The 68,095-nt window shown below is 33.1% G+C and overlaps 1 protein-coding gene across 1 annotated transcript; it reads right to left on the bottom strand.

Moving 5' to 3' along the window:
* Nucleotides 1-27,690: 27,690 nt before the first annotated feature.
* Nucleotides 27,691-29,635, bottom strand: LOC107843377 (UDP-glycosyltransferase 73C4). Its single transcript, XM_016687644.2, has one exon. It carries the CDS (start codon nucleotides 29,294-29,296, stop codon nucleotides 27,821-27,823), a length of 1,476 nt encoding a protein of 491 aa, XP_016543130.1. The 5' UTR covers nucleotides 29,297-29,635; the 3' UTR covers nucleotides 27,691-27,820.
* Between the last annotated feature and the right edge of the window lie 38,460 nt (nucleotides 29,636-68,095).

Genomic DNA, 68,095 nt, shown 5'->3' with positions numbered 1-68,095 from the left:
ATTTCTAGTATTTTTCATGTAATTTTTTTGAAATATATAATATATTAAATTATTTTTAGATATTTTAAATTGTTAACAATTGTAATTTATAATACTTTTTATGTAATTTTTGAATAATATATGCTACTCTCCTTGTCCTGAATTTTGTGTCGATGACAGCCAATTATATTTTAAAAATAATTTAAATTTTTGATCATTATGGTTTATAATATTTTTCCTATCTCAACTTATGTGGCACACTGCTTAAATGACCATAATAATTAAGTAGGGGTGATATTGTAACTCTTATAACATATAGGCCATTGATCTTTCCTCTTGATTATCTACTAATTCTCCCTATTCATTGCATGGAAGATTTTCTCACCTATAAATAGTGATGGCCTTGCATGTTTTTTCAATAACAAAATAATAAAGAGTTCACAAAAGTTAGTAAAAAAAAAGTTTATTAGTTGAAGGGAGGTGTTCTTTTTTTGGAGCTTTGAACTCAACTCTTGTTTAGAGTTGTTAAGTTGTTCTTTGTGAGAAGGTTATTGTATCCTAGAGGGGACAAGTCAAGAAGATTACTGTTGGACTGGTGAAAATATTTGTTGTAGTAGGCTTGAATATCCTTAAAGAAGGCAAAATATCCGCGTCTCAGACAAGAAGATGATAGTTTTATTTTCTTCCTTTGTAATTTTGAGTTGTAATTTTATTGTAATTTCACCAAAACTATTCATGGAGTTTGGAGTGTATTTACTAAGCAAGGGAATTTTCTTAAAAGTGACAAAAGAGTTTGAAAATGAGGTGTAGGTGACTCAAGTCTTAATAATTGAGTGGAGGAGATAATTACTTTATTATAGATTAAGAAAGTTGAAAAAGTTTAAAAATAGCCCGTAAGTTTTTAAATTTATACTTTGATCCAAATGTTAGTCTATATAACAGGAAACAGAGGAAAAAAAGTGTGTTTCTCACTCTTCTCATATGTTGTTGTTTTCTCTCTCTTTGCGATTTTTGTTGTTCATTATTGTTGTTATTCATCATCTTTTGCTTCATGATCATCATCTTCAACTTCATTATCAACATCTTCTACTTTATTATCATCTTCGTCTTCTTTTTGTCGATCATTGTTGTTGTTTTTACCACTACTGCTGCTACTTGAATACTTTTTTAGGTCAAATTTTATTTCGTACATCACTTTGGCATTACTTCATAGTTGACTTTGGTAGGTAAAATTATGATTTTAGTTGAATTTGTCATCTGGGTACACTGCAACTGTTGTTTTTTCAATAATGAATAGAACCCGTTCATGAATTCAACATAAGAGACATTTGTTTAAACAGATCACTCATCTGTTGCGACAGATAAGTAATCTGTTGCAACAGAAGACTCATATGTTGGATTCATATTTATGGTTCTATATAGTTGTTGCAACATGAATAAAACAGGTGGGTCATCTGTTAAAACAGACGAGTCATTTGTTGCATTAGACGAGTTATCTGTTGCAATAGAAAAGTAATCTGTTGCAACAGATAAGTAATCTATTTGGAACAACACAAAACAACTCCTACCGCAAACCCAACGGATAACCAATAGGTTTCAAAACTCTTGCTATTGCTACTGGATTCAAAATTATTTCTTATATCCAATTGTCGACATGTTTGTTGAGAAGAAGAAAAAAACATAAACATAAATTTTTCATTAAACAAGAATAAAATACATTAGGTAGGTAGTTGGAATATAAATAAAAATAAAAATACACACGCTAAAAAACAGAACCTAATTATTATTATTATTATTATTATTATTATCACCATTATTATTATTGTCAGTCGGCCAATCGTCAACCAGCAGCAGCAGGGCCCTCCTCGGCCTGTGAATCTCTCGGAGCATTATTGCTCTCACAGCGCCCAACTCCCACTGTAGGTCATAAACCTGCTTTTGAAGTTTCCGCACGACGTCGCGCAGAAAAGCAATATCCCAAACAGGATCAGTCATATCTAGAACACGCATGAATTGATAAAAAAAAAATATAAAACACAAGTAAAGAAAAGAGTCCGAATGTAATACAACGTATACTATAAATTGGGTAGATTTACACCAAAAAAAAAAACTTACCTGATAGGAAAAAGGTATCTGGCCTTTGAAGAGAAAGTGTTTGAATATGTAATATGAAAGAGAAGATGCAAGAAATAAATAGAGTGCAGTAGAATGAATGAGTAAGGAGGGACCTATTTATAGAGGATTGAATTTGAATGAGTTAGGCAAAAATGCGAGACTGTTCACCTCCATTTTATTAATTACATTCAAACTGGTGACTTTTTTATTATTGTGAAAAGTTATGACTTAATTAAATCAAGTTGCTGACCTTTTTTATTATTGTGATAAGTCATGATTTTTCAGCTTATTATTATTAATTAGTTCGTAAATTTAAATAACCTTTTTCTAAATTAAATAATCGAAGGCTTCTAACCTTTTCAATAACCATTTTTTTAATAAAATAATAACTATTTTTATTGAGTTGTGTCAACAAATTGTATATTTGTTGCATCAGATAATCCATCTATTGCAACTGACATACATCTGTTGCAACAAATCTACCATCTATTGCAACAGATAATCTATCTTTTTTAATAGTAGTAATAATAATAATAATAATAATATACTTTCATTAATCCAAATTGATGACTTTTTTATTATTTATTATATAAATTAAAAAATAGATTTAAAAATAAAAATGGTGAAAAGTCACTACTTGCTGAGTATTTAATATTAACATCAATTATTCAAATTAAATAACCATTTTCTTACAATTATCAGTTATTTCCTTATTGTTTTCAATGAAAAGAAATGACTTAATTTAAATCAAGTTGGTGAGTTTTTTATTATTTTGACAAATCATGACTTTTCAGCTTATTATTATTAATTAGTTCTTAAATTTAAATAAATTTTTTCTCAATTAAATAATCGAAGACTTCTCACCTTTTCAATAACTATTTCTTTTAATAAAATAATAACCATTTATATTGAGTTGTGGCAACAGATCGTATGTTTGTTGCATCAGATAACCTATCTGTGGCAACATATATACTATCTGTTGCAATAAATCAACCATCTGTTGAAGGAGCTTTTTCTATTTCTTGTAATAGTTGATTCATCAGTCCCAACAGATGGAGAATTTGATTCATCAGTTGTTTTGAATGTGTTAGATAAAAAGTCACAACTATTCACCTCTTATTTAACAATCATCATATACCTTAATTAATCCAAAGTGGTGAATTTTTTATTATATAAAAATAAATTAAAAAATAAATTTAAAAATAAAAATGGTAAAAATTCATGACTTGTCGCCTATTTAATATTAACATCAGTTATTAAAACTAAATAATCATTTTTTTACGGTTATGAATTGTGTTTATCATTTATTTCCTTATTATTTATTTATGAATCATTTTTCATATTAAATAATCAAAAATTCATGACTTTTCACCCTCCCAATAACAATAATCTTTTTTTTATTAATAACCATCTATTGCAACATATGATCCATCTGTCTCAATATATTAACCATCTGTTGCAACATATGGTCCATCCGTTGCCACAAATGCTCAATCCCTACCTCTAACCATCGATATGTTGAGAATAATCAATAGATAGAATGAAAAGTAAATATCAAATAAGAATTAAAAATTTAAAGTCGACCAAACATAGATTTTTGAATCCATTATATACAAATTTACAATAAACAAGACATACATTAGGTTCCTCCCTTAGGTAGATCCAATATAATAAAAGAAAATGCATGCAGTAAAAGAAAAAAAATAACCTAATTATTATTATTACTATTATTATTATCATTATTATTGTCAATTGGTCAATCGTCATCCAGCAGTAGCAGGGCCCTCCTCAACCCTGCTCTCATATCGTCCAACTCCCACCGGAGTTCATGAGTCTGCCTTTCAGTTTCCCGCAAGGAGTCGCATAAAACCACCTTATCCAAATCCAAATCAACCATATCAAGAAGTGGAGTTATATATAATTACATCCCTTAATTAAATAAAACTGATGACTTTTCGAATATGTAAATTAAGAAAACAAATCTAAATACAACATTTTATTTTTATTATATTTTGGAAAGAAAAAAAATTGCTTTAAAATAAATCTAGCAGATGGGTAATCTATTGCAAAATATATTCTATCTATTTGATAATTTACAATATATTGACAATCTATTGCAACAGATGCACGTATCTTTTTGATTATTTCCAACAGATAAGTCATACGTTGCAACAGATTGATCATCTATCATAGCAAATGTCTATAATTGTTTGATAATTTTAACAAGTGTGTGATCTGTTGCAACAGGTTAGTCATCTATTTATTCAAATTAAGTCATAGATGGGCTAGAAAGAATAAGGTACGTATAGATGGATGGATCCACTTTCATGTGTGGGGGTTATGTATTACTAATAAGGTTATCGAGACAACACACATAAAGTACAATGATTTTATGAATGCAGTTCTTAACTGATTAGGCATTGATCATTCAAACAAGATCCTACATTGTATAGTTAAGCTGAGGGGCCCAAGAAGATGGAGTTGATACACTGTTATGAATTAATAATGGTTGTTTCTCATGTTTATGTGTGTCGAGTTTTGAGAAGGGATCAATATTTGGTATCATTACAGAGATCCAATAGCAATTGGACTTAACTTTAAGTGTGCATTGGACTCTGGGAAGGCCTTCGAAGCCTCACATGCATCAACAAGAACGAAAAACCAATATAAATTCTCCTGGGCCAAATTTATATAGAGGGGTTGTTCGAGAAGATGATTATACGCCAGAAGGAGCCGGGAGAATACCTGCGAGGGAAAGGGGAGTTGATGAAAGTCGATATCATCTGAGAGCTAATTGAAGAGGAAACATAGGGTAGCAATGAACTTCTAGTGAATCTGACCGATGAAACTAAATTAAAAGATTAAAAATCTGAATTAAGTGCAAATATGAAAGTGTATCCAAAAATGAAAATTTGTCTGCCATTTCTCTCAAAGAAAAATAGTGCAACTGGGCATTTTGCTATAGAGCTGCGACTAGCTAGCGTGGTCGAAATGGTCACCTACATAGAAAAAGTAGAACACCAAGAAAGCCACTTTGGGGGCACCGACGATTGAAATGATGTACAGTAAGTCAAGAAAACTTGCCACAAGAACAGCTGCAGTTAAAATAACCAATCTAAGTGAAGGAGGAAATTTTTGAATTTTAAATTGCATCCCATGCCTTCTTGTTTGTGGTTCCGATTAGGTCCACGGCTATTGACCTGATCGGAACCACAAATAAGATTGAAAGGAAGATTGAGAATCATTACTTTCTTCGCAATACGGATATAATTGATTGTGTTTTCTTGCCTTAGCATAATTTCAACATATCCTGGAGAATATCAGAGGATTGCTGTAGTATGTGGATCCCGATAATTTTCAAGCTTGGCTCCAGCTTGTTGATTTGTTCTTTAAGTTTGTCATTGTTGTCTTTGAGGTTAATATATAAATCTTGGTCTTTTGTGCGCTCGTCAATGAGTAACACTTTCTTCGAAGTTGTGGCATTATAAAGGGCCTTCATAAGGCTTCCAGAACACTTTTTTCAAAAGGATTAAATGATACATAGAGGGTCGCTGTGTTTATTTTAAGTCAATATATTGATGCACACTTAAGAAGTGGTAAATTTAATACCTGAATATTCGGTTTGATACCTTGCTACTAATTCTTCTTTTGTTTCTGGTAAATTAAAAGGTAATCTTTCACACTCGGCTAAAGAAGAAATTAGAAAAATGGTATACCTATGAATTCCATTAGACCCAGAAATGATACATTGGAAGAATTCGTTGGGTCTTTCAATATCAATAGGTTGATTGTTTAGCTCGGCAAGGTCAACCTAATGTTGAGGATCTTCATGAACAACCTACTGCAATAAATTTTTGTGCTTCTTCTGGGGGTGATACTGGTGGAGTTGTTGATGTTGGTGGAAGCTATCCTGTTACTGATATTGATACCAGTCGTGATGATAAGCATGTTGATGCTCAAGAAAAAATAAATATATTTGAAATCACACCTTGCACAGGTCTCTCTCACCCTTACATCGATCTCTCTCACCCTTACAGTGGTCCATCTCATCCTTCTTCACCCATATGTTCTTATTACAAATAAAAGTGTGCAAGGATAGGCAGGATAAATTCTTTAAAAAACTAGAGGCTATCGCTGAAGTTGTCGAGGAATTGAAATCTAAGAGGGGTATCATACCATCTAAGAAGGTGAGAGATATATATATTCCTACAGTGGCGGTTAGGAGAAAGAAAAGGGAAATTAGCTAAATACTCTCCAATATAAAATCAAAAAAATTACAACTCTTCCCTCTCCAAAAGTTGTTAAAGTTCAGGGACCATTGAAGAAGGTGGACATATACGCAGCACTTGGCGACAAAGAGAAGAAGGATCTGTGAAGGACTATGAATGCCAAGAAACTTGCACAAGAATACACCATGCATACTTTTCACGGCCAAGAATTCAAGAATATAAAAAATATACGTAAGTGGTACGTGGACAAGGTAAGTTTAATTTTCCTAATCTACTCCATGAAGAAGAAGCTACGCAATAGATGTGTCATCTATTGCAACAGCTGGGTATTCTAGTACAACTGGTGGTGGTTCTGTTGAAACAGATTACCTATCTGTTGCATAAGTTCCTTTGGCTGAGTAATCTGTGAACAAAATTAGAGAACCCTCTGCAATAGATGGACCATTCGTTGTATGTTTCCACTATGTTTTTCTTCATTACAATTACTAACCTATTTAAAAATTATCTTTTTATATCACAGTATGTTGATGAAATTCTCTACCTCAGGAGGAGCAAGCAATTAGCATACCCGAATGCTTATAATGTTGTCGATACGATAATGTGCCTCAACTTCTACAATAATTTCAAGGATAGGTACAATGAGCTCAGTACACTAGTTGACACTACCGGTGGTTCAGGATTTAATTGGTTAGTTTCTAGGTTCCAATGGAACGAAGATATGAGTAACTATGTTAGAGGGAAGAGGCCATATCCACACGGCAAGAGCTGGACCAAGGCAAAGAGAATTCTTGCAGTCATAAATGTGGACGTCAAACATTTTCTGGATGTTGAGATACTACTCGAGCAGGGAAAGATTAAGGTTTATGACTGCAACTTACCTATCTTTAACGACGGTAATTTTTTACCCACATGCAGCCACTGTTGGAGTTGTTCCCCAACTTGTTGAGGTAGAGTAAACTGATGGATCATTTACCAGCGGAAGTGTTGATGAAGAAAGCATGGAATTTTGAAGGCCGAAACAAGGACATGGACCTTCAAAAAAATAAAACTGGTGTTGCGTGTGGGTTGTACGCACTTGCATACATCGAATGTTTATTGACCAACATAGAAATGGACGAGCCAACGACCACTCTGTGAGACGACGTTGTGGCAGACATGAAAGAGGTCTAGGATTATGGGGTACTAACTAGATGCTTAGAACCTGTGTATGAATAAAAAGATGTAGAAACACAAACACCATAACAATTTTTTATTTCAAGCCACTTCACTTTACATGTAGTAGCAATTTTTTTATGTTTGATGAAAGTTGATTTTTTTGTAATGCAATAGATTATCTATTTGTTGTAACACATAGTCTATCAGTTCTGACAGATTGATTATCTGCTGTAATAGGTTGATCATCTGTTGCATTATGTAGATATTTCTAAGTCTATCTATCGCAACAGATATACAATCTGTTGTAACATATAGTCTATCTGTTGTAACTAATAGGTAATTTATTGGAACAAATCAAAATAGTAAAAAAACCTGTTTGATAATTTCCAATAGATGACTACATGTTGCAACATATGTCTATATTTATTTAATAATTTCCAACAGATATTTAATCTGTTGCAACAGATGAATTATCCGTTACAACAGATGCATTATCTGTTGCGATATTTGATTCTAGTATTTTCTTTCAATTAATAAGTTCAAATTTAAGGATAAAATTAAATTCATAGACAACATAAAATAAATTGAAGCCTTCATAAATTACCTGAAATAACTCAACAAATAAATAAAATATAAAAAACTATTATTGGTACAAATGATCTACTCAATAAATAAATCAACAATTTAACCTTTAGTGCTAACAATTCCTATGGAGAGTTTATTACTTTGATAGACTCAAGCTATAAAGATCTTCTCAATATGGGCAAGTTGTTCTTCATCCGGTGCTATGAAATTCGGCTTTGGTCATCGTGAATCTTTAATGTCACTTGCGTACGCTTTCTAAGATTTTGTTTTTCTATATTTCCATAAAAGAGTAGCATATCTTTTACGGAGTAATTCGCATCAAGTCCATCATTTGGTACTTGTAATCCATCAATTAAATACTCGACGTAAGCGAAAACCAAAAGACCATAATCACTTAAATACTCGGCGTAAACGGCAACAAAAAGACCATAATCCCTCTGTTTTTAAAAATCAGATAATTCATATCTTGCAATTCATGTAAGCATTGTGAAATTTATGAAATGAAACTAAATCATGATACTTACAGGCTACCAATGGGTTGTTGAGAAATTCCTTCAACATATTTTACATCAAATGGATTACCCATTTTATCCCAATATGCTTCAATCATCGACCAATCAGTACAAACCTTTTGATCCAAAAAGTCACTTATATCAAGGTAAGTAGCCAATATTTTGGCCAGCTTTTATACCTCAGACAATGTCTCAGAACGTCTTCTTCCCAATATCGAGACATAAAATTCGGATGCACCTCTCTTTTAAAATGACAACAGCAAACACCTAATGGAATTCATCACCATAATTGATTAGAATGTACATTTCATTGACCAAATACCAAGGTATGTCAGCTGGAATGCTAAAACTTTTGATGATATTGATTAAGAATTTCTCAATTCGAGAAACTTCCGATTGTTGTTGACAATACCTATCGTAGGCATTATTAATGTAAACTTTGTACAAAGAATTGTCTATCGTGTATCTGTATTGTTCTTGTGTTTGCAACTTGGCCTTCTTTTAAAGGTAGTAAAAGATGACATCGATGTGCTGTACATATTATCGAACATTTCAGATTATATGACAATAAAATTAATACACAGATGCAAATAAATAAAATATTAATTAATAGTTGTATGTATGGCATTTAAGCCTTATCATTCTAGAAAGTTTGAGGCTGTGACATCAAATAGAATGAATCCTTCATCCCAGAATATGCAACAACAAAGTCAAACATATCAAAATCAAGACCCGATAATTTATATGTGTTAATGTCATATTTTTACAACAAGAATTGTATAAATCAATATCTTTAAAAAATTATGTACCTGCCAGCGTGATGCTTTAACAGCCCATCGGCAATTTATTTTGAATAGTTGTTGATCAACTTTGTTAGTTTTTTTGGAGCGTCGTCCGAGATGTTGAACCCTTCAAATGGGTAATTCTTCCGTTCTCCCTAACTGACAAGCTCCACTTTTTCTTCTTCTTAGGAAGCAGTTGATGGATTATCAACTGTGATATTATATTGTTCAGCAATAGGTTCTACTATGACATCCACCTGGAAAGATAGAATTGTCAATGTTAATCACAGATATACAACAGATTATCTATTTGTTGCAACAGATGGATCATCTGTTGGGATAAATTCAAACAGTTAAAAAGGAGTTGTATGATAATTTCGAATAGATGACCCATTTATTGAAACATATAACTCATCTGTTGGTACAAATTAAAATAGTACGAATACCTATTTGGTTTACTAAAAAAGACGGACATATTTTGGAATAAATAACACATCTGATGCAACAAGTTAGACAATTGTTGCAATAGATAAATTTATTTGTTTGATAATTTTCAGCAAATGTATCATCTAATGAAACAGATATGTGTCAATTTTTTTGTTAGAACAGATGATATACATTCACATTCTTAAGCTCATGTTGCTCTCATGTGACCCTTGTATATTGACCAAAGGTGCAAGACAAAGACAGATGAGTTGCAATTTTGCTTTTTAAATGTTTGATGATGCCTTGGAAATTTCTTTCCTTCTCCTCTTAGCCACTTTAATATCTAGTGGAGTGTATGGATATGAAATCTTCTTTAATGTAATGACACCCCTCTTAGATGTCAATTCCTTTACAGAAGCAGTTAATGCATTAATAGTATTAATCACTCTATCATGTTTCGCTTTGCAATCTTGACATTTGCATGCAGAACATTTGCTAGAAGGGAAAAAAATCTTACAACCAGTACGATCATAATCATAATGATTTATTGTTTCAAAAATTATAAGAGGAGCATCATTAGACCCAACAGCGGCTCCACTACCACTACCATCATCAACAATAATAAGCCCACCTTTAAAATCATTTTTCTTATGATGATTGTTGCTCCAAACAATTTCTTTTTGATTCTATCAATGACCTTAGGTTCTGATAAAGTTTGCACAGGCCGTAAAGTAAAAAAAATGGCATCTTTAACTCTCGATTGGTTGGAACAGTCCACGGATGGATAATCTAAAATAAATCAATACATATATTAGAATGATGATGAAATCATTTTAAAAAATTATTAATTAAAATAATAACTTAATTAGAATTAGACTTACTGTTTCCTTCAGGGGGTTGAAGAGATCAAGAAATTTTGTATTTTTATTAGTTTTGGCCAACAATCATCTCAGGATTCTTAGACAAAAAACTTCTTCCTGGTAGTTTACTTATTGTCTCAAATAAGGAATGGCTTCAAATTCCCAAGCCTATGAAATAACGTCAATAAATTAAAAGCAATATTGAATAAAAAATGAATCATATCATAATAAAAGAAATATTTAACATGAAAGCCCATGGAAAGCCATATAAGTTGACTGTCTTTGGCGTTAATGGAGTCAATAAATATTTGACAGTCATTTTGAAGCTTTCATAACCCCAAGGATAGTTGTTAAATGCCTCAATACCCTCGGAGAGCTTTATTAAACCAAGTGGTATGTTGTTGTTAACGTCTCTCACCCAAAGAATATTATGTACAAATCAAACCAAGCACAATGATTGTTTGTGCTTCTTTGAAAGTCTTTTTCCTTTCAACGCTTCTATCAAATTTTTGTCTTTGAATCTTGGACCAAAAAGGGACACGAAGTCTTCACGATCACTCGACTTACATTTGCCTTTTATGGGTGTGCGAGACGCTTTTTTAAGTTAGAATAGGTATAACTTGAGAAGGAGAAGGAGGATAACATTTTAGTCCAGTAACTATGAAAAACTCCTTCCAACCAAAACAAACAGGAATGCCATAGTAATTTATCCACACCTCATCCATCTTATCTTTGTTTTCATACATAAACTTACACTTGAGAAGATCATATACCATTTTCATTTGGAAACAAGCATTGTTCTCCTCCAATAAATCAAGATGTTTCTCAAAGCAGTTGTCCCTGAAATAAGAATCCAAATTTTATTCTCAAAGTACTTTTCTGAAGGCATCGTAGGATTTTCCCATGGCTAACTTAACCATAAAATCATCTTTAAATCTATGGCACCATCGCACTGTATTCTCGCAAGATAACTATCAATGCTGAAGGTCTTGACCAACTATTCAATGAAAGGGATATTAACATTTGGATCATCTCTTTTGAAACATTCCTCCTCCCCATGTTCATCATTTTTTGCTTTTGATTGAGATAACGCTTATAAAGCAAGCTCATAGAGTGGTGGATATAGCCTAGTTGTTTCACTTGTTCCTTTACATGGACTTGATTCGGGTTTTTTTCTTTTGGAAACCATATTATCTAAAATTAATGGAAACATAAAATAGATTATAATTGATTAATGCATCGTTAAAAAGGGATAACAGTAAATCTAACATGCATAATAGTAAAATAACAGTTCCAACAGATCACACATTTATTGCACTGGGTAGGTTATCTGTTGCAATATACAACTAACCTATTGCAACGGATGAGTAATCTATTGCAATAATAAAAATAGATCACTCGCCTATTGAAACAAATGAATGGTCTATGCAACAGATCAGACATGTGTTGCAACATATAAGTGATCTATTGCAATATATAACTAACCTATTACAATAGATGAGTAATTTATTGCAATAATAAAAATAGATCACTTATCTATTGAAATAGATGATTGGTTTGTGCAACAGATCATACATCTGTTATAGCATATGAATGATCTTTTAGAACAGTTATCATCGATCAATATTGTTTAGATTTCTTCCAATAGAAGGGTCGTCTATCGTGATAGATGAATGATCCATAAAAAATCAAGTCTTGGAAATGTCCTGTTGGAATAATTGATAAAATTTTATCCAATAAAATGTTCATCTATTGCATCAGATGATTAATTTATTGCATTAGATTTTTAATCCGACAATTTCTCTGTTACATCAGACGATTTCTCTATTGCATCAGATTATAAATTTGTTGCATCAAATGGTTAATCTATTACATCAGATGGTTAATTTGTTGCATTATATTTTTAATCGGATGGTTTCTCTAATGTATTTGATGTTAAATCTGTTGCAGCATATGCTTAATATGTTGCATCAGATTTTTAATCTGATGGTAAATCTAGATTTTTTTATCCGACAGTTCCTCTGTTACATCATACAGTAAATTTATTGCATTAGGTGGTTAATTTGTTGCATCATAAGGTAAATCTATTGCATCAGATAGTAAATCTATTGCATCAAATGGATAATTTGTTGCATCAGATGGTTAATATGTTGCATCAGAAAGTTAATCTGTTGCAGAAAAAAATAGCAACATGATTTTGTTCAATAGAACAACAGCAATATCACTATTTTTACCAAGAACAATAACAAATTAACCCAGCAACAGGACCAACACCAAAAACACCAACATCGCCGTTTTGTTTGTACAAACACAAACAACAAAAACGCAACAAAAAATCATATTTCACTCCAAAAAGAGAAGAGAAGAAATATCAGAAATTAGGATTTTATTCAGACCGCATTTTAAATTAAAGCAACAAAAATTAAAATTGTTCACCAATACTAGAAGAGAAGTTGGCTCAAGTTTCTCATTTTTTTTAAGACTAAAAAGGCCATAATTTTTTACATGTGAAAGAAGAAAAGGGACGATGAAGAACTCAAAGTTGTTGTGGCCGGAGAGCAAGGCTGTCACGTCGATTGATGGTTGAAAGTGAAAAGGAACTTGAAGCCCAACTATTTGTTGCTGGAGATTGAAAGAAGAAATTTGTAGAACTGTTGGTTGGAAGAAACTGTCTAGAGAGAGAGGAGAGAGACGGTAGATTTGGAGAGGAGGAGGTGTGGGTTGATTTATATTTTTGAAAAGATTAGAAAGTTTTAAAAATATTAATCAAGTCCACAATTAAGTTAATCAAGTTTCCTAATTATGTTTGACCCTTTAAATTGGTCAATGTCACCAATTCTTCATTCAAGACTTACATGATATCTTTCCTTCAATTTTCTCTACTAAGCATGTACCCTATTTATCCATTTTAACCTATATTATGTTTTTTCTCATATTTTATCGATAATTAGTTTAGAGTACGTGTTTTGCACGTGTAGCTCACATTAATAAATAGAATTTTATATATACATACATATATGTATGTATGTATGTATGTATATATATATATATATATAGTACTTAATGTTAAAATAAATTCTATATGTACTATCACAACATGATTCATGTTGAGTCCATATATAATCCATGAGTATTATATTTCCAGCCAAAACAAGCAAGAATGGAGGCAAGGAGTCCAACTGATTCGCCTGTCAAATATTGTGGCATCTACGAATCGGGTTGAAATGCTTTGAAGTAAACAATGAAATTTGTAACAAAAATACACACATGTTAAGGAGAGAAAACTTTATTACTCTTGCTACAATGTTTAGATAGATTGCATCATATTCTATCATTACATAATGTCATACATAAATGATTTGAAACCTATAATATAGGTAGGGTACGGAGTAAATCTACTATAAAAAGTGGGGTAAAAGATAAACTACAATTATATATTAAATACTAAGTAAACACAAATTAAAGTGAGAAAAACTATAACGCAACACGAAATAACGCATAATAAATTTATAAAGGCAACAAACATATTAGGTGGTGAAAATTAGTGAACCTATTAGATGAAAACCAATGCTAGTATATTGTAAGTGGGTAATGTGATAGTTACGCATTTAACTCTACTGGTTGGCTGAAGTTAATAGGGTGTCTATATATAAATAAAAATAAAAATAAAAATATGGGGTCATTAGTAGGGGTGGCATTCGGTTTGTTCGGTTTGATTGTTTAATATCGGTTCGGTCTTTTGATTTTTGGATTGACGAAAATGACAACTGTAACCAAACCAAAATAAATTCGATTTGATTCGATTTCTACAAATTCGGTTCGGTTATTTTAAATTTTTATTTCAATTTTAAAGATTAAAGTAGTGAGCCTTTTTTTTGTCATGACTGAACATTTAAAATTGGTGATTTTTTTAGAAAAATTATTTTTTTCAAATCTAATTTTCATTTCCAAATATAAGTGACTTAACATGGATGAAATGAAGTGAAATAACCCAAAAACATTATTTATAGTAAATATATATAATTTATATATATAATAAAAATATATATTATTTATATAATTTTAGTTTTTTGGTTTAACCGAATTTATTTTTGGAAAAATCGAAAACCAAATCGTTTAACCGAATTTCTAAAATTTAAAATCGAAACCAATCTGAAAAACTGAAATCAAAATTAAATTTCAGTTTGATCTTTCGATTTTTTTGGTTTGAATCAAAATATGCCTAGATCTAGTCATTAGTAATAATAAATAAAGTCAAAATTAAAGTTGAGAAAAATAAAAATTTTCAAAAACAATTTGAAATTGAATTTGAAATTTTCATGACCTAACACCCCAATTTTCACTGAACTAAAATAACTTTTCAAAAATAAAAAATACTTATGGCATGCTGGAACATCTTATGCCTTGGGACTAGGGGTGTTCATGGGTCGGTTTGGATCGGCTATTGGTCAAAATCATAACCAAACCAACTTAGTCAGTTTTTAAATTTTTAAAACCAAACCAAACAAAACAAAAAAATAACTGTCGGTTTGGTTCTTGTCGGTTTAGCTTGGTTTGGTTTGATTTTTTCGATTTATAACTTTAGCTAATGATAAAAGTTGAAAATTAAAAAAAACAAATCTAATCTAACATATGAGATGTTAACCGAGTGTTGTATCTCAACCTTGAAACTAAGATATCAACTGAGTGTTATACTTCGACAAAGTTATGAACAACACCATATGAACACTTCTAAAAAAATATTTTAAAACTACATTTAACAGAATGATATGATAACCCCCAAAAGGTGAACATATAAACTTCTTGCTCAACAAGATTAAAAAAGAAAGTTAAAATTAATGATTGTCCATAGTCAAATGAATTTCAGCTATAAATTTCAATATACAACAAGATATTATTTTCACAATTAGTATTATTTGTCATTCAAAATTCAAAGTTCACTTAGAATCTCATAAGGTACTATCAACTAGATGAAGAAATGACTTAATGTGTTACGACTAAAGTTAAATCATGATTAAAATGTAAAATATAACAAATATTTATATTGTATTTATGAATAATACATAAATAATTATAATATATATATATATATATATATATATATATATATATATATATATATATATCGATTCGGTTTGGTTATTTTGTCGGTTATTTTAGAGTAAAATCAAACCAAACCAACTTAGTATCGATTTTTTAAAATTCAAAACCAAATCTAACCAAATATCAATTTTTTTTAATTGATTTGATTTGAATCGCGATTCGCTTTGATTAAAAATCAAACCATGAACACCCCTACTTGGGACTGATAAAACATCATCCTCACAGACCCAGATTTACAATGCCAACCCCACATTAATACCACCAAGATAAAGTTGAATATGCTTATGTCTGCTCTTACATCATCAGTTCTCACTTCTCAACCAACATGGATAAATTAAGCAATGTAGAAAACATAAAACATAGTGTAACCTATAAGAAAAATTTTCTCTGATTTTTCAACTAACATTATTTAACAATGAGTGTTCCCACAGTGCAGCCACATTTCATGTTGTTCCCTTTCATGGCACAAGGCCATATGATCCCTATGATTGACATTGTGCGACTATTAGCACATCACGGAGTTATAATCATAATCCTTACGACACACTTGAATGCCAATAGATTCAAGAGTCATTGATCGTGCAATAGAGGCAGGACTAAAGATTCAGGTGGTTCACCTCTATTTTCCGGGCATAGAGGCTGGACTACCTGAAGGGTGAGAAAATCTTGACATGCTTCCCTCGATGGATTTGACAACAAAATTCTTAGATGCTATGAAAAGACTTCAACCCCAAGTGGAAGAAATGTTGGAAAAACTCAAACCTTCACCAAATTGCCTATTATCTAACCAGATTTCCCATGGATAATTAATATTGCACAAAGACTTAACATTCCTAGGATTGTTTTTCATGGGACGTGTTGCTTCGCTTTATTGTGCTTACATAATTTGAGAGATTGGGATGAATTAGAAAAGATAGAGTCCGATACAGAGTACTTTCAAGTGCCTGGATTATTTGACAAGATTGAACTAAGTATACAAAGATCATTTTCCCATATGTATTGAACAGAAGTAGACAGCTTATAAAGGAAAAAACACTGTAACACAATTCAGCACATTTTGCAAGTCCACATTCTAGCTGAAGTACACAACTCATTAATCTCCATTGCACATTTTTTGTTTTGGGATATGAAATTGCGATCAACATACAGGTACAGTGCGGTGCAACCACACAGACTCGGTCATAAATAATATTAGGAGGGTTCTTGATAATATCATAGGATACAAAGATTATAAAAGCGTGAGATAAACATTAAGTTCACTTCATATCATTAGATAAATTCAAATCTTACATAATAACGTTACAAGGAAGTTCATACAGGTGTTAAAGGATAATTCTAGACATAAAACTACTAGACAGTTTTACAAAGAAACGATAAACTTGCCCACAGGCCAAATTAAAATCATCAAATTCAAACACCTAGATTTCCTAATAATCATATGGATAACACCAAATATATGAACCCAGACATTTAACAATGTTTACTAGTTTCAACAGAGCGCAATTCCTGTTCAAGATATCTTGATACTCAATAGCATTTTCAGAGGCGGATATAGCATTTCGAGGTTGCGGGTGTCATGTCACTTTTAACGTTAAAGCTACTACTCAAAAAGGATAATTTTTATGGGCGTTCCACTGGAATTTGGCTTGTTAATAAGAGATTTTTGAAGGAAAATTTCATTGAAACATTATCGAAAAACCTAATTTTTACGTATTCAGCTGGAAATCAATTAATTTTTTGCTTTACGTTTTGTTATTTACATTGTCCCAAATAAGACAAATAGTTTGTCGATTTTATAGACTTTGGGTTTCAATTTGATTATTTGTCTTTTCAATTTATATAGACAAATAGATCAAATAATAAAAATGTGATTATTCTTATAAATACTTATCGAAAATAACCTTTCTACTTCTTCGGAGGTAGTGTATGGACTGCATACATTTTATCCTCCTCGGACCCCACTATGTGGGAATACACTGGATTTGTTGCCGTTGTTGTTGTTATTACTACAAATTATGTAAATAAGAGTTAAATTCAACTTATCAGTCAGCGTGAAAATACAAAATAGTTGTCAATATTCAATGGATATTTTCAATTCTATTGTTAAGAAATTATAACATCATGTCAAGCATCATTATTATGATTTATGAGGAGAGGTTAACTATAAATTTGAAGGAAGAAGGAACCTTCAATTATACTCTACACTTAAGTTAAAAAATTTTAAATAAAGAATACCCAAAAAAAGGAATTAAACAAAGATTAAGTCAAGAGGAAAAAAACTTATAGAAAATAGAATAACGAACAAAAAGTAACAAAATACTGTTGGCGTCTGGACTTGAACTCTGGTATACTACGTGAAATTTCAACGCGTTTGCCACTGACACTACTTCAACTGCTGCATTGGGTGGTACTTAAATAATATACCAATTTTATTCAATATATAAATATATATACATACAGTTATTCGATCGAAGTTTGTGGGTGCCATGACACTGGTGAACCCTGTATATCCGCCCCTGAGCATTGTAAGAGAACAAAGCACTATCAGTAAATGAATAAAAGAGAACATTTTTCCCATCAAGGGTGGCATAAGAAGCACGAAATTAACCAAAATTTTCCTCACTGGACAACACGTATTGTGTCTTATTGTACTTTAAAATATATAAAATTTCATTTCGTAAAAGGTGAAGATTTTATGTTTGAATCGACACCGAATATTAATTAGTGTTAGGTTTTTTGCCCTGATTTTTTTACCAAAATTAAGTTTTACTTTTTCTTATAAGGAAAATAAAATTAACTATAATTACTTTTATTTTTCCTAAAAAGAAAAATATAAAACTTTTACATATTTGACAAACCTCTTTCTTAGAGGAAAGGTTTTGGAACTGTATAAATAGAAGACTCCTTCTCACACAAGAACACTATAGTATCCACAATGTAGTCGTTTTAAAATTCTTGTTTAAAGGGAGATTTTCTCTCAATTAGTTTTTATGCTTTTTAATATTAAATTTTATATGTAGGTCAATTGGTCAAACCATATAATAATTTTATGTTTTTTGTATTATTTTATTTGTCATCTGATTTATCATCTCCATGGTTTGTAAACTAATAGCTTCTGTATGGCGCACTCTTGATTTCGAACCCAATAATTAGTTGACTCTGAATCAATCCAGACAAATTGAAACAAGAGAGCATGTGCTTTTGGGTCTAGGTTTTGGTCATTGTCATTTGCAACATGCAATTGTAAGTTGTTAAGTCCTTAATTTTGATGTTTGACAAACCGGATGTTGGGGAATTGTTTCCTAAAAATTATGTGATTATAAGGCTGCTACTACTCATGGAATAGATTGGACTTACCTGTCACTATCACAGTCAACCCCACAGCCGGACACAAGTATAAAAGTTGGTGAAAAGTTACTGCCACTTTTTTGTTTCAACCAATGACATTCCTCCTAGGTTTTCTTGTGTCATAATCTATATTGCTCATCTTCTCCAATAAGAAAACCAAGTTTCCATATTCTTACAACTAAAATATCTCTTGAAACTGGATCAAAGAATCACTTTGCAACAGGGAACTGATAGCTCATAACGTTATATTTTCATTCCTTGATGTATTTGAGTCTTTGTATGGTGGTCTGAAACATTGCCTACTTCTTCTTATATGTATATTAGTAGGTGTTATGGTATAAATCTTTTTTCTCTATAATCATATAGGGTTAGGTGATTCTCAAGCTAGAGTTAGCTTAGGGTTAGCTGGAGTGTGGGTGTAGTAGAGTTGATGTGAATTTTTCCTTGTAATAGAGGTATTACTAGGAGAGAAAGGATAAAGAGTTTAATCCTGAAGTATGGAGCCTGTATTTAAGAAGTTTCTTGGATATAGTAAAGCTTAGAAATATTGGAGGCAAGTCATGGTTTGTTTCTCTCTTGAGCAAAGAGTTCCACATAAAACTGTTGTGTCTATAATTTACTCTTTCCTTGTACTTTATTATTAAATTTCTCTAAGTTCTTGCTATTTGAGTCTGTCTGGGAACAAGTCCCAAGTTGAGGAGCAACCCATTGCAGTTCTTCATTTGGTATCAAAGCAAGGTCTTCCTATTAAAGCTAACACCTACGAAGGATCTTAAGAATGGCTGCTCCTCCTAATCTTGAAGAAGTCTAGGCTACCACCAGACTACCTAGATTCAATAGTGAGTATTATGAGTGGTGGAAGGCAAGAATGCATGATTTTATCATGGCTAAAGATTTAGAGTTATGAGATGTCATTGAGGATGGCCCCTTTGTTCACACAAGGGCAGTGAAAGTTAGTGATGTGACTTTACAAGTTCCCAAGATGAAAAAGGAATATGATGATACAGACAGGAAGGATTGAGAGAATTATAAGGCAAAGAAGTTGTTGGTTTGTGTTATTGGTCCTGACGAATACAATAGGATATCTGCTTGTGAATCTACTAAGAAGATCTGGGACTGTCTTCAGACAGCCCATGAGGGAACCAGTCAGGTTAAGGAGTCCAAAGTGGATATACTGACAAATCAATATGAAACCTTCTCCATAAAGGAAGGAGAGTCCATACAGGAAATGCACACCGGGTTTACAGCCATAACAAATAAGCCTCACTGCTTAGGAGAGGATATTAGAACCACCAAAGAAGTTCGCAAAGTTTTGAGCATTCTTCCTAGGAAAGTAAGGTTAGTGCAATCATTGAATCTAGAAACCTGAAGACAATGACCATGGATAAGTTTATTGGCAATCTCAAAACCTATGAGATGTTGAAGAAGCTGGGAAAGTTAAAGGAAAAGCCTAAGGTGGAAAAGAACCTGGTTCCAAATTCTACTAAAGAAACCTCAAGTACTCAACATGAGGAAATAACCTATATTGCAAAAAGAGTTCTCAAAGCCTTGAGAAAATCAGGGGCTCTACCTAGAATAGAAGACTCCAGCAAGCACTTCAAGAAAGAAAAGGCAAGTGACACATGTCACACGTATGGCAAGCTGGGTCACTACATTAAGGATTGCCCAATGCATAAGATTGAGTACAAGGAATATACTAAGAATGTTGTTGGTAAAGAAAAGGGAAAAAGATCAGGTCCCTGTGAAGTATGACAAGAAAGTTGAAGCTGACAAGGTTGTTAATCAAGTGTTAGCAGCCTATTGGGTTGATTCATCAAGCGACTCAGATGATTCAGAGAAGGAAGTAATGTCTCTATGATAGTGATAGAAGATGAGGTACAAGTTTTTGATTCACTCTTTGCTCTGATGGCAGACATGATAATGATAATGATGAACCAATGACTCTCCTTGATATCAAAGAAAATTTGAAAGACTACTCTCTTAGTAAGAGGATATCTCTTGCCTCAGAGCTAATTGATTCTATGAATGAGACTATCAAAGATGAAAAAAGTTGAAGGAAGTTTTGGAAAAGTGTGAGGAAGAAGTGATTGGGTTAAGTGTCCAGGTAGCTGAACTCATAAATAAAAAGGTAAATTTGAAGGAGGATCTTGCAAAGTGTGAGAAAGAAATAGTTGAACTGAGTGTGAAAGTGGCTAAACATCAAGCAACTTATAAGACTCTCTCTTGTGAAAATGATCTTTTGAATGAGAAGCTCAATGAAATCTCTAAGAATAATTCCAAAGGAAAAGGTAAAGGAAGTAGGATACAATTTCAGCTGGAAGAATAATTGGTTGAAGCTAAGGCTAATATGACTGCTTCACTGAATAGAAACTTAAGACTTAAGAAGAAACTAGTTCAGGTGAAGATTGAACTTGAGAAATCTTTCAAGTGGACTATATATTCACAAACTTTGACTGCCCTCACCAGCCAAGGATCCAATAGAAAAAGATAATTAGGATACCACAATCAAGGTGATATCCCCAACTCTTCTGATAGACATGCAAAGAGCAATAATAATCATTTATGTACGCATTGTTGCGAAGATGGTCACTCAAAAAATATGTCCATCCAAAGCTGTAGCTCAAAGGGATATAAGAAACTTCACAGCACTCAGAAGAAAGAAACAAAGATTACCTAGCTGGACAAGGAAAAAATTAAATTTTCCTCTATCATCATATTGGAAACTCAAATTGAAATGGGTTCCCAAAGCTAACAAGTGATTGATGATGTAGGAAAAGGAAAGATAGGGTAACCAACACAAAGATATTGATGATGGCTTAATGATGGCTGCTCAGATCACATAATGGAAGATCTGAATATCTCCTCTTGCTAAAGGCCCTTATGGAGGCAATGTCTCTTTGGTGATGGAGTTGAAGAATTAGAGTATGTTGATGCATGTGAAGTTGTGGATCTAGTTGCAAGATAATGATTTCCAGGTTCTGAAGGGCATATCCCTGGTAGAGCCTTGATGAAAGTTAGCAGGTAACTGGTTGAGTGACACAAGAAGGGGTAGAGTTGTTGAAACCAATATGGATGCAAGAGACTCTCATAATCCTCCCTACATGACTATGATTTGGTGAGCAGGTATCCTGGTTAGATGATATTCTACATGTCTAATTTAGTCTCATAACTTCTGCAAATATACACCCATGGCAAAGAGAAGAATATATAAAAAAGGGAAGAGAGACAACACAAAATAATTGAGTTCAAAGAATCAATTAGGGACCAGGTTCCTAATTAGATTAATATCATTTACTATTCCTCAACAGTGACCATTTTAACTATTTAATGATATGTGCCACGTAATTCTCCCGCCTCTTTTAAAAGTTGTCACTTGTACTTTAAGTCCAAGAGACATGTCCATCTGATCGGACACGTCTCATTATACATATCCAATTGTTAAATTTGAATCGTTCTTTCATGCTCTATTTAAGGTCAACAATCAATTTTTTTATTATTTTGAAAATTCTCTCTCATATCATCAGTTCCTAAATTATTTCAAATAATTTTGTCCTAATTCATCATTCACAGTCTATCAAACTTCTAAAATATCTTACTCTTTTTCATCTTCACAAAAAGATAAGCTTGTTCCATTAAAAGTAATTGATACTCATTCCATTCCTTCTAGGTCAGAGAAGCAATTTTCTATCACAAAGTTTACTTCATTTTTCCTACACAGGATTGCTAGGGATTAAAACACTCAGAAGAAGATAAAAACTTCAAATGATCCACTTTCTGAAAACAGTGACACTGTTGATGCTAGTGTTGACCCCAAAATCAATTCCTCTTTGAAAAGAAAGATGACCCTAAAATTGATCCTTTTAAATCCCAAATTCCTGAAGAGGACCTTCAAAGCAATCTTTCCAAAGACCAAATCCCTGACCAAATAGTTTCGTCACATCAGGGTTTGGACTCTTCCTCCAAAACCCCTTCATCTGACAAATCTGAGTCCCCTAGTAAATCAGAGAGTTCCTCCATAGATGAAAATTTGTTTGAGGATTTTCCCACCTTCAAAGTAACTCTTTTAAATATCCAGGCCAAGAGTGAGGAAATAGAAGTGCAAGGGTTGATTGCTTTGAGTATTGAACCAACTAAATGGGAAACTCCCCCTGCTACATTATTTACCAAGAGAAAAAATGACCCTCCTGGAAATGTGGATGATGAGCATATGGTACTTTCTCTTGTTCTTGATCTATCAGGAATTATGGGTGCAAAAGGTGACTTAGATAGTGATGATAACAAGCCTTTGTCTAGGAAGTTGCACAAGAAGGGCTCCTCTTCTTCAATCAAAGCCTCAATAGGAACCATCAAAATACCAAGGACCAGGTCAAGTACCAGGAACCTGATGAGAGAAGCCCTAGAAATAAGCAATAAAAATACTAAGAAAAGAAGATGACCAAAGAAATTAAGGATAGATGTGACTGGGCCTGGTGATGAAAAATAGTGGATATTGAAAACTCAAATAAAGACACTGAAAGTCTGTTCAATAAAAGTGGGATAGTAAGGATAGTGATTTTGATAGCATGTGTGAAATCCAAAGTGACTATGAGGATGAGGCACTTGATACTAATATTGAGAAATATGTTGCTACAGCCAAGGCTAAGGTAAGAGAAAAGGAAACTACCTCTAAAAAAAAGAGATTATTAGTGAAGAAACTAGTGTTAAAAGTCACTGGTAAAAAGAAAATGTAAGACAAGGATGGGGTATGGGACCAGGTCCCAGTACTAAATCAGCCAGAACCTCAGGATCTCCTGGGACATCTAGAAAGGGAATTGGTTTTTCAAAGAAGGCTGCTAATTCAACTGGAAAAAAGAAAGGTCTATCTATAAAGGCAAAGCAATAAATTCTTAAGACTCAAGAAGTCTTAAGGGGAAGAGTATTTGACCCTGCTATAGCTAAGTTACCGGGGATAAAAGAGTTGATTGCCTGGGTAAAGTTTCAAAACTGGGAGCATTTATTTGAAGGACCTGTTCATCGTTTACATGAATAGAAAGTGAGGATGTTTTATCACAACCTGATGATTTTTTAAGATGGAATATACTTGACTTCTCAAGTAAATAGAGTGAATATTGCTATGGAGAGAATGTGATGTCTGAAATTCTAGGAGCACCAACTAAAGGAATCAGGACTATACAGAAGAAAAAGGAGTCTGTAAAATTTTTGATAGTTTGTGAAATGTTGGATGATATGAACATTAAAAATGTCAACAAAAAGGAACTTAAAAATGAATATCAGTAGTTGTTTGAGTTAGTGAAGAAGGTTCTCCTTCCCATATTAGAGAAGAGGACTACTGTAACTGGTCCTGATCTGTTTCTCATAGAAGTCTTGTCTAAGTACAAAGGTTAACCTTCCTGCTATTATTATTGAATATATTGACACAGTGATGACTGCAAGAGATGGCAAATATGACTTAGCTTATGGGTTTTTGTTAAATTAAGTCTTTGCCAACTTTAATGTTGAGTGCGAACAAGGGAAGAATGATTCTATCAAGCAGGTATTCAACATGACCACCTCAGAGAATAATGAATGTGTTCCTAGAAGGGGTGGAGGAATATCTAAGTCCATTGTTTCAGAGTTGGTAGAAACTCAAAACAGGTTTAGGGATGAGCTGGATGCCATAACAGCTCTGGTGGCTTGGAAAATGCTGAGATTACAGCATTGAAGGTAGCATCTATGAAAGAAGGAGGGGATGGAACCAGTTCAAATGAGAAGTTAAAAGAATGAAAATGCTACCCTTCAGGAGAGGGAGAGGGTAAAAAAGTTAGATGCAAGAGTTGGAGTCTTAATGGAGAATAACGAAGAGCTGACACAGTAGATCATCAAGGCTCATGCTGCTGAAAGTAAAAGGATGACTATACTTCTCATACAGCTATCTCATGCTTCTGATCGTTCTTCTTGAATCCTTTACGACTTGGTTTCGATTTTTTTCCCCTCTTAGTCCTCTCCTTTAAGCCCTGTCAAAGTCTGTTCTCTCAGGTTCCTTTTTTTTCTCTGGATTGTACTTGGAACAATTATTATGATGTTTTTGTGGTTACTATTTTGAATGGTATTTGCTACTAACTTACTTGATCAATGAATGAATTAATTTTTTGCTATCACTACTCTTATTTCTGTTTGCTCTTTTCCTGTACATGTAAGTATAGCCTTAATGGCCATGAATTAACATGTATGTTTATCTATGCTTGGTTTATTGCTTAACCTCTTTGGTGATGCCAAAAGGTGAAAGTTGAGATGTAGTTGTGCATAGTATGTGAGTTGGGGGTAATATGGGATGGTGATAAAGACAGTCTACAGGTTCTTACACTCAGAGGGAACCTTTGGGAGTTGATATGTAGTTTTTTATAGTATGGGAGTTGAGGGAGAACAGGAGATGGTGAATGAAGATAATATAGTCGTTCCTACACTCAGGGGAAACCTTTGAGTGCTCATAGACAGGAGGAATGTGTGCGGAATGCTTAGGGGTATCATACGTAGGGGGAACTGGTAGAGAAACAGGCTTAAGGGCATGTGTTGCTGAGTCCTATTGTGTGTTTTGTGTGTTGTGTAGATGGTTGAGCTTGTTGAATGCTTGTGTGGGTTTGTCATCATCAAAAAGAAAAAATTGTTAAGTCCTTAATTTTGATGTTTGACGAACTGGATGTTGGGAAACTGTTTCCTAAAAATTGTATAATGACAAGGATGCTACTACTCAGGGAATGGTTTGGGCTTACCTGTCACTATCACAGTCAACCCCACAGTTGAACACAAGTACAAAAGTTGGTGAAAAACCGTTGCCACCTTTTTGTCTCAACCAATAACATTCTCCTAGGTTTGCTTATGTCATAATATATATTGCTCATCTTCTTCAACAAGAAACTCAAGCTTCCATATTCTTACGACTAAAATATTTCTCGAAGCTGTTGGATCAAAGACTTACTTTGCATCAGGAAACTGATAGCTCATCAAGTTGTATTTTCATTTCTTGTTGCATTTGAGTCTTTGTATTGTGGTTTTAAACGTCGCCTACTTCTGCTTATATGAATATTAGTAGGTGTTGTGGTGTAGACCTTTTTTCTCTGTAATCATTTAGAGTTAGGTGATTCTCAAGCTAAAATTAGCTTGGCTTTCTTGTTTGAGTTAGATAGAGCGTGGGTGCAGTAGAGTTGATGTGCATTTTTCCTTGTAATAAAGTCATTACTAGGAGAGAAAGGATTAAGGGTTTAATCCTGAAGTCTGGAGTCTGTATTTAAGAAGTTGCTTGGATATAGTGGAGCTTAGAAATGCTGGAGATAGGTCATGATTTTTTTCTCCTGTGATCAAGGAGTTTCCACGTAAAACTATTGTGTCTACTATTTACTCTTTCCTTGCACTTTATTATTAAGTTTCTCCAAGTTCTTGCTATTTGAGTCTGTCTGGGAACAGGTCCCAAGTTGAGGAGCAACCCACTGCAGTTCTTCATACGTGAATCATGACAAACTGTACATCAAGTCCTAAAATATTAGATAGTATAACGGCTTAATACATTGGTTGCCCCTTAAACTTGATAATATACAAACAATAAATGAATCTCATGATATTCACTTCTCAGACGATGATCATCAAGAGGTATGAGATGATTGAAAATTCTCCATCCTTAATTAAAGGTATTGTATGCAAGAATTGAAAATGAAAAAAAAAATTGATAAGGAGCGTTTGACCGTCTTAACGGGGAAATATGGCATAAATTCAGATTAATCAAGTGACCAGGTCAGTGAGCTTTATATACCGGAGGACTAAATAAAAAAAAAAATTGATAAGGAGCGTTTGACCGTCTTAACGGGGAAATATGGCATAAATTCAGATTAATCAAGTGTCCAGGTCAGTGAGCTTTATATACCGGAGGACTAAATCCTTTAATTTACTGGGTTTTAATTCTACGTAATTATCTTGAGTCCAAATTAGATCCATCTTGGCCTTGCACAGATACAGTTACCGCCATTGGATTTACTATCTTGTTTTAGGACTTCAATTATGTGCAAAATTTCGTGGTTCAAATTGTCCTTTAATTTATAGGCTGCTAGTCTCTTTTTCTGTTTGATCTACGATATTGTCTGATAGATTATCCAAATAACGGATCCAGGGCCTACAAACACGTAAGGGATTATGCTAGAGTTTTATAAGATGTTTCTTGGTCTGGCCCTTCTCCGAGCCTCACAAATAGCGGAAGCTTAGTGCACTAGACTACCTTCTTTTTTCTCTTGGTACATATAAAACTATAAGATGAACTGTCTATCTCAGCTAAGTTTTAGATACAGAAGGTACAATGTTCGAGAAGTGTTATTTTTCTTCATTATTTCTCCCTAGAGGTTATCGTGGAAAATGATTTGTATATAATCAGCAAGATCAAGTTCCAAAATCTGAAAATGTGCATCTGAAAGGAAATAGAAAAGGTACATAAGGTTAAAAAATAAGCCCTGGTTAGTTTTACTTTATAACAAATTTTTCTCACTATGCTTAGTGCACCAAGCTACCTTTTTATCAATATCAATAAAATTATATTTGTCATATTAGAGGAATTGAACTTCATATACAATAATAGTAAGACCATAAAATTTATTGTTACATTAAAGTGATTGAGCTTTACCCAATATAACGTCATTGTTCATACTTGATTTGAACTATATGGTATACATTAATTGCACTACATCCTAACTCAATCTTTATAGTTACTAGATAAATTTTAAGAAACTAGCTTCCTCTGTGACATCTTGAATCAATTGTGTCAAGTTGATATGAGAAGAACCCCTTTCATCCACAGCCATCCTTGCCTTTTCTCCTAATTCTTTAGCTCTTTTTCTTCTCATTTCAGCCTCCATTTCTTCACCCATCACTTCTTCAATGACCATCTTAACATCATCTTTGCTTACTTGTGCTCCCAATTTCTCTTCTTCCCCAAACATCACTTGCTTCTGCACGCCGGCCTTCACTCCTGTCTTTAGTATGTTCACTATTAGCCTCTCATTGCAGAACTGCTCAGCAAACATTGGCCAAGTGATCATCGGCACGCCAGCAGATATACCTTCCAGGCTAGAATTCCATCCACAGTGCGTCAAGAATGCTCCAATTGAAGGGTGAGATAAGATTAGTACTTGTGGCGCCCAACCGCGGATTAGAAGTCCTTGTCCTTTAACTCTTTCCTCAAAATCTTGTTCCACCAGCCAATTTTTGAACTCATCAGACATGTGTCTAACAACCCAAATGAAGGGTCGTTTCGATGCTTCTAACCCGAGCCCCAGCTCTATCATCTGAGACGTGGAAAGACGCGATAGGCTACCGAGACATACAAAGAGTACAGAGTCTTGTTCCCAAGAATCAAGCCACTTTAGGCACTCGTGTTCATCAATTGAAGCCTTGTTCCCTCTTTCAGCTTTGTCCTGTTTATCTTTGTTGCAAAGTGAAACAGGGCCAATGGCCCAAATTCTCTTGCCTTTGGTACTCATCAATCCCTTGACATATTCTTGTTCCAAATCCCCAAAGCTATTAACCACTATCCCAAAAGCTTCCTCTTCTGCTTTCTTCATTTGATCAGCAAATTCTTTCAAATCGGAATTTCTTGGCCTAACAGCATTTCCAAGCTGAGTTTTGTTTAGTTCAATCTTATCAAATAATCCAGGCACTTGAAAGTACTCTGTATCAGACTCTATCTTTTCTAACTCCTCCCAGTCTCTCAAATTGTGTAAGCACAACAAAGAGAAACAACACATCCCATGAAAAACAATCCTGGGGATGTTAAATTTTTGTGCAACATTAGTTGTCCATGGGAAACACATGTCAGATATTATGCAACTTGGTGAAGGTTTGAGTTCTTGCAACACTTCTTCCACCTGGGGTTGAAGTCTGTCCGTAGCATCGAAGAATTTCAACGCGAAATCCATTGATGGAAGCATGTCGAAATTTTCACACCCTTCAGGTAGTCCAACCTCTAAGCTTGGAAAATAGAGGTGAACCACCTGAATCTTTAGTCCTGCCTCTATTGCGCGATCAACGACTTTCTTGAATCTATTGGCATTCAAGTGTGTAGTAAGGATTGTGATTATAACTCCGCGTTGTGCCAGTAGACGCGCAATGTCAATCATAGGGATTGTGTGGCCTTGTGCCATGAAAGGTAACAACACAAAATGTGGCTGCATTGTTGGAACACCCATTGTTAAACAATATTAGTAGTAAAATCAGAGAATGATTTTGTTATTTTTCAGGTTGTTACACTAATCTAACTTAATTTATACATGTTGATTGTGAACTGATGACGCAAGAGCAGACATAAGCATATTCAGCTTTATCTTAATGGCACTATGTGGTTGGCATTATGAATTTGGATTTGTAAGGATGATATTTACTAGACAAAGTGAAGCTTCTAATTCTTGCAATGAACATCTGATAGAGATATTGCTGCATTTCTGTCAAAGTTTTCTTGGAAAAAACACATGATAAGATTAAATATTATACAAGATAGATGTAGTTCACAATAGTACAAATTGCACATTTCCATGAGGCTGATAGGAAGTATATCATCATTCTTATAACACCTTGCTAGTCGGGTGTAGCTAGGTAGGATGAATTTCTTTAATCAAAAATTATATTATTTATATACAATTAAATTCTATATTGATCTCAATTTATGTGACACGAGTATTATTAGATAATTAATTATATTTTTGATATGTTTTTTTAGATATTTTAAATTGTTAACTATTGTAATTTATATATTTATTATATAATTTTTAAATAATATATATTATATTTTTTATTCAAATTTTTGTGGGATTGATAGTCAATTATATATTTAAAATAATTTAAGTTTTTAATTATTTTGATTTATAATATTTTTTCTTCTATTTCAATTTTAAGTGGCACTATCATAATTCGAGAGTCACTCAACTATTTATAACTTTTAAATTTTTAAGTTATTAATTATTGTGATTTATAGTTTTTTTGTACTTTTTAAAAATATATAACAGGTGATTTTTTAAGTTGTTAACTATTGTAATTTATAATATTTTTTATGCAATTTTCAAATAATATATGTTACTTTCCTTGTCCAAACTTTTATGACATCGATAGTCAATTATATATTTAAAATAATTTAAGTTTTAATTATTGTGATTTATAAAGTTTTTCTTCTATTCCAATTTAAGTGTCACTAACATAATTTCTTCAGTCATCCAAATACCTTATATCTTTTAGATATTTTAAGTTTTTAATTATTATGACTTATAGTATTTTTTAGTTATTTTTTTTTGAAATATACAATAAATTAAAAAAATAGACAAATAAATTAAAACGGAGAAAAAAATAAAGGCAGCGGAAAGGAGCAATGATGTTGTGTCAAAGCAGGCATGTTAACCTATAAATTTTTGTAGTTGTTAATTATTGTGATTAATAATATTTTTTACTTATTTTTTTCAAATATATAACAGATTAAATCTTTTATTAGATATTTTAAGTTGTTAACTATTGTAATTTATAATACTTTTTATGTAATTTTCAAATAATACATATTACTCTCCTTGTCCAAATTTTTCTAGTATTGATATTTAATTATATGTTTAAAGTAATTTAAGTTTTTAATTATTGTGATTTATGATATTTTTTCTTCTATTTCAATTTAAGTGGGACAATACTTAGATGACCATAATAATTAATTATGGATGATATAGTAAGCATCAAAATTGAAGTAGTGAAGCAGACATGTCTTAAATGACTTATAATACCTAATTAGAAGTGATATAGCAAAATTACTATAAAAATATTTATGAAAAAAATTTAAGTGGGTCTCACATAGGACGTGAGTTAATTTAAAACATCAAGAGTTAATTTATTATTTTATGTTTATTTTATCCTTTTTATTAAATATTATTAATTTTTTAATACGTAAATGAATTATAATAATTAATTAGGGGTAATATAATAAAATCACGATTGAAGTAGCTGAACCAAGCAACACAAACAGACATGTGTTTTTTGAAACTATAACAAATTAAAAAGAAATAGACAAACAAATTAAAACGAAAGAAAAAATGGGAGACAAGGAAAAGCACCAATGAAGTTGTGCGGCGAAATGGTCGTCAAGTGGATCCTTGTACTTGTTCGAGTTTGTAATGTGGACACTTTTACTTATTTTTTTGTCATCTAAACCCTTTAATCCATTAAAACATAATATTGGTAAGCTGAAAAAATGCACGTAAACACGAATTTTTAGACAAGTGAAGCAACATTTTTCATTTAAAAAAATTAAAAAATTAATTTTAAAAAAGGGACAACAAATAAAAAAAAAAAATTCAAAATCTCTCTCTTCATCATCTACCCCTCCCCCTCTCCTTCCCCTCGTCCCCCACCCCCATCCAGTACGGCATATCCAACCATTCTCTCCTCCCCGTACCCCACCCCCTACCCAGCACACCACCACCATATCCCCCTCCCTCCTTCCCCATCCCTCATGCCCCACCCACCACCACAACAATAACAACAACATCAGCCTACCATTTCCATCCTTGTCCTCCATCCCCACCCCGCACCACCACCATCACATCAATAGTACCAAGTAAATCATCAACTGTACATAAGTTTTTCAAGTATCCGAATTCGATAAATTCGATTTGAAGAGAAATTCATGCTATTTGTAGGAATTCAAAACTTGGGTATAAGCAATTGATAATTCGATATTGAATAAGTATGAGGAAAGTAAAAGTAGTGATTTTTCTGAATTAGTCAAAGATATTTAAAATTAAAAATTTATTACGTTTGTGGATTGAATTTATAGTTGAAAATTTAAATTAATTGGAGAGGAATTTCAATTATTTGAAATGAATTTGATGCTCAATTTGTAAGCAAACATCAAGAAAAAGATTATTAAATTTTTTCTACAATTTGTAAAAGTTATTTATTCAATTAAATTTATTTTAATATTTAATTTCTTATGTGGCATTTAAAAATGATGTCGTATTTTAAAATGACGTGAAATTTAATGCATATTAAAAAATTATGTGAAAATTGACGTGGAGGCGATTATATTACACACACCGAAATAGGGTTTAAAACGTTGAGTTTTATTGAGTTGAAGGATTCAGATAACAAAAAGCTAACTAGACCATTTTGTCGGGTTGTGCCAAAGAAGGAATGTTGACCTTTAAATTTTTTTAAATTGTTAATTATTGTGATTTATAGTATTTTTACGCACTTTTTTAAAAATATATAACAGATTAATTTTTTTAAAGATATTTTAAGTTGTTAACTATTTTAATTTATAATATTTTTTATTTAATTTTCGAATAATACATGTTAATCTCTTTGTCCAAACTTTTGTGGCATTAATAATCAATTATATTTTTAAATAATTTAAATTTTTAAGTATTGTGGTTTGTAATATTTTTTCTTCTATTCCAATTTAAGTGACACAATGCTTAGATAGCCATATTAATTAATTAAGGATGGTATAGTAAAATCACGATTGAAGCAATGAAGCAAATATGTATTAAATGACTTATAATAACTAATTAAAAATGATATAACAAAATTACTATAAAAAGTACTTGTGAAAAAAGTTTAAGTGAGCTCCATATAAGACGTCAGTTAATTTAAAATATCAAGATTTAATTTATTATTTTATGTCTATTTTATCTTTTTTTAATTAAATACTATTAATTTTTTAATACGTAGATGACTTATAATAATTAGTTAGGAGTGATATAGTAAAATTATGATTGAAGCACCTGAAGCAGACATGTTTTAAATGTCTATTTTATTTTTTTTAAATATTATTAATTTTTTAATACTTAAATAATTTATAATAATTAATTAGTAGTGATATAATAAAATCACGATTGAAGCAGCTGAAGCGGGCAACACAAGCATACATGTCGACCTGCTGATTTCTTATCCCCTCTTATAAGTATTTTTATTAAATATTATTAATTTCTTATTACATAAATATTTTATGATAATTAATTAGAGGATGATATAGTAAAATCACGATTGAAGCATCTGAATAAACGTCACAAGAAGACATATCGACCTGCTCCTTGCTTATCCCCTCTTAGAAGTATGTAATAATTATTTTTTATGTAATGTAATAGATATTGAATTTCCGTGATTTATAATTATGTTTTATGTAATGTGTTGTAGATATTGAATTTCTATGAATTCCTTTAATGAAAAATTTCCTTGGTTATACATAACTAAAATTATTTTTTATTTATATATGTAGTTGAATTTTCTATAATTTCTTCGTGTATTTGTTTTTCATCATATTTTGAACCCTCATACGGAAGCGAAGCTACCTTATCTCTGGGATTTCATCTGAACCCCCTTTGATAGGAAATTCATTATTTATACATAATTAAAATTTTATGCTTATATATACATATATAGTAGATGTTGAATTTTCTTCGATTTGTTTATGTATTCTTCGTATTCCAAACTTTCTCGGTAAAAATTCTACCTCTGTTACTAACCTCATGATAAAAGTCCTGACTTCACTACTATTACTTATGAAATTCCTTATTAGCAGCGACGGATCGAAGATTTTGATAAGTTCATGAATGTTAAACTTACATAAATTTTGACTAATTTACCCATAATTACACCATATCTCAACTTTTTGTAAAATTTCGTAAAATTTAATTTTTAATTTTTCAGGTACATAATATTAAAATAGATACATGATTGATGATACATCTTAAGAAATAAATAATTTATTGTAATTATGAAAAATTATGATAATCAACTCATTTAAGGAGTAGTTTACTATGCAGATCTTCTAATTGACATCTAAATATCCCTCCAAAAGGACATTTAGTTAATAATGTAACTTTTTTGAAATATTCTTCTCCAAATTCAACTTTCAGATTCATTCTTCTTTATTTTATTTTTTTCGTGGTGTTTTTTTTTAATATTTTACAATGAATTTGAAATCCTGCAAATAGAGATACAAATATTGATTAAAATGTATCATGATAAGACATGATGTATCAGTATAAAAAAAAATGAGATTTGAAATAAAAGATATAAGAGATACATAATATCAAAAATATATCAGACGCAGAAATACATATTTTAAAAGAAATACATACAGAAACACTTTAACTCTATACTTATATATGAAAGAGATACATATCAAAAAAATGTATTAAATGTACAAATACGAGAATATGCATCTGAAATATGCATATAAAACTAAGATAATTATATATCTTCAGTTAATAAAAATGTATCTCAAATTAAAATTTTCAGATACAAAAATTGCTAAATCTTACGTGCATTTTCATTTAGAAGCAGTGTCTGGCTTTGCAAGTCTCCATCTTTTGTTGTTAAATGGTAGTAATCTTTTCTTGTGTTGATGCTATTTTGCTACTTTTAAGCAATTGAATTTAACTCTTTCTATGGCTATCCTGATGGTGTTTTCGTCGATTTAATATATAATACCGTTAAAATCAACATTGCAAGAATGGTGGTGTTGGAAGGAGAAAGTTTTCTGAAAAATATTTAGAAAAAAAAGGAGTTTAGGTATTAATAATATTAAAGTAATGAAGAGAAAATATTAAGATAATTTTTTTTATGATAATAAATATATCATAATTTTAGGGTTGAAGTTATGTATCTGAAAATTTTAAAAAAATATATATAAATAAAGAATAATTATAATTAATTTTAAGTAAAGAAATTTTTAATAATTTAAATATATTAAGTATTTGACAAAATGGAGGATGGTGACAAAATGCTGATGATGGTCATGAAAGCTCCACATCAATTATTGAGATAGTATTTGATTTCTGAGAGCTCAATGACAAAACTGTCCCTTCGATTTTTTTAAGGCCACTGCTAATTAATTTTGTTTAAAGAAAACGGCGTATAAGATTGTAAACTTCTTGTTGTGACGATAATTGCATTTTCAATATACCCTCTTAAGTGCGGTGGAAATTTCCATCCACAATACAAGATATAGTGGTCTTATGGGTAGATATTAAATTTACCCTCTATAGGTTTAATGTTTAAGATTTTAATATTAAACTAATTATATTTGTAAAGTTATAAATTCTCAATCTATTATTTATAATTTGTATGAATTTTTTGAATAAATAAGTAATTTACATCAAAAAGATAAATAATGGTATTGCTAAATGCGTCAGCTCAGAGGGATGTTTGTCACGGGAACATCTTTAACCAAGAAAGGAAGTTGTTAAGATAAACCTGTCAAACGGGTGGGTTGAACCGGCCCAACCCGGCCCAAATCGATCCACTTAATAAAATTGATTTGGTTTGATCCGGTCCGATCTTGAGCCGGTTAAATTTTTTGGTTGAGCTCGATTAACCTGGTTCGGACCAAGGATGGTTCAGGCCCGTCAGTTAATCGGCCTAGATTAGATTTTTTTAAAAAAAAAATAATATTTGGGCCAAACTAGCTGTTAGCCCAACGTCTATATAGTCGTTTTTGGGTCCTAACAGCTAGTTTGGGCCCATTTATTAAATATTTTTTTTTTCATTTAAAATATTTTTTAATCCCCCAAAAAAATTCTATAAATACCCTACACCTTCAAATCATTTTTCACATAATTTTTCACTCTCTCAAATCTCATTCTCTCTCAAATCTCAATTCTCAATTCTCAAATATTCAATATATTTAAGTTCCTAAAGTGCTCACTTTAATTTTTTAATTTTGTGATTACGAAGTACGAGTGGAAATTTTTAAAGTCGCAACTTTTGGATACTTTCAAAATTTGGTATTGTCGTTCCATCTCTTACGTTTAATTTTTATTTATTGTATTAATTGTTGAATATTTAATTTTATTATATTTGTGTATTTTGAATTTTTTTAATTTAATTTATATTATGGATAAATTAAAAAACATCGCTACTAAAGGTGTTAAAAATTTTTGTCCCAAAAGCGGTAGTGGTAGTAAAAAACGAATTACTAGCGGTAGAGATACTTCAAGTAGTAGATATACCCGTGTGCCTTCGCCTCCGGTACCGTTTGGTACATCTTTTGAGGAAGAAATAGGTGTAGGTGCTCATGGTATGAATTACGTAGAAGCTCAGAAAAATTACGGTATAGAAGAAAAAATAAAGTAGATGCGGTTAATTTAGACGAAGATGATGAAAATATTGGTGAGAGACCCGCAGTAGGAAATGCTAACGTTAGATCTGAATCAGTTAATCTCCCTTTCCGTCCTCCTAGTGCCCCAAGAACTCGTAAAACAACTAGTATTGCATGATAATTTTTTGAACGTATATCAGACACTGAGGTGCAATGCAATATTTCTCAACAAATATATAAGCATAAAAGCGGAGGCAAGTAAGGGGGTACGGGTACGTTAATGAGACATATAGGTGATGCTCACGAAAGAGAGTTAAATATTGCACGAGGTGGTAGGGATGTTGGTGAGCCAACGCAAACTAAAATGGACCCAGCAACCGATCAGGTAACGAAGAATTATAATAAATTGAGGGACCGGGAAGAAATAGCTAAAATGGTAGTTGTGGTTTGTTTGCCTTTTAATTTTCCTTCTTCTGATGCCTTTATTCATTATATTCAAGAAATTTATACTCGTATGTTTAATAGTGTTCCTAAAATTACTTGTCGGTCTGATATTCTTAGACTTCATTCACAATATTATTTTTATTTATCAACATTGTTAAAAAACATTCAATGTAGATTATCTCTGACTTCTAATCTTGGTCATGCTATAAATAAAAATGATTATTTAATCGTTACTTGTCACTGGATGAATAGTAATTTTGTGATACAAAAACGTATTCTTGATTTTTAATATGATGAAGATCGTAAACATATTGGAGATTTTATTGCTGATTCTATTATTAAAATTGCCGAATTTTCTGGTATCGAAAATAAAATCTCAAGTATTGCTTTTGATAATGCTTCTAACAACAAAACTGCTATAAAAAAAATTAAAATCTAAGTTATCTCCTCTGTTGCCTGAAATGTTTCATATTAAGTGTGCATGTCATATATATAATTTAATTGTAAAAGATAGTCTTGAGTTTTTTTAAGTTTTATATTGAAAAAATCCATCTTGCTGTTAGTTTTATTCAAGAAAATAATCGTAGATCGAGAAATAGAGAATTTAAAGTTAAACGTCAAGAAAATGGACTTGCACCGATATTGATGCTTGAGGAAATTGATATTAGATGGAATTCTACGTATGATTTTTTAAAAACTTGTTATGAATGTAGAGTTCCTATTACACTAACTTTTAACCAACATTGCGCTTCGTTTGCTGATTGTATGCTACAAAATTCTGATTGAGTTGTAATTAATGATCTTATTAAGTTTTTAGAAAAATTTTATGTAGCTGCAGTTGAATTTTTGGTGCTTATTATAATATTTTGACATATATAGCTGATATTTTTGATTTGCTCAAAGAATATAAAAATAAAAAAGCTTATAAAGAAGTTGTTGGTGTCATGCTTACTAAATTTTAAAAATATTTTTTTCTGCTTCCCCCTATTTACTTGATTGGTGCTATGTTAAATCCGTGCATGAAATATAATACTATGTGTTACTTTAGTACTATTATTTATGGTAACTTAAAAATAAATACTAACAATGATTCTGAACAAGTACAACCTGATTTGTGGAAGGCTATGGGTGATGTGATTTAATACATATAAAAATTATATAATCACTATACTGATTTAGTTGATTTAGTCGTACTACAAATATCACTCCAATTGTCGTTCCTCATCCTCCCGAGGAACCATCATCTTCTAAAAGGCCGGCACATAGTGGTTTCCCTGATTCCTTTTATGATTTACCTTGTTGGAACAGTGTTGATGTGAGAGCTTACACATCAACTTATCGGGAAGTGCTGAAATATTATCTTCGATCACCGCCAGAGGATCGCAGACGAAGGATCAATACGTTGGGTTGGTGGAGGAGTAATGAAACACAATATCATGTGCTTTCAAGATTAACAAGAGATATTTTGAATGTTCCAATGTCAACCGTTACATCAGAGAGGGCATTTAGTCAAGGACGATAGCAGCTTGGAGACAACCGACACTTATTGGGAAGCAATGCAATGAATGTTCTAGTTTGCCTCAGAGATTGGATTAGATCGGAAAGAAGAAACCAAAGAATGGAACCGGAGCTGAACGACGAGCAGAGACTTGAAGAAATTATGTTTTCACGAGAGAACTCAGCAGAATCAAGTGCAATGCATGATTTTACCCCAGTTGACTTTGACTATCCTATGCAAGTTCCCGTTAATATTAACATGAATGAGTTGAAAAAATGATGCATAATTTGTAGATTTTTCATTCATGTAAATTATAAATTTTGGATCATTTCGCAATCAATAAAATTCAACATTCATTCACTCTTTAGTCCTTACTTTGTAATTTTTTTCATTTAGTGATTTAAATTGAATTTCTAGTTTAAATTAAAAACTTACTTTTAATATATTATTAATTTACTATCAAGTATTATTAATTTATTATATTAAGTAGCATATGTTTTGTATATTTGTGTATATATCTTCTATAGATATGTATGTTTAATGTATACATGTGTATATGTTTTATAAATTATATATGTATTGTAGTATAAATATATATATATACACACACACACACACACACACACACATATATATATATTGTAGTATATGTTTTATTTAAATTGGTACCTGTATCTTGAATGGTGCGTATATATGTGCATATATCTTTGATACACGTGTATATTTAACGTATACATGTGTATATATTTTATAAATTAGTATAGAACTCTCTCTCTCTCTCTCTCTCTATATATATATATATATATATATATATATATATTGTAGTATATTTTATTTATAGTAGTACATATACATTGAATGGTGCGTATATCTGTGTATATGTCTTCAATAGACGTGTATATTTAACGTATACATGTGTATGTGTTTTATAAATTAGTATATAACTATATATATATATATATATATATATATATATATTGTAATGTATATATATCGTAGTATATTTTATTTAAAGTAGTACATATACATTGAAAGGTGCATATATATGTGTATATATCTTCTATAGACGTGTATATTTAACGTATACATGTGTATTTGTTTTATAAATTAGTATGTAACTATATATATATATATATATATATATATATATATATATATATATTGTAATGTATATATATTGTAGTATATGCTTTATTTAAAGTAGTACATATACATTGAATGGTGCGTATATATGTGTATATATCTTCTGTAGACATGTATATTTAACGTATACATGTGTATATATTTTATAAATTAGTATATAATTATATATAACTATATATATATATATATATATATATATATATATATATTATAATGTATATATATTGTAGTATATTTTATTTAAACTAGTACATATACATTGAATGGTACGTATATATGTGTATATAACTTCTATAGACGTGTATATTTAACGTATACATGTGTATTTGTTTTATAAATTAGTATATAACTATATATATATTGTAATGTATATATATCGTAGTATATTTTATTTAAAATAGTACATACACATTGAATGGTGTGTATATATGTGTATATAACTTCTATAGACGTGTATATTTAACGTATACATGTGTATTTGTTTTATAAATTAGTATATATATATATATATATATTGTAATGTATATATATTGTAGTATATTTTATTTGAAGTAGTACATATACATTGAATAGAGCGTATATATGAGAATATATCTTCTATAGGCATGTCTATTTAACGTATACATGTGTATATGTTTTATAAATTATTATATAACTATATATATTGTAGTATATTTTATTTAAACTTTAAAGTAGTACATATACATTGAATGGTGCGTATATATGTTTAATTGTGTATATGTGTATATATTTTTTAAACTGTAATGTATTGTTTAAAGTATTTAAATGTATATAGATGGGTATAGATAGTGTATATTGAAAAAAACTTTTTTTGTTGATCGGGTTGATTGGATTTTAAATCGGGTTTGATCAGGTTTAAGTGGGTTTGATCTGGTTGGGTTAAGTGGGCTGGGTTAGGGCTATTTTTAAAAAATTTACTGTTGAGTCTGAACCAGCCCACTTAACCCCAACCCGGCCTCGGCCCGGCCCGATCCACAAATTGGATAAATTTAATGGGCCGATTTCGGGTTGACCCGGCCAGACCTACTTAACACCCTTATGTTAAGATGAAGGTGATGACGAGTAATCTTCCTAGATGGTCACTCATGTTTGGGAAAATACCTACAAATATCATTTTTGTTTCATTTAAGACAAGAATATCACCCAACTCTTTTTGTTTTTCTTAAAATATACTTAACACCTCAAAAACCTTTTCTCTCCTACTTGAAATGTCATGTCATTAATTTTTTTTTTATAAATAGATCTATTTAACTTATTAAACTTATTTAACTAAAGTTTTTTCCTAATTTTTTTAAAAATTACACATGATATATTAATCATTGAAGATTAATAATTTAACTACACAAAAGCTTGAATTATTTTATTTGATATGTACTTCTCAAAATTTCTTTTATTTACTTATTTATTTCACTACTTAATAATATTTAAAACTCAAGTACTTATGAAATTTGATACTCATTTAATTCTTTTTTGTTATTTATTTTATATATTAACAACAACAACAACAAACCCAGTGTGTTCCCACACAGTGAGATTTGGGGAGGGAAAGATGTACGCACTCCATACCACTACCTCCGGAGAAGTAGAAAGCCTGTTTTCGATAGACCCCCAGCTCAAGACAAGAAAATTTTATATATTAAAGATTGTTACAATGTAAAAGAAATAAAAACGACAGATTTCATATATTTTAGACATGAAATTTGTTATTTATATGAAAATAAAAGAATAAAATTTATTTTTTTGGATTATACAAAAGAATTTTTGAATTAATATAATCCAAAGACATTATATTACCTTCAAATATAGTGTAATAAAGAGTAAAAAAATATAATTTGATATTTAAAAATATTGATGGCAAACCTATGGTATTTTTTGTTGCCAAACAAAATTCAATAAAAAAAAATTTAATATGTATTATCACCTGAAAATTTAATTTGGACACAAATTAATTGCAAATTCTTATGCAAGATAATTTTTGATAAATATAAAGTGAAAAGCTGATTTTTTTTCTTGCAAATTTTTTACAAGTTATTGTCCATAAATAAATCAAGTAAATCCGTAAGATAAGACATAAAAATTTAGAAAAAAAATATATTATTTTTAATTTAGTTTCTTTACTTTTTTTTTTGTGATCCTTATAGTTATATTTTATTTTATTATACAATTAAATGCTAATTTATATCCGTATTTCACTCTAAATACATCAACAACAAAGAATAATTGATTGAGTAATATTTTAAACATTTATTTGTAATAGTACTGAAGAAGGTATCATTCTGTTAATATTTCTTAAAAAAATTTATTTGTTTCAAGACTACATAAATTTTCTTTCCTTCAAAAAAAGGGATATTATTCTTTTTTTCTCACATAAATAACAAACTTAAGGTCTAAAATATGAAATTCATCATTTTATTTCTTTTACATTTTAAGATTTTTTAGTATATAAAATAAACGACAAAAAAAATTATTGTACCAATTCATTTAAGTACTTGTATTTTAAAACTATTATTACGTGGTGAAATAAATAATTAAGTAAATTTTTTTTTTAAGAGTACATATCAAATAAAATAACCTAAGCTTTTGGTATAATTAAATTAATCTTTAATGATTAATATATCATGTATATTAAAAAAAAAATTAGGATAAATCTTTAGTTAAATAAGTTTGATAAGTTATACATTTATAAAAAAAAAAAAAAAATTTTAATGACATGATATTCCAAGTAGGAGTGAGAAAGATTTTGAGGTGTAAGTATATTTTAAGGAAAATAAGAAAAATTGAATGATATTTTTATCCTAAATAAAATAAAAGTGATATTTATAGGTAATTTTTTAACCATGCGTGACTATTCAGGAAATTTACTCAGGTGCTGACATGATAGTGGAGCCACTATTTTCATAAAAGAAAATTAAAATATAAAAAATAAATATATAAAAAATTGAAAAAAGATTTAACATATAATAAATATATAAATTAAAAATATAAATATTTTAATAATTTTTTCTTCTTTAATTTTTGTTACTATTACTTATTTCATATAGTTCAATTATAATATTATTTTATTGTAATACCATTCTACTATTATATATTACTTTTTTATTTTTATTATTTTTTATTTTAATTTTATAACTATCATAAAATAAGATCTACCTACGCTGTATTCTTCTCCTCCTCGAGATCCTATTTTTAGGTATTAATTTTAGTATCGACTGAAAAAGATGCACGTGGCAAAACCGGTCAGTTTCATTGCTAAATTGATGATGTAAGGGCAAACATATGCATATTAAACAAATCTTATCTCTGACAGATACATGATAATGTTGAATCACCACACGTTAATATTCATCTCATTAAATTTCACAAAGTGGAACGTCTGGTCTCTTTTTGGCATTTCTGTTTTGGCTAATATTAACGTGAACGTCATGAAATTACTCTTAATGGACGAAGGGTGAGTCATTAAATATTTGAACTTAATGTTTAAATTGACTTTCCACGTGTAACGTCATGAAATTACAGTTAATGAACGAAGGGGGAGTTTTTCATTTAACATTTGAGCTTAATATTTAAATTGACTTTCCACGTGTAATATGTACAACAACCCAAGTGACTTTCTTTTCAACAAATTTTTGCATTCTTCAGTCTATTTTTGTAATCAAATTTTACTATATTAGTAATGTATGTCCCAGCCTCTCTCTCGGGGTGCTTTTGCATATATCTTTTTTAGCAGTGGAGTAAAAATTTTCATTAAAGTGATTTAAAAGTATATATATGAATTAATTAAAAAAATTTAACATTTATAATATAAACATAAAGAAATTAATTATATATAAATACTATAATATAGTTATTTATTAACAAAAAATTAAATAACCCAAGTATATGCTAACTCTGCCCTGCTTCTTTCTATTTTGTCTGCCTACTCACTCTAGTGAAATTTTGCATGAGATATGTCAATTCATGCTTGTATGAGACTTTTTTTTATTGACAAGTGAACTTTAGTGGGTCTTACTTATAAGTTAAAAAATCATACCTAAACTATAAAAAAGTAAAAACCTTTTACCCCTTAGAGCTGACATGGAAAAAACTTAATTATTAAATTAAAAAAGGCGGATCTACATAAAAAATTAATGCAAAAATAAAAATAAAAAATAAAATACTCACTCTACCCAATTTCCAGCATCCATCTCCCCTCCCCCACCTCCAAACCATCATCTTCTTCATCACCCCACCCCCAACCATCATCTTCTTCATCACCCCCATTCCCAAACTCTAACCCCATCCCAAGCAACATTTTTTCTTCATCACCCCCATCCTAAACTCAATCCCACCGAATCAATGTCAATTTCACTAATTTTAAAATCTCAAAATAAAATTTGAATTATTAATTTCGAATTAAGCTTAAACGAGTTTGCCAAAATTCAAATTGAATTTGTTGTTTTCATTTCGTCGGTGTTTCGTTGAACTCAAACGGTGACGAATATCTCCATATCCACTAATCTCAAAGATGAAGCATCAAATTATCCCGACATAATCACCATTGAATCTTCCCATTCCAACCCCAATAAGGGTGCTGGTACTACCACCACCACTACTCCTTCTTCCTCATCGTTTCCAACAAACACATCACCACAAACTCAGAAATCCAATTTCAAATATCCAATCAAAAATCACAAAACTCAGATAGATTTTCTCTAATTACTCAACAAATTGATCACAATTTCAAGCAAAAGTAACAAAATTCAGATGAATTTTTCTTAATAATACAACAATTTGTTACAATTTCATTCAAAAATCACAACATTCAGATGAATTTTCTTTAATTTGGTAATCCGAAGATAAAATTGAGGAGAAAATGATAAAAATTGGTTGATAAAAGAGGGATTGACTTTGAAAACTTTCAGTTTCAAGTTGCAACACCCGATCGATCCCGAAGCTGTACACAAACTCTACTCTTCACCGCATGCAAAAAAAGGTAACGAATAGAAAAGAAAGATGGAAGAGAAGACTAATATAATACTAGTCCAAAGAAGAGAAGAAAGAGAAAACAAATATAAGGGGACATCAGTGAATAAAAATGATAGTGAATGATGAAGAAGAAGAAGAAAAAATAATGACAGATGACAAAAATAAAAATAATAAGGAGATTTTAATATTTTTTATTATTTTTTTCGTATAATGCTGATGTAGCACTGACGTGGCAGCGCATGTAAAACACTATACTATATGCAAGTGGTATAATGCTTTACAGGGTGTAGAAAGTTTCACTTTTTTATAGCTTAGGTGTGTAATAGGTCACTAATATAGTTTAGGTGTGACTTCGATTTTTCTTGTATAGTTTGGGATAAAAACGATGCATTTTCCCTTATTATTAAGAGAATTAAATATATAAATATATACAAATTAATTAAAGAAGATTCAATATCTATTATATATATAAAAATAATTTTAATTATATATAAATTGTTAGGTTTGAAATTTAGCTGGCGTCATGCAGAAACTCATATAATTACAAATTATATTGCCAATAAATCAGATTACGAAGAAAAATATATTAAAGCCATATTATTAATATTGTTTCATCAAACGACCTACATATTAAAATCTAATATTGAAAAACATAAAATCTATTGGGAGAAATCTCCCCGTAAACAAGACTCTTTGAAGATTACATTATGGATGACACTGTATTGTTGTATGAGAAGAGGGATTTTTCTATTTATAGAGATCTAAAATCTTTCTTTCAAGAAGGAGGTTAATCAAATATGAAAGAATTTTATATTTTTCTTTTAGGAAAACTAGTAATTATGATATTATTTATTTTTCGTTAATACAAAATTAATACTCAAATATGGTAAAAAAATTAGGATAAAAATTCTAACATAAATAATTTATTTTTTCACTAAAAGAGAAGATTCAGCTAAATTCCCGAGTATATGCTTGTTCCGTCCTGCTTCTTCCTATTTTCTCTACTAACTTTTCTACGCACTTTGGTGAAACAACTGCAATCCACTATGATGACTTGCGTGTGTCCAACACGATACTAGCGACTAGGTCCATCATCAATTTCTTCAGCTAATAATAGAATAAGTTTTATGCGATTTCAATGCAGTAGTGAGAACCAGATCCCTCACCAGGTTCTACGACTAATAACCAAAGCTAAAGAATAAACACAGAGAACTGAAAGTAGGGAAGACAAAATGTTTTATGTGAAAACCTTCTTACACAAGGGAATAAAAGTACGACCTATCCCAGTAGGATTTCTTAATAACTTCACTAAAATAAAAGCAACTTTCAGATTACAACCTGGGAATTAAACTCTTAATCCCTCACCCTCATAATAACTCTATTGTAAGCACTCTCTACAATAACTCTATTGCAAATACAACTAAGGCTAATTCTATCTTACAAAGGTACTACCACGACTAACTCTAGCCTCCAACAGTATAATGGCTACTCTAGCCACAACTAAAATCTACAAAAGAAGAGAGGAAATAAAATACTTGCACAAGTTTCTTAAAGAAGAGTAGGTTTATCTAATACCCCAAAAATCCAAACCAATGTTAGCAACATGTTCCAAGCTCATTCATAATACCTTATAGTTCTTTGGTAATTTTACAAGTGAGTTTGTTGTATATTAAGACATCAAATAACTCTCAGCTATTAGACGAATCAAAATAATCCTTACTGATTGAATTTTTGATAAGAATATTACTTTATTCAAATTTAAACAAGCATATCTTTTATTCTACTTAGAATTTTCCAGATCAAGACCCACTAAAATGTAGAAAATTGAATTAGCTTTCTGACAATACTAATTTCGCCCAAATTCGATACTCGGGTGAGAAGTTATGACACTTTTAGTGCAAAACAGTAGCCCAATGCGATAAGACCGTGTCGCGGTGATGGACAAAATCATGTTCGTTCTTTTTCAGTGTGTCACCGTGGTTTCCATCGCATCGCGCCAAGGGGCTATTTCACAATTTTCTTTTCCAGTAGGGCACCACTATTGGTACCGTGTCGAGTCAAGCTTCCTGTTGGGGATTGTCCGTTTCCAGAGCCTAACACGATAGCACTGAGTCACGCTGTTGGGCAAAATGGGAATTGTCCTTTTTCCAGTGGCCCTGTGCGATTGCACCACATTGCGCCTACATGCAAAATCAGGATTTCCAGTTTCGTGATTTAAATTTTAGGGACCATTTAGTCTTTTCCCCTAGGCCCTAAATCCATCCAAAACCCGAAATTAAAACCCTAAATAAGCATTATATGCCCTATTACTCACAAATCCTCTTCAAGCAGCTAATCCTCTTTCAAGAACAAACCCTAGACCTTCACGATCCAAGATCAAATCTCAAGAATTCACCATCAATTCTCACAAATTCATTAACCCAGGTATGTTAAGTGTTCACCCATGGGCCCCTTTCACCCATGGAGTCCAAGTATCCAATTTTAGATTCAAAGTTGTGATCTTTACAAATTATTGTGATCCTAAATTGGAATTTTTACCATGAACTCCCATGAATTGTAATTCTATACCATGTTTACATGAAATTGTTGTTGCTATCAAACCCCACATGTTTTAATGTTGTTATTCACTGATTTAAATCATACTTAGTGATGTTGATGTTGAAATCATGCTATTACTACAAGCTTTAAATTGTTCCCATGCTTAGCTTAAACTATGAATATCAAGTGGTTGACGAAATTCCTATAAAAGTGAATTTGAATAAATGCTTTCATATTATGTCCTCAAAGTTTTATTACTATTTTGCTATTATTGCTATCGAGTCCTGGGAATTATGAATACCCAAAAAACATAGCTGTCTAATTAGTCTCATTATCTTCAGAATAGTTTCAAAATATGCTATAAGCATTATCAGTTCAGTCAATTATCATAATTAGTTAATTTTAGAACAATTCAGTATTCCGATTCAGTTCAGTTAGGAGTAGGATTTAGCATCAGGCAAACTCAGGGATGGGGGCTCACCTGCCATTTGAGGCTGTGACCTTTAGTGGTAGTCCTCGCATTCCATAACTACGTAGCCAATGCAGGTTGAGATGTTAACCTGCTAGTTAAGGGTTGATCTTATACGGGTACCTGCCATTTGAGGGTAACCCTTAGTCCTTTGGGATAATACTTTACTGGATCCACACAGCTAGTGTTAGTACCCGTGGCACGGTACTAACACCCTTCCAACTGGGATCATAGGTTGGACCCCAAATTACTCATTGAGGCATGTAGGTTAGAAGATAGCTCCCACAGTCTCAGTTCAGAAATCAACTCAGTAACTCAATTTTAATTTTGCTTGACTATAACATATAGATAACAGTCATTTAGTTATCAGATTTTAATATTTTAGTTTACAGATTATATTCTAAATATGTATTATGTTTGGTCATGCATTCTCAGTATTTACAGATTTCATGCATTCTATTCAGTACTTCATGCTATGCACTCAGTCAGTTATTACTCCTGTATATGAAATCATGTATATCAACCTACCTCATTTATTATACCAGTACATTCAAAGTACTAATTGCATACTCTTTTCTTGTGTTATGATGTATCATATCATAGGTTTGAACGCTCAGTTCCCCAATCGCGCATAGACTTTCCATATTATTAGCCTTAGTAGTGGTGAGTCCTCATATTTCAAGGACAAACTATATTTATTTTCATGCTTTCATCTTAGTAGTTAGATGGAGTTAGTTGGGGCCTGTCCCATCAACTTTTATTCAGTCAGTTTTAGAGGATTTCGGATATTTCAGACAGATTGTCAGTTTTGTTATTATTTTATTAGCTTAAGACAGTTTTGAGATTCATGATCTAGTATTGTTTTTAGTTGCCAAAACCTTATGGCTTATCAGTTGTTCTTCTGCATCTGTTATTATATTATTCAACGCTCATAGCAGGTACCAACTCATGGCTTAGCTTGTGGTCTCTTGGGACTGTAAGCATCGTGTGGTGTCTAGGGTATACACTCGGGGCGTTACAAACTTGGTATCTGAGCCTAAAGTTCTAAAGCGTCCTAGGGAGTTTAAAAGCCGCGTTAAGTAAAGTCTTGTGCATGGGTATAAAGCGCGCCATTCTTATGGGCAAGAGGCTATGAGGTATTTTAGGAAAAGTTCCCTTCTTTCAGTGTTTATATCGTGCAAGTGAGCATGAGATTAAGTTAAACTCTCTGTCTAATCCAAATTTTCCTTCCATTTATAGAATATACTTCCTAGAAAGACAAATAAAAGAAGAAATATAAACTAGCCAACACCTCCGTCCATGCAGAAAGATCCCTTGAATGAGAATGTTTCTCATGCAAAGTTCAGAGCTGTATTCACTACTCTAGCTTACTCTGTAGAAGCTCAGAATGCTCAGCCAGCCGCTGTTTCGGCCAACCCAGTAGCCAATACTGCCGCAACTAGGATTCGGGACTTTACCGAATGAATCCTCCTCTGTTTTTAGGATCCAAATCTTAAGACGATCCGTAGGAATTCTTAGACATGGTCAATAAGGTAACAAATATTATGGGGGTAATTTCTAGTGAGTGTGTTAAATTGGCTGCTTACTAATTGCAAGATGTAGCTTATACATGGTTTAAGTAGTGGTAGGTAGATAAAGGTGCAGATGCAAGGCCTATAGAATGGGAAGAGTTTGCTACTAACTTTTTAGTTCTTTCTGTTGGAGTTAAGAAATACCAAGGTGTTTAAGAGTTTATTAACTTGAGGCAGGGCAACACGAGTATGAAAGAGTATTCCCTCAAGTTTACTAAGTTAGATAGATATGCTCCTCATGTGGTAGCTGATAGCAGGTCTAAGATGAGTAAGTTCGTGTCTGGTATATCTGACAGTGTGGTTATAAAGTGTAGGACTGCAATGTTTATTAAGGAGATAGACTTTTTTAGGCTTATGGTCCATTCTCAATAGATTGAGGAGCAAAAGACTAAGGAAAGAGAGGGGAAGAATAAATGAGATAGAATGGGTAGCTTTAATTTTAATCGACGAAGGTCAAAAGGTGGTAACCGTCCTTAGTTCTGTCAAAAATCTTCAGTCCCAGCTCCATCTTCAGCTAGTGCCCCAGTGCTCAAATTCAGATATAACAATTGGGATAGGGAGTCGGCTCTAAGTCCCAAGGCAGTGTTAACATTGCTTGTTCAAATTTTTTTGCCAGCAATATAGTAGAAACCATCAGGGTATTTGTAAAGCTGGTAGTGATGTATGTTTTGGGTATGGCAAGCCAGTCCATCAAGTCAGGGATTGTTCAAAAAGTGGTCAGCAGGGTCAGTCCAGTCGTCCCCTAGTTCTAATCAACCGTCTGACTCAACAGGGAGCCACTTCTAGTGCTACCATTGGTCAGCATCCAAATAGATTATATGCCCTTCTGTCCTAACAGGATCAAGAACATTCTTCTGATGTGGTTACTGGTATGTTATAGGTCTTTCATTTACATGTTTATTCTTTATTAGACCCTGGAGCTTCTCTTTCTTTTGTAACCCTTTATATAGCCATCAAATTTATAGCCAGTCCCGAAATATTAGCAGATCCTTTTTCAGTATCTATCCCAATAGGTGTCTTTATTGTAGCCAGACAGGTATACAGGAACTATTCGGGCACAATATCTCAGAAAGTTACTTCAGTTGATCTTATGGAGTTAGAGATGACAGATTTTGACGTTATTCTCAGCATGGATTGGATCCACTCATGTTATGCTTTAGTTGATTGTAGATACAGAGTAGTTCATTTTCAGTTTCCAAATAAAGCAGTCCTTGAATGGAGGGGTAGTACTACAACTCTTAGGGGTCATCTTGTTTTGTACCTTAGAGCAAGAAAGATTATATCCAAGGGGTGTATTTATCATCTTTTCTGAGTTAAAGAATTTAATTCTTACTCTTAACCATGAGTCAGTTTTAGTAGTGAGGGAATTTCTAGATGTGTTCCTGAAGATCTTCTCGGAGTTCCTCTCGAAAGGAAAATTGACTTCAGAATAGACCTTCTTCCAGATACCCAGCCTATCTCTATTCTGCCATACAAAATGGCTCTAGTCAAACTTAAAGATTTGAAAGAACAGTTGAAAAATCTCCAAGATAAGGGATTTATCAGGCCCAACATCTTTCCGTGGGGTGCACCAGTTCTGTTCGTGTGTAAGAAAGACGGTTCTATTAAAATGTGTATTGACTACCACCAGTTGAACAAAGTTATAATAAAAAACAAATATCCACTTCCCAGAATTGATAACTTGTTCGACCAACTTCAGGGTGCCAGTTACTTTTCTAAGATATACCTCAGATCCAGCTATTATAAACTCCGAGTCAGACAATGTGACATTTTAAAAATAGCTTTCAGAACCTGGTATGGTCACTTCGAGTTTCTAGTCATGTCATTTGGTCTCACAAATGCCCCAGCAACCTTCATGGACTTGATGAATAGAGTGTTTAAATAGTACTTGGATGTGTTCGTCATAGTTTTTATTGATGACATTCTTGTCTACTCCCGTAACAAAAATAATCATGCAGACCACCTCAGGATAGTATTGCAGACTCTTAGATCCCACCAGTTGTTTGCTAAGTTCATTAAGTGCGAATTTTTGGTAAGATCAGTAGCTTTTCTTGGCCATAGTATTTTCGGTGATTGCATTAGAGTTGATCCTCAAATGATCAAAGTGGTGAGAAACTGGCCTAGGCCCATCTCTCTAATAGATATTAGGAGTTTCTTGGGTTTTGTTGGCTATTACCGATGGTTTGTTGAAGGATTTTCTTCTATTACATCCCCTATGTCCAGATTGACTCAGAATAAAATTAAGTTTCAGTGGTCAGATTCTTGTGAGAAGAGTTTTCAGGAGTTGAAGACTCGACTCACCACAACCCAGTTTTAACGTTACCAGATAGTTCAAATAGATTTATTGTGTACTGTGATGCTTTCAGAGTTGTTTTGGGGGTGTGTTTTGATGCAGAAGGGTAAAGTTGTAGCCTATGCCTCTAGACAACTTAAGCCCCATGAAAAGAATTATCCTACCCATGATCTTGAGTTGGCAGCTGTTATGTTTGCCTTAAGGATTTAGATGCACTATTTATATGGAGTACATGTTGATGTGTGATAACGCTCAACTTACACCTCAATTTAGTGCAAGGCAATCGTTGTTAATATATTTACCCAAATTTGGAGTCGGGGTCAAATCCACAGGGAATAATATGAGTGGCGATTAAACTAGTTTGAACCTAAAGCTACAAGTCAAATTCAAACAACTGGCACGAAATGATAAATGGGGGTTTTGAGTTTAACAAGTAATTATTGGTCACCTTGGTTTCAGTTTGTAATCAAGAGTTCATGAAATAACCAGGATTATGTTCACTAGGGCTTACGGTACATGACAGATACTAAAATTTACTCAAGGTTCTCATGGTAGTTAGGATGACAAGCTATCTTTATCGATGGTATGCTCAAACGTATCTCGACATATTCAAGAGTCTAATTCCCTAATCCTCTCGGACTTAGGGAATCGTTTATCGCTACACAGATTTTACCTCAGATTAATCAACCTTGTTACAACGCTGATTATTAAATGAATCCTTTTCGAGTCCCTGTTGATAACTCATTTCCTACTATTTATGATTTGTTTCTCAAGCAAACCAAAGTAGGCACGCCTATTGTTTGCAACCAACAGACATAAATTATAGTCTCAGAATTATCAAGAAATCCTAACACCTATTAAACCTTGCATATTAACACCTTATCATGACCTAACCCTAGATCCCATAATCCAGGTTAATGGAATTTAGCCATTCATGATATATCGAACGAAACACATAATTGAATTTATGATTTGAAAGATAAACTTATAGAGATGAATAATAACTAGTGAATCGCAGATTAGATCACAAAGGAAATTCCAAAGTAATGATATTAATCTCTTCAAAGGATTTTCTTCTTCAAGCCAAGAAAATTAGAGAGAGAATATCAATGTGTTGTCTCACCAAAAACTCAAGTGCGGCTCTCTCCCCTTCTGTGGAATTATAATATTAGAAAACCCTCCTACAGGTCTTTAAATAGTCAACCCTAAATAAGAAAATAAAATTAAATTTTAAGATTTTCTTTGGGATGGGTGACGACATTCTTGACGGCGCGTCATAAGTATGACGGCGTGTGTAGGATACCGACAAAGTCTCCAGTGAATTACTATCTTCTGATTTTTCTGACGAAAAATCTGACGGCGTGTCAAATATGTGACGGCCCATGAAAAATGTCGTCACATCTTCACTGGAAATCAGTATAATCTGCCTCAGGTTGGCGGCCACTTTGACAGCCCATCCCATACTTGAGGGCGCTTGCGAAACATCATCACATTTCATCTCAATTCCTCAGGTTCTATCTAAGTTTGACGGCAACTTTGACAACCTGTCATATGTTTGACGGCGCTTCAGAAATGGCATCAACTTCAGTATAGCTCATTTGCACCATATTTCAGTTGATTTATTCTTATTTTCTTTGGTTTCCTCCCCGATCACTTGTATCTGCATTAAAAAAATAAAATAATAAAAAAAACAACAAAAGTTGCTTAGACTTCGTAATTATTTTGAGCTAAAAAGAATTAAATGTGTTAGCTTTTGTGCACACATCAACACCCTCAACTTAAAACAATTGCTTGTCCTTAAGCAACAAACTAACTAAGAGAATACAAAAAACATTCAGCAGTCAACAACCATTTTAGCTCAAAACTCAGTTACCACCTCCAAGGTCAGCCAATTTAAACTACTGTGTATCTTATTGAAAAGCAGCAATGTAACACAAAAGATTCCAGCCATGGCATCAACGAAGTACCAACAATCATGCTTATATCAATATGACACTACCTAAACAAGTAAGTAACCTAGAAAGATACTAGTGTGCCCTCATAACAAAGAAATTCTCCTTTTTCTCTCATCTCAGAAATCAAAATTGAAACATGGGGATTTGCACAAAAACACTCACTCTCAGAACGAAGTTCCAGCCAGTGTATGCCAAATACCATATGCTTGCCCTTATCTTCATTACCAAGGTATCCAGATAGGTGAGTTAGGATCACTATAGGTCTTTCTCGGCTTGTAAAATAGACTAAGGGCTGCTGGTATGATATTAAATGGCATTTAGAGTGACTAACTTCCTTGGCACTACCTTAACTTGTGGGGTCCATTTATTAAACTCTTTTTCTCTCTTTTTCTTTCTTTTCTGTTCCTCTTTTCCTCTTTTCTTGATCACCCATTATTTAGGATGGATGTGACTTTTATTTTTCATTCTTTTTATTTTATTATTCTTTTTCACACCACCCAGTTTATTTTTTTCTCTTATTCTTTTTCTTTTATTCTACCCCTCTTCATACCCAATTTACATCACGCACCCCTATGATAGCCACCCTCAACTTAGGCTATTTGCCTAAGTCAAGGTGCATAGTGACTAAGGAGGACCAGAGCCAAAATAGGTTTCTTATGATCTAAATGGGAAGGTGATAGGTGTCATAGAAAGAAATGGTCAATTCTGGCTCAAAATAGGGATCAAGTGATAGCATACATAGTAGGGAAGGTTATTTAGGCTGAAAGTTGTTAAAAGTCAAAATGGCCTATGATCCTTTCCTAACCCCTATCTTTCAACTAAGGTAAGATGAACTGGGCAAGTTCTAGATTCGGCAGTACAAAGGGAACTGAGTAAGATCTCACACACACACATGGCACACAAGTGTATTACCAGCTACTACTCATCTAGTTCGTGCAATTGTTAGCAGTGATTATGAAGCAACTAAAACTTAATGCCATAAAAAGATACACAGTGGTTACACATGAATGCAATTCATACAGCTACCACATAGACAATTGGAGAGGTAGTTACCATTCCAAGAAAATTCAACAAAAATATGTCAACTTCTGTAGATACTTATTTTTCTCCCAGTTTACCACAACACATCATAATGCAAAAACAATACGCCTAAACATGCTGGCTCTACTAGGAACAAGACTCCGAGGAAAAGAGGCACAACAACAAAAACCCACGGAGGACATCAACACCCACAAGTAGCCCACGCTCAACTTAAAATCATACAATGTCTCCAATATGTCAAACCAAAACAAGAGAGTTAGAAACATACCTGTGGAACTATGGATGCAAATATCTGATGTCAATCCCATAAGACAAATACAAACAACAAAATACCTTGGGTTGCCTTCCAAGCAGCGCCTAGTTTAACATCGCGGCGCGACTTAGTTATCTTGACTACTCAGACTTTATCAAGATACCTTGTTGATAATTATTTATATCTTCTCTTGGAGGATTTAAAACGCTGGCCCAACTTTTGATCAATACATCTTTGGGGTGTGTTGGGCAAATATGAGGGCATGATGAGGAATGTTCTATTACGCCACTTCGAAGACTTGAACTGCTTGCCCAATTTTGCATCAAACTTTTTTGTGGACTCATTTGGCAACGGTGAGAATCTTAAACATCCACTAAATGGACATCAATCTTTAAGCTCCTTGACCTTCAATATTGGGGTTTTAGTATACCCTTTTGGAAGGACAAACTCCAAAATATAAGAATCTTCCTCCTCATTTTCAAAATTCATCATTTGCTTGGGAGATTCATCTTTCATCACATCCACTAAGCATAATTTTGAAAAGTGATTCGAATGAGGACTAACCCTCAATTTTGGAACAACTTCCCTATTAGTATTTTTACCTCGAAATAGACTAGAGTCTTTATGAGGATTGTGCTTGATTTCTTCTTTTGACTCTAATACCATTTCCTCATCCTTGGCATCTTTATTCATGAATGATTCGTTGGTTGGGAAATCACCAAGTGTTGCTCAACATCAAGCTCATCATTAACATCAGATTCTTTCTCATCCTCACACTCTTCCATTATTTTAAATAATTCCACAGACAAGATATCATCTAAACATAATGTAGAAAAGTGTTTTGGACGATTGACCTCGATATCCATCTCTTTTATTCTGATATCCATCTCTTTTATTCTTTCTCTTTCCTTTTTAAATACCCTAATATATTGATGTATGTCACATATGGTATCATTTGTTATGTCTATACAATCCAACATTAGTTGAAGCATAGCTTTAATGTCACTCTTTCCAGTGCTTCGTTCTTTCTTTTCCTAACCATAAGACCTGTTATACTCATAAGAAAAACTAGAACTTGGGTTAGCGCAATAGGGGGAGGGGGCATTTAGGCAATCACTCCAATGTCCATCTTGACCACCATATAAAGAACAATTATACTCCTGGTAGAGTGGAGATGGTGCGCACATCTCTCTCCGGGGAGCATATCTACAATCTTGCCAAAAGTGAGATCCATCATAATATGGACATGGATCATCCAGATAAGGTTTCCAGCCATCAGACTCACATTCATTCCATGATGCCATAGTAAGAAATAATAAAAATAAAGAAAATCTACCTGACACAAGAAACAAAGGAAATCACAAACTAATATTTACAAGTTTGAATTCAAGAAAGATAAAATTCAAAAATAACTTAATACGCCAAATTGTTCCTCGGCAACGATGCCATTTTTTGATAACACTCAACTTACACCTCAATTTAGTGCAAGGCGGTCAATGTCAATATATTTATCCAACTTTGGAGTCGGGTCGAATCCACAGGAAACAATGTGAGTGGCGATTAAACTTGTTTGGACCTAAAGCTACAAGTCAAATTTAAATAACTGGCACGAAAAGATAAATGGGGATTTTGAGTTTAACAAGTAATTGTTGGTCACCTTGGTTTCAGCTTGTAATCAAGAGTTTATGAAATAACCAGGATTATATTTACTATGGCTTAAGGTACATAACAGATACTAAAATTTACTAAAGGTTCTCACTGTAGTTAGGATGACAAGCTATCTTTATCGATGGTATGCTCAAATGTCTCTCGACCTATTCAAGCATTTAATTCCCTAATCCTTTCGGACTTAGGGAATCACTTATTGCTATATAGATTTTACCTCAGGTTAATCAACCTTGTTATAATGCTGATTATTAAATGAAGCCTTTCTGAGTCCCTGTTGATAACTCACTTCCTACTATTTGTGATTTCTTTCTCAATCAAACCAAAGTAGGCACGCCTATTGTTTCCAACCAACAGACATAAATTATAGTCTCAGGTTAATGGAATTTAGCCACTCATGATGTAATGAGCGAAATACATAATTGAATTCATGATTTGAATGATAAACTTACAGAGATGAATAATAACTAGTGAATCGTAAATTAGATCACAAAGGAAATTTCAAAGTAATTATATTAATCTCTTCAAAGGATTTGCTTCTTCAAGCCAAGAAAATTAGAGAGAGAAAATATCAATGTGTTGTCTCACCAAAAACTCAAGTGCGGCTCTCTCCCCTTTTGTGGAATAATAATATTAGAAAACTCTCCTACAGGTCTTTAAATAGTCAACCCTAAATAAGGAAATAAAATTAAATTTTAATATTTTCTTTGGGATAGGTGACGGCATTCTTGATGGCGCGTCATAAGTATGACGGCGTGTGTAGGATACCGTCAAAGTCTCCAGTGAATTACTATCTTTTGATTTTTCTGATGAAAAATCTGACGGCATGTCAAATATGTGACGACCCATGAAAAATATCATCACATCTTCACTGGAAATCAGTATAATCTACCTCAGGTTGACGACCACTTTGACAGCTTGTCCTATACTTGACGGCGCTTCCGAAACGTTATCACATTTCATCTCAATTCCTCAGGTTCTGTCTAAGTTTGACGGCAACTTTGACAGCCTGTCATATGTCTGACGGTGCTTCATAAAATGGCATCAACTTTAGTATAGCTCATTTGCACCAGATTTTAACCGATTTATTCTTATTTTCTTTGGTTTTCTCCCCGATCACTTGTATCTGCATTAAAAAAATAAAATAATCAAAAAAACAAAAAAAGTTGCTTAAGACTTTACAATTATTTTAAGCTAAAAAGCATTAAATGTGTTAGCTTTTGCTCACATATCAATGTGTTCACAAATCACAAAACTTGCAGTATTTGTTTCCATAGAAGGATTTGAATTTGTGCCAGAGGAGATGGTTAGAATTGTTGAAAGATTATGATATGAGTGTTCTGTATCACTCGAGAAAGGCTAATGTAGTGGAAGATGCCCTAAGTACATTATCTATGGGTAGAGTTGCTCATGTTGAGGGTGATAAGAAAAAGTTAGTTAGAGAAATTCATTATGTTTCCAGGTTAGTTGTTTATTTGGTTAATTCAGCTGAGGGTAGCACTTGGGTTTAGAATAGTTCGGAATCTTCTTTGGTTGCCTAAGTGAAAGAATAATAGGATAGGGATCCTAGTTTGGTGAAACTGAAGGAGTCAGTCAGAGATAAAAAGTAGAGGTTTTCTCCCAAGGGGGAGATGGTGTAATACGTTACCAGGGTAGACTGTGTGTGCCGTGTTTTGATGAGTTAAGATAGTGAATTCTTGCAGAAGTGCATGGTGTGTGTTATTTGATTTATCCAGGGGCCACAAAGATGTATCACAATCTGTGGGAAATCTATTGGTAGAGTGGGATGAAGAGGGATATTGCAGAGTTTGTGGATAAGTGCTCCACTTGTCAAAAGGTTAAGATTGAGCATCAGAAGCTTGGTGGGTTTATGCACGAGTTCAGTATTCCCACTTGGAAGTGGGAGGAAGTGAACATGGATTTTATGACAGGTTTGCCTCGTACTCGTTAGCAATATTATTCGATTTGGGTTATTGTGGACAAAATAACCAAATCAGCCCATTTATTACTAGTCCATACTTCTTATTTAGCCGAGGACTATACCCAACTCTTATTAGAGAGTTAGTTAGGTTGCATGCTGTCTCACTATCTATCATTTCGGACAGAGGTACTCAGTTTACCTCTCACTTTTGGAAAGCTTTTCAGAAGGATCTTGGTACCCAAGTTCACCTCAGTATAACCTTCCACCCTCAGACAGATGGTCAGGCAGAGAGGACTATTCAGACCCTTGAAGATATGTTGAGAGCGTGTGTAGTTGACTTTAATGGCAGTTGGGATGGCTACTTGCCTTTAAATCATTCTAGTATTCAAATGGCTCCGTTTGAGGCTCTCTATGAGAGGAGATATAGATCTTCGATTTGTTGGTTTGAGGTAGGTAAAACTGCTTTGATAGGGCCTGACTTGGTATTTGATGCCTTAGAGAAAGTACTGTTGATTAGGGAGAGGCTTAAGGTATCCCAAAGCTGACAGAAATTGTATGCAGATGTGAGAAGGAAATATGTTGAGTTTGAGATTGGAGATTTCATCTATCTAATGATATCTCTCATGAATGGAGTAAAGAGGTTTGGAAAGAAGGGGAAGCTCAATCCCCGTTATTGGGCCCGACCCTTATAGAATTTTGAGTTATTTCAAAAAGATGGCGTATGAGCTTGAGTTGCCTGCTGACTTAGCATCAGTACACCCAGTATTCTATATCTTTTTGTTCAAGAAGTGTATTGGTGATCCAGTTGTAGTTGTTCCCTTAGTAAACGTTGATGTTTAGAATAGACTTTCTCACGAAGAGGTCCCAGTCAAAATCCTCGATCGTTAAACTCGTTGACTAAGGAACAAAGAAGTTCCCCTAGTCAAGGTTCTTTGGAGAAATCATTCCGTTGAGGGAGCCACCTAGGAAGCAGAATAAGATATGCAGACCAAGTACCATCACCTTTTCTTCGCAAACTCAGATTCAGTTTAAAGTAACAATCTTCTTAGATTTCTCCTTTCCATGCTCAGTCTCAGTTGCATATCATTCTCATGACAGTCATGCATTCATAGAACCAGTTTAGTCATGTAATCATGTTATCATCGTGTATATTCAGCATGTAACCAAAGTTCCTTAGTGCTTTCAGTCTAACCAGTCTCATTTGAGGATGAAAGTTCCTAAGAGAGAGATATTGTAATACCCCAAAAATCCAAACCAATATTAGCGCCATGTTCCAAGATCATGAATAATACCTTATAATTCTTGGTAATTTTATGAGTGAGTTTGATGTATATTAAGGCCCCAAATAACTCTCAACTATTAGATGAATCAAAATAATCCTTACCGATTGAATTTTTGTTAAGAATGTTGCTTTGGTCAACTTTAAACAAGCATATATTTTATTCTACTTAGAATTTTCTAGATCAAGACCCACCAAAATGTAGGAAATTGAATTAGCTTTCCAATGATACCAATTTCGCCCAAATTCGCTACTCGGGTGATATGGCACTTTTAGTGCATAACAGTAGCCCAATGCGATAAGGCCGCATCGCGGTGATGACCGAAATCACATTCATTTTTTTCTTGTGTGTCACAGCAATTGACACTGCATTGCACCAAGGATCCATTTCAAAAATTTTCTTTTACAATGGGGCATAGCTATTGGCACCGCGTCATGCCAAGCTTCCAGGTTGGGATTGTCCGTTTCTAGAGGTGAAAATCCTCTTCAAGCAACTAATCCTGTTTCAAGAACAAATCCTAGCCCTTTAAGATTCAAGATCAAATCTCAAGAATTCACCATCAATTCTAATAAATTCATTAACCCAGTATGTTAAGTGTTCACCCATGGGCCCCTTTTACTCATAGAGTCCAAGTATCCAATTTTAGATTCAAAGTTGTGATCTTAAATTGTGATTTTTACCATGAACTCCCATGAATTGTAATTCTATACCATGTTTACATGAAATTAGTGTTGTTATCAAACCCCACATGTTTTAATGTTGTTATTCACTGATTTAAATCTTACTTAGTGATGTTGATGTTGAAATCATGCTATTACTACAAGCTTTAAATTATTTCCATGCTTAGCTTACACCATGAATATCAAGTGTTTGATGAAATTCCTACAAGAGTGAATTTTGAATAAATGCTTTCATATTATGTCCTCAAAGTTTTGGTACCATTTTGCTATATTGCTACCGAGTCCTGGGGGTTATGAATACCCGAAAAACATAGCTGTCTACTTAGTCTCATTATCTTCAGATTAGTTTCAGAATATGCTATGAGCATTATCAGTTTAGTCAATTATCATAATCAGTTAATTTTAGTACAGTTCAGTAGTTTGAGCCAGTTCAGTTGGGAGTAGGATTTAGCACCGAGCAAACCCAAGGATGGGGGATCACCTGCCAGTTGAGGGTGTGACCTTTAGCAGCAGTCCCCGCATTCCATAACTACTTATCCAGCGTAGGTTGAGATGTTAACCTGCCAGTTGAGGGTTGATCTCATACGGGTACCTGCTAGTTGAGGGTAACCCTTAGTCCTTTAGGACAACACTTTAGTGGATCCACACAGCCAGTTTTAGTACCCGTGGCACGGTATTGACACTTTTCCAACTAGGGTCATAAGTTGGACCCCAAATTGCTCATTAGGGTATGTCGGTTAGATGATAACTCCTACAGTCTTTGTCCAGCACTTAACTCAGTAACTCAGTTTCAGTTTTGCTTGACCATAACATACAAATATCAGTCATTTAGTTATCAGATTTCAATATTTCAGTTTATAAATTATATTCAGAACATGTATTATACTTGGTCATGCATTCTCAATATTTATAGATTTCATACATTCTAATGAGTACTTCATGCTATACACTCAGTCAGTTATTACTCCTATACATGAAGCCATGCAAATCAGCCTACCTCATTTAGCACACCATTACTTTTAAAGTACTGATCGTATACTCTTTTCTTACATTATGATGTATCATATCATAGGTTCGGATGCTCAATTCCCAGATTGCGCATAGACTTTCCATATTATTAGCCGTAGCAGTGGTGAGTCCTCATATTTCAAGGACAAACTATATTTATTTACATTCTTTAAACTCAGTAGTTAGATGGAGTTAGTTGGGGCCTATCCCATCAACTCTTATTCAGTCAGTTTTAAAGGCTTTCGAACATTTTAGATAGACAGTCAGTTTTGTTATTATTTTAATAGTTTAAGACAGTTGTTTCCAGATTAATGATCCAATATTATTTTCAGCTGCTAAAACCTTATAGCTTATCAATTGTTCTTCCACATATGTTATTATATGTAGCGCCTCGAAAATGGGTCCCAAAGAGTCACATGGTGCTTGAGGCTACGAGTAGCCCCAAGCTAACCCTTTGAGCCATTTTCATTCAGTTCAATACGAATCAACGGGGTTTCCATAAATAATCCTCAAATATCAACAGAGTAATCATCATCCAAGAATAAAAGAATTTTAGAAAGATAATAAAATATGACTTATTAGTCAACTCCCAACATCTATACTAGTCTGACAAGCCTCTAAGAAAATCAATAAAACCAGCGAGCCATTGAGACATGCCCCAACTGACTCATACTCAGTTATCAAATTTAAACAATTCCGTGAAAACAATATCAGAGATCATGTCCTCGGAACATGAGGACTCACCACGATAGAGGATGTAGAACAGCGTGCCCGAAGAATCACTGTCGAACCTGGAATTGAGCACCTGAACCTACATTCCGAGAAAATGCAGCCCACATTCGAAGATGTGGGTCAGTACCATGGAAATAAACCGAGCATATGGGGGTGTATGCAGTTTTATAAAAATCATCATCATAAATATTTATAAAAAATATCCAGGATGTATAAAATACTCACATAGCCCGAAGAAAATCATCATAACCATGAGAGGATGAAATAAGTATAATAACACATGTGAGTTATCATATAATTTGTCAATCACTTTCAGTTCATCAAGCATATCAAATCTCATAATGTAAATATCATGTAAATCTTTCGAAAGAATAACTTTCACAATTCCACTTTCAAATCACTTCACCATTCACCATAAACACAAGGAAACACACACACACACTGGGAGATCCTATAACCGACATAAACCATGTGAGCTACATGGAGTCCAACATACAACCCATGTTGGGGAGAGCCATCTTATCCTTGCCATCGGAGTAGGACTATCGATATCAAATCCACAAAAACTAGTGATCACTATATAAATCAGCCTCAGGCTCACTCCTATGGGGGCACGTAGTTCTAAGAAAGTAAGGTCGCTTTATACCTCCTACTCGGTGCTAAAGATTTCTCCCAGACTTAGCTCAGATCATTTCAAAGACAATCCACAACAAAACAATTTCAGTAATATATAAATATACATCGGGAGCCATCATGCTTCCCATCTATCAAAATCAACCACATTGTGGATTTCTTTCACACTCGAGTTCAAAACAACTCCATTAAGACCAAAAGGTCAAATCATTCAAAATATCTCAAATATTCAACATCAACGTGCTTATAACACGCTTTCTAAAAAAACACAATTTCTAATGGGGATTCACGACCCAAATATCAAAATCATGATAAATATCATTCAAGATTCATGCTTTATATCTCCACACATGTAAATTCATCTTTCAAAATCATAAAACATCATGATTTAATAATAATCATCATAAGATATGGGTTCATGCTTCAAATTCGTAAAAATCAAATAAAAATCATGCCTTTGTAAAGAAAATTACTTTTGGGCACAAGAACGAAAGAGAGTTCTTGTTAAAAAACTCCACATACCTTGAATGATGAACTTTAGATCGATACTCATTTTTGAGATGTTAATCGTGCCTTTGAATGGTGGTTCTTGGAGTTCTTGAACTAGAAACTTGGAATCTTGAATAAATTTGCAGAATTAATGGTGAACTTTAGAGGTTCTTGAAGTTCTTGAACTAGGAACTTGGAATCTTGAATAAATTTGCAGAATTAATGGTGAACTTTGGAGGTTCTTGAAGTTGGATGTAGGAGCTTAGGGTTTTATTTTTGAGGGAATTTGATGAAATATAACATATAATGCTTCTAATAGGCTTTAATATAGGGTTTGGACGGATTTTGGGTGAGGAGGAATGACCAAAATGCCCCTAAAATTAAATAATTCTCTAATCTGTCCTTTGGTGGACTATTTTGATAGTCTGAAGTAGATCAACCATAACGTTTTACTCCAATATTCAAATTGGATGAAACCAATTTCATTAGAAAGATGACTATCATATATTCCATTGATATATAGTATCTCACCCAGATCATTGTGTACGAGGAGTTATGATCGTTTGAAGTGGACCCCAAAATTCACTTTCGATAGGCTGAAGTAGATCGACCATAACTTTTTACTCCGACAGACAAATTGGATGAAACCAATTTCATTGGAAAGAGGACTCGCCAAGATTTTCTTTGATATATAGTAGATTACCTAGATCATTATGTACAAGGAGTTATGATCATTTAAAGTTGGAGCAAAAATACGCCAGGCCTCAGTACTTTTTCGTGCAAGTTTTACTGTTCACTACTATTCACGGTTCGATCGGAATGTTCATAAATCGTCGTTCGGGTGTCCTTTTTGGATGATCCACATATCGTTGGAAAGCTTATTCGATACTCTACGCAATGGTGGGTTATAATATAAGACATTCCAAACATAAAAATTTATAATTCATTCTAGAAAATAGAACCCAACATGTTTACACACAAAATTTCAACAAAAAATTTCCCGGGGTATTACATCAGCCCCCCTTGGAAACATTCTTCCTCAAATGGCGTTACACATGCCAAGATTAGATAGGGAATAAAGCATACAATTGAAACTATTCATTAGACTCATCACCACACCATTTCTTACTCCGAATGCAACATAGAATGCATAAATTCAAGAAACTATAGCTGAACACATAATAAATGACAGCTGAACTGCTGCAACTTTTATGAAAAGTGCATGATTAAGGAAAGAACAGTAACTTCGGCTTGATCGGAGTTCACGGAAAATAGGTGCGGGTACTTGGATCGCACATCTGCCTTAGCTTCCCAAGTTGCACCCTCAACAGATTGGTTTCGCCACAACACCTTGACTAAGGGAACTTCTTTGTTTCTTAGTCTTCGGATACTGAAATCAAGAATCTCAACAGGGATCTCATCAAAAGAAAGATTTTCTTGAATGTCAGCACTCACAGAGGAATCCACTACCACAACATCGCTAATATGCTTTCTAAGCATGGAGACATGGAATATTGGATGAACAAAGGACAACTCGGAAGGCAACTCAACCTCATAAGCTACCTTACCAACACGACTAAGAATTTTGTAAGGACCAAGATAATGGGGAATAAGCTTTCCTTTCTTTTCGAATCTCTTCACCCCTCTCATGGGTGAAATTTTTAGATACACTAGGTCACCAACTTCAAACTCAAGGTCTCTCCTTCTAACATCCGCATATGACTTCTGACGACTTTGCGCAGTTTTCAACCTTTACCTAATCAACTTAACTTTTTCCATAGCCTCAAATACCGAATCAGGACCACTCACAACAGTTTCACCCTCCTCGAACCAACCTATGGGTGATATACACTTCCTTCCATATAAGGATTCAAACGGAGCCATGCCAATACTAGAGTGGAAACTGTTATTGTAAGCAAACTCTATCAATGGTACGATCATCCCAACTTCCCTTAAAGTCAAGTGTACAAGCTCTCAATGTATACTCTAAGGTCTGGATGATCCGCTTAGCCTAACCATCAGTCTGCGGATGAAAAGCAAAACTCAAAAGCACTTGGGTGCCAAGACCCTTCTGAAAAGCTTTCCAAAATTGCAAAGTGAAATGAGTACCCCTATCCGAAATGATAGACAAGGGAACTCCATGCAGTCTGACTAGCTCTCGGATATATAATCTAGCGTAATTCTCAGAAGTATATGAAGTATGAACAGGCAACAAATAAGCATACTTAGTCAACCTATCAACCACAACCCAAATGGAATCATGATGGCATCGGGAAGGAGGTAAACCAATCACGAAGTCCATATTTATCTCTTCCCACCTCCAGGTGGGAATACTAAACTCTTGCATCATACCATCAGGTCTTTGGTGTTCAACCTTAACCTGTTGGCATATTAAACACTTAGGTACAAACGTTGCTATATCTTTCTTCATGCCACTCCACCAATAGATTTCCTGCAAGTCTCGGTACATCTTGGTGGCACCAGGATGAATAGAATATCGTGCCCCGTGCGCTTCAGCCATAATCCTCTGTCTCAGATCATCAACATTAGGGACACACAATCTACCCCGCAATCTTAACACACCATCTCCCCCTTAGGAGAAAACCTCTACTTTTTGGTCCTTGACTGACTCCTTCAGTCTGACCAAACTAGCATCTAAGTATTGCTTTTTCTTCACTTCCGAAACCAAGGAGGATTCGAAACTACTCTGAACCCCTATACTACCTTCAGCGGAGTCAAACAACCTAACCCCCAATCTAGCCAAATGATGTACATCACGAGCCAACTCTTTCTTACCTTCTACCACATGCGAAACACTACCCATGGACACTCTACTTAGGGCATCCGCCACAACATTGGCCTTGCCCGAATGGTACAGCATACTCATATCATAGTACTTTAACAATTCTAACCATCGTCTCTGCCTAAGATTCAATTCTCTATGTGTAAACACATACTGAAGACTCTTATGATTAGTGAAAACATCAACATAGACACCATACAAATAGTGTCTCCAAATTTTCAAAGAAAACACAACAGCAGCCAACTCAAGGTCATGGGTGGGGTAATTTTTCTCATGGGGTTTCAATTGTCTAGAAGCATAAGCTATCACCTTACCCTTCTGCATCAATACGCAACCCAACCCAACCCAACTCTCGAAGCATCACAGTACACCACAAAACCATCTACACCATCAGGCAAAGAAGAGTTTTGGACCATAAGAACTTCATTTTCTTTTGGGTCAACCAAGTCATAGGAGACGCTATAGAGGAGAAACCCTCAATAGAACGGCGGTAATAGAAAGCTAAACCCAAGAAACTTCAGATATCAGTCGGAGAAATAGGTCTAGGCCAATTTCTAACAACTTTGGTCTTTTAGGGATCAACTCTAATACCCTCGAAAGAAATGATATGACCCATAAAAGCAACTGACCTTAGCCAAAACTCACACTTACTGAACTTGGCAAACAACTTGTGATCTCTAAGGGTTTGCAAGATAGTTCGGAGATAATAAGAATGTTCATCCTCATATCGGGAGTACACCGGTATATCATCGATGAACACTATGACAAACATATCTAGATATGGTCTGAACACCCGATTCATGAGGTCCATGAAAGCTGCTGGGGCATTAGTTAACCCGAAAGACATAACAAGAAACTCAAAATGGCCATAACGAGTTCGGAAAGTGGTTTTTAAGATGTCACACTCCCTAACTTTGAGTTGATGATAGCCAGAACGAAGGTCTATCTTTGAGAAATAACTTGTACCTTGCAATTGGTCAAACAAATCATCTATTCTTGGAAGGGGATACTTATTTTTGATGGTGACTTTATTTAGTTTGTGGTAATCAATGCACATACGCAAAGATCTATCTTTCTTTCTCACAAACAACACAGGAGCACCCTAAGGAGAAACACTAGGCCTTATGAAACCCTTATCTAGTAGATCTTTGAGTTGCTCTTTCAACTCCTTAAGTTCTGCAGGGGCCATATGGTAAGGAAGAATAAAAATGGGCTGAGTATCGGGAAGAAGATCAATCTCGAACTCTATCTCTCTATCAGGAGGTATCCCTGGGAGATCTTCTGGAAAGACATCAGAAAACTTATTAACGACGTTAACAGACTGGAGAGTTAAAGTCTCAAACTTAGTGTCTTTGACTCTAACTAAATGGTAAATACACCCCTTAAAAATAAGCTTTCTAGCTTTGAGGTAAGAGATAAAATGACTCTTGGGTGACACAGAATTCCCAGACCATCATTATCTCTTCTCGCTCGACGTGGAGGCATATTTTTGAAAGAAAAAAGCATGGCTCAGTAGCAGAGAGAGACAGTTTAAGCACGATAGACTTTTGAAAGAAAGAATCACACTTTTTCCTAAAACGTCTTGTAGCCTCTTGCTCATAGATGTGGTGTGATACACACCAATGATCAAGACTCTGCTTAACACGGCTTGTCAGACTCCCTAGGATACCTTAAAACCTTTGACTCTGATACTAAATTTGTAATGCCCCAAAAATGGGTCCCGGAGCGTCACACGGTGCTTGAGGCTACGAGTAGCCCCAAGCTAACCCTTTGAGCCATTTTCATTTAGTTCAACACAAATCAACAAGGTTTTCATAAATAACCCTCAAATATCAACCGAGTAATCATCATCCAAGAATAAAAGAATTTCAGAAAGATAATAAAATATGACTTATTAGTCAACTCCCAACATTTATATTAGTCTGACAAGCCTCTAAGAAAATCAATAAAACCACCGAGCCATTAAGACATGCCCCTACTGACTCATACTTAGTTATCAAATGTAAACAATTTTGTGAAACCAATATCAGACATCATGTCCTCGGAATATAAGGACTCAACACGATAGAGAATGTAGAACAGCATGCTCGAAGAATCACTGTCAAGCCTGGAACTGAGCACCTGAACCTACATTCTGAGAAAATGCAGCCCACATCCAAAAATATGGGTCAGTACCATGGAAAGGAACCGAGTATATGGGGGTGTATGCAGTTTTATAAATATCATCATCATAAATATTTATAAAAAACATCCAGAATGTATGAAAGACTCACATAGCTCGAAGAAAATCATCATAATCATGAGAGGATGAAATAAGTATAATAACACATGTGAGTCATCATATAATTTGTCAATCACTTTCAGTTCATCAAGCATATCAATTCTCATAATGTAAATATCATGTAAATCTTTCAAAAGAATAACTTTCACAATTCCACTTTCAAATCACTTCACCATTCACCATAAACACAAGGAACCACACACACACTGGGAGATCCTATAACCGACATAAA

This window comes from Capsicum annuum, chromosome 10, assembly GCF_002878395.1.
Source record: "Capsicum annuum cultivar UCD-10X-F1 chromosome 10, UCD10Xv1.1, whole genome shotgun sequence".
NCBI lineage: Eukaryota > Viridiplantae > Streptophyta > Magnoliopsida > Solanales > Solanaceae > Capsicum > Capsicum annuum.
The sequence above is the reverse complement of the archived record's forward strand: the minus strand, read 5'-3'. Positions and strand labels throughout refer to the sequence as shown.

Bases quoted from the DNA above. Each gene is read 5' to 3' on its own strand.
- LOC107843377 (XM_016687644.2), bottom strand. From the start codon at position 29,296: ATGGGTGTTCCAACAATGCAGCCACATTTTGTGTTGTTACCTTTCATG.